At 32.4% G+C, this 72,089-nt stretch overlaps 2 protein-coding genes and 1 pseudogene across 3 annotated transcripts in view; 2 read left to right on the top strand and 1 right to left on the bottom strand.

The window, feature by feature from the left end:
* Nucleotides 1-4,844, bottom strand: part of LOC143053683 (uncharacterized) — a 12,251-nt gene extending 7,407 nt beyond the window's left edge. The window contains exons 1-6 of the mRNA XM_076226471.1: nucleotides 4,757-4,844; nucleotides 4,225-4,377; nucleotides 3,735-3,890; nucleotides 2,050-2,478; nucleotides 1,397-1,480; nucleotides 803-880 (exon numbers count right to left, since the gene is read on the bottom strand). Coding sequence (XP_076082586.1) covers nucleotides 803-880; nucleotides 1,397-1,480; nucleotides 2,050-2,478; nucleotides 3,735-3,890; nucleotides 4,225-4,377; nucleotides 4,757-4,844 — 988 coding nt within the window. The remainder of the gene's footprint in view (nucleotides 1-802; nucleotides 881-1,396; nucleotides 1,481-2,049; nucleotides 2,479-3,734; nucleotides 3,891-4,224; nucleotides 4,378-4,756) is intronic.
* Nucleotides 4,845-34,167: 29,323 nt separating this feature from the next.
* LOC143053934 (b(0,+)-type amino acid transporter 1-like) lies at nucleotides 34,168-53,914 on the top strand. Of its 2 annotated transcripts, none has more exons than XM_076226738.1 (13): nucleotides 34,168-34,248; nucleotides 42,312-42,553; nucleotides 42,724-42,825; nucleotides 43,274-43,546; nucleotides 44,137-44,262; nucleotides 44,872-44,971; nucleotides 46,582-46,626; nucleotides 47,131-47,254; nucleotides 48,550-48,653; nucleotides 49,174-49,270; nucleotides 51,903-52,055; nucleotides 53,022-53,190; nucleotides 53,796-53,914. In XM_076226738.1, the coding sequence occupies exons 2-13, from the start codon at nucleotides 42,352-42,354 to the stop codon at nucleotides 53,867-53,869; spliced, it is 1,569 nt and encodes a 522-aa protein (XP_076082853.1). In that variant the 5' UTR covers nucleotides 34,168-34,248; nucleotides 42,312-42,351; the 3' UTR covers nucleotides 53,870-53,914. The 2 variants fall into 2 exon arrangements, with proteins under 2 accessions (XP_076082853.1, XP_076082852.1); XM_076226737.1 differs by lacking the exon at nucleotides 34,168-34,248 and adding an exon at nucleotides 41,233-41,371.
* Nucleotides 53,915-59,506: 5,592 nt separating this feature from the next.
* LOC143055338 (uncharacterized) lies at nucleotides 59,507-63,575 on the top strand (annotated as a pseudogene).
* The last annotated feature ends 8,514 nt before the right edge of the window (nucleotides 63,576-72,089 follow it).

The following is a 72,089-nucleotide window of genomic DNA, read 5'->3' as shown; positions in this document are numbered from 1 at the left end:
CTAAAATTACATGTTTGCAGTTCATGCATGCTCCCTTTGTTTTTTGTAAAGTTGCTAAATATTCTAAAACAATTGCCCTCCCACATAATGTTATCTTCAATTTCAGTGATCATAATTCAATTAATGTATTACAGATCAACATACTAAATACAAGAGATAAACAGATTTAATTAGCGTGAATTTTTTGAATAATTAAATATAAAGTTTTTATTTCAATTATGTATCAATTTGAGAGTTAAGTTATGGTGATCTGTTATATGCATTTGTATCTAATAAACTTGACCAACTTCTTAATATTAGTCAGATCGTACGCGTACAGTCCGACCGTATGAGTATTTTGAATAGGTACGCATACGGTCAAGACCGTACGCGTACGGTTCAAATACTCATACGGTCTGGAACATGTATAGGCAAACAACCTAATAATCGGTACAACACAATGACGCTGATAATTCTTGCTCACGTATCAAATCCACGATACGAAAGTTACAGGGCGATTGATCAGGCTGGTGCAGGCGATAGGGAGGATTATATATATATAGATAAAAGCAAGGTACTTTTCTTATCGTCAACACTATCATACCGAGTCCCCGTTTAAGAGGGATGATACCCGGGTCAATATGGAAAAGGATAACCATGTTATTTTATGGTCAGTATTAAGCTTTTTATCATATGCTATCTATGTATGATTGCAGCCAATCTAATAACCCCTCGTCAGACCAACCAAGTGACGTAATGTACACATGTCATGCATGATATGCGGCAACTTTTGTTTGCATCTGATCTTAAAATATAATCAAACCTGAAATAGGTCGCTCTGTCCGGCTTTGTTGACTTGCTTGTGGAAGTTTGGGTAATCTTGTGAGAACTTCTGGAGGTTCTTAAATCAGTAATGAAAATACAATATATATCATTAACAATAAAGCACTTCTGAAAGAAAAACAGAAATTATATTATGTGAATTGTGATTATAAAATCTCATTTTCTGCATGTTTTCTCTTAATCGATTTCTGACTTTCAAACAGCGGTATATTACTGTTGCCTTTATTTACTACACAATATTATTGCACCATTGATATAGATTTTTAAGAGTTTGGTTATCGTCGCTAGCATTGGCCTTCTTGTTACCATAAACTTCACAATAGTCGTCAGCTTTATTATAATGATAAATGATCTGTATTATATAACATCTTCCCATCTTCTCGTCTAGAGTATCTTAGATCACCCTTATTTTTTGAAAGGTTCGTGGTCTGTTTATAAACTGTAGTTTTATAGGTTATCCTGGCCTGTAATCGTTATCTTCTATCATGTCTACGTAATATGTTCTCTGTTGGAAAGTTGTTTGTTGTCAATCATACCACATCTTCATATTATTATAAAAGTTATCATGAAATACCTGATGTCGGTCTAGTGTAAAACAAGGAACTTGAATATTTCTTGTAAAGGTGAGCTAGTCTCTTCTTCTTCAAATCGTTTTTCGCTGAAATTTAAATTTGTAGCATTTTTTGACATGACACATGTTCAAACAAATTTCATAAAAATGACGACGAATAACGATGTGAGTTTTTTTTTCACCCCTAGAAGTCACGTAACTGCGGAAAGCAATTCAACAAAAAACGTTTTAAAGAAAACAGATGTTGTCTTTTTCGCGCAAACCATAGTGTAAAACTATTTACAGATCATATAAGCAATATAGAAACGGAGGTTTTCCCCTAAGATTGGAACATATCAGTTTCATTTAACTAAAAGTACTTGAAGTGCTAATCGGACATGAGTGCAAATATTGATATATACTAAAGTAGATTGCTAGATTTATTAATTTACCGAAAAATCAGTTTAACGAAAAAACAGAACTATGTGGCATAAATAGTATTATATATCATTTAAGAAACTCGATACTAAGTAAAATGAAAGTTATGTGAATTGTTTAATTCCGTGTATTTCTTGATTATTATGTGACAAGAACTTTGATATTTTTGAAAATTCTTTGGAAGACGTGATAGCAGTTAAAAGTAATAAATTATAAAGAAGAATTGTTTGAAAACTTACTGTTCATTTGATCGTTCAGAACTGAGTTTGTCCTGTCTAATCTAACATATGATTTAATTGTAGACTCCTTCGTAGCAATATCAGTATGAAGGGTATGAATCAGCCGATCTTTCTGGTCATTAGCGTTGGTAATTTTTAGTTGATCCTGCTCCAGCAGGAATATCTGTTTGTCCTTCTTAACACAGTCTTTGCATTTCAGATTAGGAAGTGGATTTTTTTCTGCTTGTAAATTTAAGACTTTCTTTTGGAGAGTAAAAATTTCTTTGTCCTTCTCTTTACATTGCTGACATTCGTTAAGTATGTCCGGTGTGAGAGTAAGTGGTGACATAGACGGCTCTGTTGAAAACGTTGCATTTCTGTCTAGCAGATTTTCTCCAGCTTTTGTTATTTCTTTATCACTTACTTCTTTGATAATGAATTTTGATGGATCTGGATAACAGAGCAAATATAAAACAAAACAATATAACGACGAATGAATATCTAGAAAGATCAAAATATTTCAGATGTAAAATAGAGGCTAAAGATATAAAACTCATAAGCCATTGCAAAAGAAGAAACAGACAAAACGACAAATAACAGTGAACAAAACACAACATAGAAAACTAAAGACTTGGCAGTATGAACCACACCGAAATCAGAGCATGCATTCACGTTCTCTGGAAGGGAGAACATATCTTGCACTATATGTGACACCAGACGTTTCGCTGATGTAAGAACAAATAAAATGCACAGTATATTTCAGTAGGTCACATTCGTCGAAAAGAGACATGAATGGGGTTACGACAATTGGATCAATTTAGACTATACAAAAATTAGCAAGTACTAAAGCAGACTTATTAAATAAATTGGAGACTACAGGCCAGTACAGTTAGGTGCATTTAAGTACTGTTGAGATTATGTCAAGTCTCATCAAGCAAAATATGTGATCAACCTTATTAAACTCTGAGCAGTTTGAAGTGTATTGGTAATCATACCACATCTCCTTACTTTTTTTACTTACAATTATTACATACAGGAAACATTTATCAATCATCCTTCTTACGGTGAGTTTTAACTATAAAAAAAACACGAAAACTTCATAAAAACTTCTAATATTTGGTGTTTTTGCAACTTAAAAAAATTAACTCAAATTATCTTACCAATACTATTAACACCCTCTATTTTGAAAGTGACGTCAACAGAAAAGTTGTCTGCAATATGACACATATGAAACAATTTATGCAAAACTTCTGACGTCACATCTCTCAGTGTACTCCTGTCTTCAAACAATGTATGCGATAGTTTGGCCTGAATTGACACCAAATCTGACTGAACAGAAAGAGAATGAATCTTCATAGACTCTGTACTAATTTCATCGACACTGCTTTGTATATCGTTGACTCTATCTAGTTGACAACTAGTTTTACCAGAGATCTGTAGTATAATCTCGACATTATGATAGACCGCATCTGAAACAGAGTCATTTTGATCAGAAAAAAGATAATATAAGAATAAAATATTCAATTTCAGTTGCTAAAGGTAATTAATGTTTGACATATTTTCCTCTTTTTCTGTTTTTATTTTATAAAAAGTATTCTATTGAGAGCATGATGATTTCGAAAAAGAATATAAATATCCATAAAAATAAGCAAAAATATATTTGGTGCGGTTTTTCAAATAGCAATTCTAGTAATATACGTTTATACCTATTATGTCATTCTTTTCTTCTATTTGATTGATATTCTCTGGATTTATCAAGTCTTCCTCTTCTGTTTGAGTCTCCATATCGGTCAAATCTACTTTCTCATTGTGTTCATGTTGTATACTTTGATCATTATCAATGACCTTATTTTGAATATCGCCTAAAAAAGATTCAAATGCTATTAAATGTTTAATAGCCTTTTCTTACTAAGATGAAGTTAATAAGCAAAAGAACTGTTAGCAATTTAAACGAAACAAGTTTGATCGATGCAATCTTTTTAAAAATAAGATAAAGAACTGTTAGCAATTTAAACGAAACAAGTTTGATCGATGCATTTTTTTAAAAATAAAATATATCATTTACCAATTAAACATTTGTTCACATTTAAGCATATTTGGAATTGAAATAATTTAGTTATATCTAAAAATGAAAATAAATCCAGATGAGAAAAAAATATAGACACATGCACATACACACACCAACAAAAAACATACTTATGCTGTTATTAGTTTCTAGGACAACAGGAACTACAGTCGTTTCTATGGTAACACATTTCTTCTGCATGTTCTGAGTAGGTGCATTCACTCCAGAGATCACAGGGTCCTTTATTATAATCTTGTTGTAGTCGTTATCGTGTTTTTTTGGTTCTACAATATCGAAATATTATTGTACGTGTATCATGTTATATGGTTTGGAGGAATTTTACAGAATAGAGAATCATGTGTCAAATCTTCAGGAAAATGGACAAAAAAATAAAGAATACAGAATAGAAATATAACAGGCAAGCAGTATAAGAAATAGAGAAAAATTACGAAACAATAAAGAATACAGAAAGGAAGGACCAAACATGTTAGAAACTTGTTTTTATCAGGTAAATAGTTGTAGGACATATTTACAGACAAACTAATTACGGATTAAAGGATCGTGTATAACTAAACAACTCAAAAACTTATGATACTAAAGGAATTATCATAGCATTTCCATTACAAAGGATGGTCGTTTGCAACATAATTATGAAAATGTTACCTTCTTTGTCATGCGCTTCCATACCATCCGGTGGAAGTCGCTCAACTTCCGTTTGGTCTCCATCTAGATTCTTGAGCAGGTTTATCATTATAACTTCTGAAGTTTACAGAAAAGTGTTTTATCAGTGTTTTACAACTAGTATCTAATAATCATTCTATAACACATTATATACACTTAGTCTAAAATTACCATCGAATTATATTGTACTTTGTACTTTTGTGAAGTTTTCCCTCCGTCCGATTTGACAAGTGACTATAGACTTTCATAGATGGACAGATAGTCTGTCAAATCAAAAGGTATCTAGCTCGTTATATCATTTATGTGTTAATTTATAGTAGCCAGCAGGGCCTCATTCAAAACATTTAAAAGGTGCTGATATGACATTAACACACAAAATAACTAGATTCGTTTGTAGAAACAATTTTCAAAATAACTATCTAGTACTGTTTATATGATGTCTAAACACGATGTAATGTTATCCATACCGTTTACAGTCTATGGAAGAAGCGAATTGATAAAAACGTTTCTCATATCATATAGCGATATTGTCCTATATAATAGCGATATGTTTTTAATATTAAAAATTTATGAATGCGATATTTTTCTAATATAACTGCTATAGTTTTCTAATATAAAATGAAAACGATAACACGTCACAATGCATGTCAAGATTACCGCAAATATAATTTACAAACTTAGCTCATGAACGGTTAAATGTGTGAGAACCAATATCACTTAAATTTTGTGTCTGTAACAAACTAACGCTCACATAAACTAATCATTTCGAAATCGTTGCTTGACCCTATTGATAGTTGACAGTGTTAACAACCTGATTAGTCTATTGTTTTCGATCATATGGTTTTAACGACTAATTCTATTTGAAGTACTAGTGATGATGCAATGGCGTAATTTAAATGCGGCTACTGTAAATAGTCCTATAAAATTCTAATATAAGTGACACTGCTATAGTCTATTCACATGGGTAATATCGAAATAGAAAAAAAAATATCATTGCTTAAAAGGAAAAAAAAACATTTATTCAAACAATCCAATCCAATACGGTTTCCAATTACACTTGATAATGTATTCAAACGGTAAAATAGATATTCCAAACAAATCAAAATGTACAAATGCTGATGTTCCGAATTCTGAAGATACCAATTGACTATAAATCAAACAACTTCAGATACCACGAAAATTAAAAATCTTGTCAAACAGAAGATGAATTTATTATTAACATAGCAGAAAATATTGAGAAGGAAAACAGGGCTGCGTTCAATATCGTAGCGGCTACGTAGTGCTACGTAGATTTTGACTATTGAACGTGTAGCTATAGACTAGCTGCTACATAGATATCGATAGCAGCTAAATGTACGTGGTGGTTACGATATTGAACTCAACCCTGCTGTTCTCGTTGGATATCACATACTTTTCCCGTTGGTAATTCGATATCTCTATGAACATAAAAAGAATACTGATAGCAGCTAGGCTAGCTTCTCGTTCAGTAGACAAAAATCTACGTAGAACTATATAGCTGCTACGTTGATTTTGACTATTGAACGTGAAGCTACAGACTTATTGTTAAACAGATATTGATAGCAGCTACGTAGTGCTACGTAGATTTTGACTATTCAATGTGTAGCTATAGACTAGTTGTTACATAGATATTTATAGCAGCTACGTAGCCGCTACGATATTGAACTCAACTGGGCTGCGTTCAATATCGTAGCAGCTACGTAGTGCTACGTAGATTTTGACTATTGAACGTGTAGCTATAGACTAGTTGTTACATAAATATTGATAGCAGCTACGTAGCGGCTACGTAGCTGCTACGATATTGAACTCAACCCTGGTAACCGGTCGTATAAATACGAGGACATGTTTAGTGCAAAATAACAATCCGTATCGCTTGTTATAAATTTATTTCTTCAATGAATAATCATACAAATAATTTTTTAGAACACAAATAAATAAGATGTAAATGTTTTTTGACGTTAGAAATGTATAAATATATAATAAAAAAAAATCAATAATATCTATGCACATGTACAGAAAAATATGTTAACACACACGAAAGAATATCTCAAGAACGTTTTGTGGCAAAATATGAATGCCTACTAAAACTCAGTCGATTAGATCAATCGAATTATTACAGAAAAGTATCCACCATGCATTTGCACTGCTCTATTATTCAAATAGTAGAATAGGATGATATACAAATTGATGAAAATTATATATACATGTAACTGTTATATAATATACTAATATTAATGTAAATTAAAGTCATAAGAAACGAGTGACCGGTGAAAAATAATGTTCTTCCAATTCTTGAAACAATGCATACAAACATCATAAACTTAGTCTTCTGTGCACGAATTTATCATTTTTTTCGCATAAATTTCGTATAATCGTCAATTTTTTTTCTCAATCGGTCAGTGTTGTTGTGAAAATATGGCAGGTAATTAAAGTTCGCGTTTTGAAGCCAAAGTTTAACGATTGTCACCTGTTTGTCAACAATCAACAAAAAATTAACAAAAAAGCATGGCAATTGAGCACGTGTTCAACGTAAATTCAGATAATAGTTTATTTTAAGGACATCCATGCGTATTGCGATCACCGGATTTTTACGAGATGGGTCACATTGAGGTCACTTTGCATACGGAAAATATGTCGGGGGAATTGCTTCCTTCCAGGAAGCAATTAAAATAAAGTAAACTTCTTTTTAACTATGAATATATTAAAGAATTTTCTTCAGAAAAAAGTATATGTACATAAGTTTTATAATGAAAACTATCCATTGAGTTATAAAAAACCGTTTGCATTATTTTTTTTAATTTGCGGTTTCTTATGACTTTAATATATAACAACAACCCAGAGTATACTGATTTCTACCACTACAATGTAATAGTTCTTACGGTGAGGTTAAATTGCCTGTCATTTATTCACCATTTACGCTTGAACGTGTTTCAGAAAAAAATGTATCTCCGTACATGAACCTCACTTTCAGGTAATAGATCTTTATTTTCTGAGGTAAGTGCTTGTTACCATTCACGAGAACTTGGTCATCCGGTGTTCAGGACTTCAGTACATCAAATTTCAGAAGCCTTGTCAATAAACTTCTCCCTTTTGGCCCGAGAACATAGTTAGTTCGTAGTGCACTTCTTTTAGGCAATAAATTCAAATTAAAAAAATCGCACCTGCTCTATCTCTAAAAGATTTTTACAGTGTAGTGTATAACTAGTGGGACAAATAATATAAAAGTTATAGAATCTTCCACCAGCTCTAATTCAAAATATTAAAAAATATGTTTTAAGGGGGAGAAACAATTCAGTTTGACAGCTTCATGCGTAATTCAATTTGATCTTTTTTAATTGGACCAAATCACTTCTTAACATAAAGATTCAGCACCCAAATGACGGTTTTTGATGACTGGAAAGCAGTTATTTAATTAAGGGGAAATTTTAAAGATTTATAGATATAAGAAGATGGTGTATGAGTTCGAATGAGACAACTTTCCATCAAATTAATAATTTATTTTTAAAGTAAACCATTATAGATCAAAGTACGGCCTTAAACACGGAGCCTAGGCTCATACCGAACACCACGCTATATAGGAACCCAAAAAATATTAGTGTTACATCATTCAAACAGGAAAACCAACAGTCTAATTTGTATAAAAGACGAGTTTCAAGAGTACAGGTCAGATTTTGTCGAATCAATCTGAACGAGGATAGGATGATTCATCGTTGCATTGGCACAAGTTAGTTTCATTGTTTCCAATAAATGAAGTCTACCATGCGTGCGTTGGGAGAATAGTGGATATATATTGTTTCGATGCGTTCATTAAAAAATTGATAGATGTTATATATGTGAACAATAAGTTTATACTTAGCTATTTAATTACGACATTGTTTATAAAACCCTTATTTGATTAGTTTTAATTCCAAAACCAATTTAGAAATTTGAAAGATGCTACCAAAACAATTTGAATTTAAGCAATGGCATTAAAACTGCAAAGTCACATAATAAAACACACCAAACGGATTGACAACAACTGTCATACTTCTGACTTGGTACTGGCATTTTCAAATTTAGAAAATGCCAGTAACTAGTTTTATAGCGCGAAACCTCTCACTTGTATGACAGTCTCATCAAATTCCATTCTATTTACAACGATGCGTGAACAAAACAGATATAATAGGTAAATTTGTCAAAATATGGGTACAGCAGTCTTATATTAATACTAATAAGTACTTATATTGATATAACAAAAATACTTCTCTGATAGTTTAAAAGTATCGCATTGATATTAGAATTCATAGCATTTGTTTATTTATATACATAAGAAAAACACAGCACTTCAACTTTTACACGGACATAAACTGTTGCTTTTAACTAACTTCTAAATGTATATTTAGACTTAATTGTTGTTTATATTTGAACAATAAGTTTTAAAGTTCGTATTTTCTTAATTTTTTCGTTGTCGAAAACAACATTTTCCGCATGGAATGTCTGCATATTTACAATTGATATTAGACAATATCGCTATGTGATATAAGAAACGTTTTTATAGATTCGCTTCTTCCATAGACTGGTTTACTATGTTTGCATTTTTGTCAATGAATTTCAGAATCATTTTATCTTTTAATATTATCTTTTTGCCTATATAAGACAACAAAAGTAAATTGATAAAACTTTGAATTCCAGGTGTATGTTCATAAAGTGTGTCATATAAATATTGAAACAGATTCGTACTTTTCATGATTTTTTAAATTATCTATTCCGTCCGTCACAAACACATAAATGACAAAAATATCATTTCTAAAGCACTAATCATAAAACTGACCAGATAAACAAACGGACCTATCTTCAGATATATAACAGAATATATAACAATTAATTGGCCTTTACAATCATGTTACCAATGTTTTATACTCGTGAAATTCGTGAAATTCGTGAAATGGGTGAAAGTGTGTGAAAATGAGTTATTAAGACTTAGTCCTTGCACCAATTACGGGCGAGATTGTTAGGTCCTGATACATTAATGAGAATACTACCATACCTATGATAATCAACATCTTCCTGTTCTGGTCTTCTGGAATACTTGGTAATGACGGTGACAACAATCGTCTTTGAAGTTTAGCATGACGTATTTCCTAAAGGATTACAATTACATTTTGACATCAAAATAAGGACATCATAAGTAATTTAAAATTCAAATTTATCATTTTATAGTGTCATTGATTTTGTTTTCTATTACTATTTGTATGTATAATTTTCATACTTAATTGCAATCAATCTTGTTTTTTATCCCTGTGTGTTCTACGGGACACATTACCCGAACGTATCCATATTATATTTAACGCAACAGCGTTAATATTGTACTTGTCTCAACGATGCATTAAATTGAAAACATACATGTAAGTCATCATTTGATACAAATGGCGACATAAATTATTTTTATTCTCGTGTAGTTTTCAAACTGTTCATGCTGGTAAAAGAAATCATAGAAATAAAAGACATGCATTTGCATGTAAGAGAGAATATAGAGAGGAGAGAGAAAGCGAAAAAGATGTAAAGGAACTTACCTGTCGCAATATGTCATCTCGACTGAACCATTCTAAGTAGGTTTCATAACACTGTATAGAATGTTTCATTGAATGTTTCGTCCTTTTAAGTATCTTTATCTTATTAAATATTTCATCCGCGAATAAGGGATCAATTTCTGCTGCAATGATAAGAGTGGGGATTTGTAATTGATCCCATATCTTGGAAAACAATTCGCCCTCCAAAGTCTTTTCGTTCAGATATTTATTTATGACGTTTCTTTGTTCAATAACATACTTCAAATTTAGTTTCTGTTCTGGTGTTAATATAAAGAAACCCCTGAGTAGGCTATAGCATGTTGTCAGGTCGAGTGCACTCATATTTATTCCAGACTTTACAGAAACTTTACATAGACAATGCTGAAGAACTTTTCCCTTGTCCCGCTTTTCATGTCCTTCTTTTTCTGGTTCATTTATGTTGTACATGATCTCCAAATGCATCAGTGATATATCTGGTTTCTTTGATGGATTTGTCCTAAAATCGCATGTTGTATTGCAGCACTGTATATTATAAAGCCATTTGTGATATAGCGCATGCTTAGTAACGTCGAGGAAATCATGAATATCCTGTTCCGGCGGAAGTTGATGCTGTACATATTTTCGAAAAACATCGATAACAATGTCAACAATAAAAACAATAACTTTGAAAAAGTTTGTACGCCTGGTTTCTTCAAAATCCTACAAAATGAGAATTGTTATAATCATTTAAGATCTCTGGTAGAAGATTAGTTTAAACATATTTATTTATAGTGGATTGGGAAACAAGTTTTGCAACTTATTGAAGATTGATTGATTGTTGGATGCTAAACGTCCAGTGGCAAATAGTTCATGCATGTTCAAGAAGACGAATCTGGTAGAAGAAGAGGACTAACGGATTGGAGCAGCATGTTTGCGTGTAGCGTTAACTGTTCTCATCACAATAAATGGGTTCCAAATTATGGCCGTTATCAATTCCAATTTAATGATTTTAGAGGCTAAAGGCAGTTAAGCCTTTAAGAGTTTATATCCTTAACAAAAAATGCGTATTTAATACAAGAAAAATATATTTATTGCATGCAATATACATTTTTTTTATCTATGTGGCTTCTACGTATTTACATGTTGAATGCTACCATAATAAAAATGTGTATATGTTCCAGACCGTATAAGTATTTGGACCGTACGCGTACGGTCTGGACCGTATGCGTACTTTTTCAAAATACGCATACGGTCGGACCGTGCGCGTACGGTCGAACTAATATTAAAAGTTGGTCAAGTTTATTTGATACAAATGCATATAGCAGATCAACATAACTTAACTATCAAATCAATATAAAAAAGTTCAATTGTAATTGAAACAAAAACTTTATATTTTAACTTTTTTTTTAAATTCACGATAATTAAATCTGCTAATCTCTTGTATTAAGTATGTCGATCAGTAATACATTAATTGAATTATGATCACTGAAATTGAAGATATCGGAAGTAAACATAATGTGGGAGGTCAATTGTTTTAGAATATTTAGCAATTTTACCAAAAATGCAAATGCAAAGGAACATGCATGAACTGCATACATGAAAATGTAAAAAAATTACGTTACTTGAATTGTGTCACCTTGGGCGAGAGTACCAAAAATAGGATTCAGATTTACAATTAAACAAATACTTAATTTCAATTGTTCGTTTGTTCATTTTATCTATCTAATTGTAATAAATTATCAATAACAATTTGTAAAACTAAAAATAAAGATTGTGGAAAAATGCTTGTTTCAATTTAACCCATATGATCAAATAACATGTATGGTCAGCTCGTATTGGACCGTACATATACTTATACGGTCGGACCGTACGCGTATGGTCGGACTGTACGAGTATACGTATACGGTCCCGCGTACGGTCCGGTCCAAATACTCATATGGTCTGGAACATATATATGCATAAAAAAATACTTACTTTCATCGTTTTTAGTCTTACTGTAAGGTTTAGAAAACTTTGTCGTTAAATAGGTAAATAGTTCTAACAATTAAAAAATTTCTAATTCTAATAAGCAAATACATACAAACATATTGTTTTAAATGGTTTCACTGTTAATTGTTTTCTTTTTAAAAGACGAAAATTAGACGGTATATGAGAAACTTCAATTTTCTTTTCACTAGTTTTAATAAATGACAACTTTAAAAGTCGTAATTAGTTTTGGTTTTAAAGTTAACTTTTGTTTTCTCGTTTACATGTTTCAAATAAAAGATGTAACAAATTTGCTAAAAAGTAAGGAGTTGTACTTTTAAATTGTTGTTTAAATGAATTCATTTCGTGATAAGATATACAAATACAACCATTAGCAACTCCAGAGAGGTATAACAAATGTCACCTAACGTTATTTTACACAAACGTCATTTTAAAAAGATCAAGATTTTTACTCTTTTCCTATTTTTACAGCATCACAGCTTCGTAAATTTGATGCAGGAATGCAGATAACTTATGTGAATTTTCATTCAAAAGAACAAATTTATAAGAATATAACGTATAACTATTAATATTTTTACATTTTATATTATTATGGTTTTTTTTTTTTTTTTTACTTAGTGTTTTAAGGGGAGGTAACTCTCAAACAGTGCATTTTCTGAAGGAATCTACATTGCTTTTTCCTATTTTGTATTTTAGCTGAAAAAACGTACGGTGACTCTATCTTTTCTTTTGATATTCTAAAAGCTTTGACTCAAAGCTTTCTTTTCGTAATTTATTTTACAATTCTATCATTTAGTTTAGTTTCCAATAACAAAATGGTGTATTTTCCTGTATAATCCATACAAAATGTGCCATTTTGTCATACACCTCTAGCTTGAGAAAATGTACGGTGACCTATCATTTTTATTATCTTTTTGAACATATATCAATATAATTTTTTATACTACGTTTTGGCAAAGTATGAACAAATTCTATCATTTTCATTTTAGACTCCCATACCACCTTAAGTACACTTAAATGTTGACCATTTCGTATGATGCACTCTCAGTGTAACATAACATTGAGTGTTAATCAGGTCTTCAGGTATAATATTGTTTTTATGTCTATCTTTATTATTATGCCCAAATAAATAAATCGCCATGATTGCTTTTTGTTACTAAGTGTTACAGGATTGAATCGAAATTACAAAACAAAATATCCGGCTGGCTCAAATATATTCAGCTAGCAGGTATATGTTTTGCTGAGCTAGCTGTTCTTCCAACAGGACTAGTAAAATCCTGCTACCAATTAGTTTAAGGCTAGTGAGCTGTAACAACCACTGAAGGAATATACAAATAAATGGCATATAAAAGCTAACGACACGACGATAATAGCCTACATACATAGAACAATATTTATGATGCAAACACGGTTATTGGGACTTGAAAAATCTAAACTTTGTAATGTTATCGTTTTTAGCTACAAAATATATGAACACACAATTTCATTTACCGGTTATTTCGACTGATGAAGTTGCCAATAATATGAGGCATGCATTACCTGTGAAAGGGGACGAAGTCTGTATGATTTTTTTTTTAATTCAAACATATCTTAATTTCGAAACGGAAATACCGCAACGTTTCCGATTTTGGTTCTGTTGTTAGGGATTTTAGTTGTGACGTTATTTAACAACTTCCAAGCAAGGACCGAAGCTCATAAACGCAGGACTTCGGGAAAGTTCGGAGAGCCGACATCCTTGCTTCGGAAGTTGGTTATTTAAGTTATGACGTCATATGCAATGTAAACAAAGCAACGCTATCATTAGGTAACGTTTTTTCATATCAAGGAATTATTAAAAATGAAATTGATATTTCGTTTCTTCCTATTTTAGGGAGCTACCATTAGATTTTTATGAGGGGGCTAGGATGAAATTTGAAAAAAATAGGCAGGACAGGAGTTTTGAGTAAAAAAAAAGGCAGGATGAGACACTTGCAAAAAAAAAAGTCAGGATAAACTAAAAAAAAAAAACAGGCAGGACCAAACAGAGTGAAAAATAAAAAGGCAGGATAGAGATTACAGCTAAAAAAAATGCAGGACAAAATTTTTCATCATAGCCCCCCCCCCCCCTCCCCCCATAAAAATCAAATGGTAGCTCCCTTATACTGGACTGATAAATATATATTTTACTCAAAATTTCATGCAAATGAGACCGGAAAAAGGAAGTACATTGTAGATTTCTGCGCAGATGCGGGAATTCAAAACATGACATAAAATAAATTGAACGATTTTGAGCTCATTAGTACAATGAAAATTTCGGGAAATTTTTCCGATTTTTTTTTTTTTTTTAATTGAATTTTCTACTGTTATTGGGGACTTCGTCCCCATAAAATGAGGCAGGCATTACCTGTGAATGGGGACGAAGTCTGTATTTTTTTTTTTATTCAAACATGTTGATAAACGGAAATGCCGTAACGTTTCCGATATTGGTTCTGTTGTTAGGGATTTAATTGTGACGCTATTTAAGTTATGACGTCATATTCAATGTAAACAAAGAAACGTTGTTATCAGGTAACGTTTTTTTCATATCAAACAGTTATTAAAAATGATTGGGTGTTTAATTCCTTCCTATATTTGTTGATATGTTGATAAATATACATTTTAATTCAAAGTCTCATGCCAACAAGACCGGAACAGGAAGCAACAAGACCGGAACAGGAAGTAGATCTAAAAAAAAGTTATCAATTTTGAGTTTATTAGTAGAATAAAACAATTCGGGAAAATTTTCCCGATTTTTTTTTTTTTTTTTTTTTATTGATTTTTCTACCGTAATTGGGGACTTCGTCCCCATATTAATTAACCAATTAAAAATTACTTGACAATAAAATTGAGAATGGAAATGGGGAATTTGTCGAAGAGATAACAACCCGACCAAAGAGCAGAAAACTCATCTGCATTTATAAATGTGCAAATTATCATGAAGAGAAACTGAAAAATCTTTGATGTTATTTCTTTTAACAATAAATCAGGTGCTAAAAACTGGATACTGAGTATACATTAAAAACGGTTTCGGGGAATAACAGTGATTTTCAAAATTTACCGATAACAGATTTTCCTCAACATTTAATTTGACTGGTTGGTCGGTCTGATGAACATAGCCATTCGTCTGACCAAATATGCATTTATTTAGTTCTTTAAATTTTGGAAAGCCTGTTTGCAAGGGGCGACATTTTTTTCTCTATATTTTATATTTAGAACCTCATCGATTTCTATTCTTTCCTTTTTTAACTTTAGGGTTTTCAGTTTTTTTCTAGTCCATCATGTCCATAACTCTCTTTTCTCGTTTTGTGTTTTATCTTTTCCATGGTTTGTCTTTTGTTCATTGATTGCCCTTCTTTATTCTCTTAGTATTGCATCTCATTTGTAATTTATGTATTTTTTTTAAACTTGAGTTTTATTTATTTAAGGACTCTTAATCTAAATTTTCAAACTACATGTATTTCAAATTGTATCTCAGTTAGGAACTGCATCAAGTTGTAATTGGAATGTGTTGTAAAAACTTACTTGGCATAGTTATATAAATGATAATCAGTCCCTCTTAACTAAATGATTGAGAAAAAAAGCCATAATTAACTGGAGTATTAAATTTTTTTTCTGAAGGCCAAAACACTAAAAAGGAACTATAGCAGCCAGTTGGTGAATCACACTTTTTGCTTTATCCTACATATTGGTCTTTTAATGTTATCCCTAAAAACTACAGGTCTTACACTGAATCTGTATTTACTTTGAAACCAAAATATTGTCGAAAAAATAATAAACATAACTTGGGCTTCATATATCTTCTTGCGACCTTCAGTAGCCCCTAAAACCTTCCCCGAATTGCAAATAGGTTTAACATTACTTTTAAAAGAGACTTAATTATACAGCCCCACTCTTCTACATTGTACGTATGCAATAAAAGAGTTGCGAAAGATACCAGAGGGACAGTCAAACTCATAGATTGAAAATAATCTGACAACGCCATGGCTAAAAAATGAAACAGACAAACAGACAAATAAGAGTACACAAGAAACAACAAAGAAAATTAAAGACTAAGCAACGAGAATCCTACCAAAAAAAATGCAGTTTAGAATGCAGAAGATTCCCTCCTAGAAGATTATGATTAAATGATACAAATTGAGATGACTATACAATGTATATGTATTATCTATCTATCAAATAACCAGTCCCTTACTAAAATGAAAATGAAAAATCATGCCTCAACAGTGCAGAAAATCGATAATATCTTCTTCTAGTTCTCACAAATAAATAACCGATCCAAAACAAAGCCTCCCGGTCCCCACCAGAATATCAAATGGTTGTCCCCTTAACAAATTCATGTGTATGCTATTTAAATATCGAACTTTCTCTAAACAAACACTTAATTTATGCAGATTCGAAGTTATCAATACTTTAAAGTCCATTCTCTAACAAATCTTCCAGTGTGTCCGACAGCCATGTGTGCACTGGTGACATGCCAGTAACTGCTAGTTGTCCTTTGTTCATTTATGTGTCATTGTCATTAATCTAAGTTTCTTTTGTTACTTAATCTGACATCGGACTCGGACTTCTTTTAAATTGAGTTTTATTGTGTGTATTGCTGTGTGTTTCTTTATTCTACATTGACTAGAGGTAAAGGGGAGGTTTGAGATGTCACATAAGATGTTTCATCACGCAGTATTTTGCACCTGTTTGAAGTCGGGAGCCCTTTGTGTGTCTTTTTTATTTAGTTCATTTATTTAAGGGAGTTTAGTATGACGTCCATTTTCACTGAACTTGTACACATTTTTATTTAGTGGCCTCCGGATGCGGGATTTTCTCGCTGCGTTGAAGACATACTGGTGGCTTCATGATACGGAATTTTCTCGCTGCTTTAAAAATCCATTGGTGGCATTCGGCTGTAATCTGCTCTCTAGTTTGGTTTTTTTGTCTCTTTTGCATATTCCCCAATTTTACTTTTGTGTATTGCTGTAAACGAGTGTTTATGAACTTTCTCTATTGTTTTTCTCAAAATAATCTACAACATGAAACAATTCGTATCATTGAAATTTAAATAGCATTCTATATTTTTCATTGAAATAAAATATTATTATATATTTTTGCGAAATTCACCAATCAATTTCTTTGCAATCTATGTATATTTTTAGAATTCAAATAGACAAGGTACCTTAATTAGAATGAATTGTAAATAGTTGCACAATTGTACGTGACCTTTAAAATTTTTCTACTTTCACTTTTCATATGACATTTTCTGAAAATATGGTTCGATTATTAAACTGAGTCAAACGAGTGTAATCAATACGAATTACTTCTGAAGAGACTTGCAATAAATAAAAATAGATCAAAGAGAATTCAGAAAAATGATTGATTGGACGGTTGATTGTTGGTTGCTTAGCATACAGTGGCAAATATTTCATGCATTTTCAGTACTCGAGAACAAATTAGCACTGAATACAATAGGAACGTCCTGTATTTGATGCTGCAGGTCAAGAATATGTTGACTGCCACTGCAAAAAGAGTGTATATTGGATAGGACCTTCAACAGTAATTCACTCGTGCTTCAAGGCTGTTTTAGAGATTCTCTCCCTGGCATCTGATTTAATGTTTCCCATTCTGACCTAACGTGGCAACTTATGTATATTTCGAGAATTCAAACAGACAAGGTACCCTACATGTATGTAAAATAAACTGTAAATAGTTGCTCAATTGTACGTGACCTTTAAAATTTTTTACTTTCACTTTTCATATGACATTTTCTAAAAATATGGTTCGATCATGTGAGTCAAACAATTATTATCAATGTGAATGACTTCTGGAGTGACTTGCAATGTATAAAAAATCAAGCAAGATAATCCAGAAAAATAATTGATTGCTTGATTGTTGGTTTTTAGCACTCGAGAACTAATTAAAACACGGAATACAATAGGACGATCATGTAATTGATGCCGCAGGTCGAGAATAATAGACTGCCACTGCAAAAAGAGTGTATATATTGGATAGGAACTTCAACAGTAATTCACCTGTGCTTCAAGAGTGTTTGAGAAGTAGTCCCCCTTCCCGAGGCATCTGATTTAATGTCTCCCATTCTGACCTAACGTGGCAACTTATGTATATTTCTAGAATTCAAACAGACAAGGTACCCTATGTAAAACATTGTTAATAATTAAACTCATCATAGATACCAGGACCAAATTTAGTATATACGCCAGACGCGCTTTTCGTCTACAAAAGACTCATCAGTGACGCTCGAATCCAAAATAGTTAAAAAGGCCAAATAAAGTACGAAGTTGAAGAGCATTGAGAACCAAAATTCCTAAAAGTTTTGCGACTGTAAATAGTTGCGCCATTGAACGTGACCTTTTTTAAAAAAATACTTTCACTTTTCATATGACATTTTCTGAAAATATGGTTTGATCATCAAATTGAGTGAGTCAAGCAAATGTAATCAATATTCAATTCAATTCAAAGTTTTATTGCCATATAAACTTTACAGTTTGTGACATATAACAACAACAACAACAACAATATTAATGACTTCCAAAAAAATAAGAGAGCAAGAAAATTCAGGAAAATGATTAATTAGTTGACTGTTGGTTGTTAAGACCTCAGTGGCAAATATTTCATGCATTTTTAGGACTCGAGAAAAAGGGATGTAAAATAGGTGAAATAGCCACTTGAAAGGAAAAATGTAAACCTCCACGCACGTGTATCTGTAAGTAATCGTCACCTCAAAGAAAGGAGATCGAAGAAATCTTCATTTCATCGATTATCCAAATAAAATCACCCAATACTGCAAATTTAATTTACCATGTCTTCAGTATTATATAAAGTTGAAATTCATCAGTCTTGAAATTTCCTTGAAAACTTTGAACTCAAGTTCTGCAAGAAATATTTACCTCTCCGTGTTTAATTCGGGTTCGTGCTGCTAAGTCTTTTGTTAATTTATTTTTTGTGTTTTGTAGATAGTGGTTTGTGTTTCCAGTCTTTCCAGTTTTTCCATGGTGTTATCTGTTAAATGATATCTTTTTCTATCTGCTTTGTAAAATGAATCAAATATAAAGATAAAAAAGAATTTATTACAAAACTCACAGATGATTGATATAATTGCCAAACAACAGTTTCATTTCTTTTCTTTATATATTTTTTTCTCAAATATATACAATTTCATGTATATGCTTTACATATATGTTTTGAAAACAAAAATGGTTAGGCGTCTTTTAAGCATCAGCTTCCAAAAAAATGTACTTGAACTCTTTAACATTCTGTTAGTTCTAAAACATAGATTTTTGAATCTCGTCTACATCCGACCAACAGTCTTCCTTTTGAATCAATATCTAAGCTGATAGGATAGATAATGTTTATATCGGTTGTCCTGCAACACTTGAGGACTGCGCCTGCGTTTGACAAAACATGAAAAGCATTATTCTTTTCATCTGCCACTATGATATTCCCTGCTGATATTGTAACTATGTCCAACGGGTTAAATAAATTTTGTTCATTATTAATTTCTGGATTGCCTTCATATGTCCATGCAATAGTGTTGTTTCTTAAACATACAATCCTTCCTGTCGACCCAGAAATTCCATCGACAACTACTATATCCTTTTCATTGTTGACTGCAATTCTATAAATAAGCGAAAACCACCGTTCATTTTGAATGTCTGTCTCTATTATTTGGCGTTCACTTCCGCTTTCATCAAGAATAACGAGTTGGCGTCTACTCTCTTTTTTGAGCGGAAACGCGACACCTTGATCTTTCGTACTGACGATTATAGTGTCATTTGTGGCAAGTACAGCGCGCGGTAGTAAGGGATTGAAATCGCAAACAATTTTCATTTCACCATTGTCCATTAGATTAAAAAGACGCGTATCACTATACCTTGTAAATAGCAAAGTTCCTTTTGACGAGATTGCAAAATCATATACAACTACATCTTTATATTCGCTTTTAAATGACAGTGTTGACCCTGTTTCAAGTTCATACAAACGAAGATTCTTCCTGAAGCTGCTTATCCATATTAAATCTGTTCCCTGTATAATATGTCTGTTGAAGGAAGGTAATGCCGTGTCGTATGTCTTCACGGTTTTTATAGTTATATCCTTTGACTGACAAGAAAGCTGTAATTCCTTTAGAGATCCAAACAAAAATGTTATAGCTCTCGGGTTAAAGTTTGTTGTGCCATGGTTGCGCAAGTATTCAAGACGTTCATCGTATGTAGTTTCTATGTCTGCTACATCATGTCCCTTGTGGGAGCTTGTGAGACATTTCGGACATATTAGTTTCTCGCATGTCACACAATGAACACAACACAATTGCTTTTCGTGTTCCTTGCATGGTATGTTCCCTAAATCAACGGTAGGCTGAATTGATGAACCTGAAAATTTGGCATCATAAATATCTATAATATTGTGACTTGGAACTGTTTTCACTATTGCATGAACATTTACTTTGCAGTTGTCGCACATAAATATTTGACATTCAATGCATTTCCATTTCAACGAAGGATTTCTGCGGCATAACTGACAAATTACTATGTCTTGTGCTTTACGTATAACACTGTTACTCAGAGCTTCAGCCATTTTGTTCGTTCGATGACTCTTTGCTTCAACTATATAGATATATGTATCCACAATTCGGTACTAAAGTACTACACTGTATGTTACTATTATTCACCAATTGAAAAAAGACAATCCATACTAATAAATAAGTTGTGTATCAAATTATTACATACAGTATGTAGCAATTAAAATTAGACATTTACAAGTTAGGCGAAAATAAGGAAATTCAATAGACGTTATTTTTAGACTGATTGGTTGTCAACGTCAACAAAATATCGAATTTCCAATTACATGCATAACCAAGGTAAAACACCTGACACTTTTAAATAAAGCTAATCATGCAATTTAAAAAATGATAAATAGACTTGTACTTTGATTCGTATTCATTGATCTGGATTGGTGCATGTCATAACAATGTATTTCAAACAAATTTTGTTCTCTATTCAATACATTCTATGGTTTAATAACATGATACGCTGTAGAATTGAATGCAAACGTATTTAATGGTAACGAAAAAACTATTGCATGTATGTAGGAATACCGGCGTCACACATTGGCGTATAGATTGGCGTGCACTAGACGTACAGAGAAAATTAACAAAGTCGGTATACGTTAGTTGCACGCCATGCAGAGGAACGCTAGGCATCGTTAAACGAGCGTTGCATAAGTTTGAAGTACGTCGAAATACAAAGGTATCCGCTTGGTAAACGCCATAACTCGAGGAAATTTTTATGCAGCATAAAAAATTTCATCCAGCTCAAGCGTGTGTTTAGCGTATTCATATACGCTACACGCACGTTGTACATACTCTACAAGCGCGTTTAACGCGCTACAGATAAGTTTGAGACACGTTTAGGGCACGTTGTATACGCTTCGAGATCGTCCGACTTTAACTAAAACGTATGCGGGTGTGTTTGTAACAAACACCCCATAATAGAAAGTCTAAGATACGATCGGGGCGCGTCTCAAATACGTTCAAGAAACTTTTGTCCTTCGTAGTGTGCATTCCGTTTACGTTAGACAAACGCCAGGCATACGCAACCATACGTTTCTTGAACGCCCGATAAACGCTTAGGTACGCTTCTCGTACGCCCAATACACGTTGAAAGCTCATTGTGCACACGTTAGAGATGTGATTGACAGGTTCAATGCATCCAAAATTACTGGCGTATTGGTAGCGTAAATGATTTTTTTAACACGCCCGGCGTACGTCGGAGCTATACGCTGATGTGTGACGCCGGTATAAAACAAACACCCCATAATTTAACGTCCCAGACACTACAAAAGTACGGATTCTCGTTCCAGATACGACCGGGACGCTTCTAAAATACGTTCAATAGACTTTTTTCCTTCGTAGCCTACATTCCATCTATGTTAGACAAACGCCACACATACGCCAACATACGTCACCTGAACGCCCGATACACGCTGAGGTACGCTTCTTGCACGCTCAATACACGCTTTAAACTCGTTGTGCACACGATACAGATATGATTGACAGGTTGAATGCATCCAAAATAACTAGCGTATATAGTAGCGTGCATGATTTTTTACCACGGCCGACGTACGTTGAAGCTACACGCTTATGTGTGACGCCGGTATTACATTGAGCAAACAATCAATGTCAGTTTTTAATTCTTATACATCAAAAGTAATATAAAACAATACATCTTTATTAAACAATTATCTAATATATAATGCCTGAGACTACTATAATGCCAAACAAGCATTTATGTTTACGATTGCATTTCTTTTTTTTTTAAGAAAGCAATTTGTTAATGTACATTGTATCATACTAGTCGCAATGCCTCAATAATTATTTCTAAATTAATTTAATGAATATTTGGAAGACTGAGGTGCATGTGTCCATGTTTTGAATCATTATTCTTTAAAAAATATTCGTATGGATAGCTATTTCGTTTTTTTTCTATACATATTTTTAACTTTATATTTTATCATATAGCATATTTACAAGTGAGTTAGCGATCAGTGTAAAGTTCTTTATTGCCATGTTTTAAATATATTGAATACCCCGTATGGAGGTGCTCTTAATTGCAGGAAGCTTATACTGATTAGAAGAACAAATGTTCCGAATGGAAAAATAAGAAAGTTTCCGAATATTCCTCCATAGACCATATTTCTAACTAATAAATATGCGATAACCCTCAGGGGCTCACGCAAAAAGACATGATTATCAGTACATTGCTTTGTCCTAGACTGACAAGGTGAGAGTATGTCGCGTACATTATTCATAATAAAGATATAAGAAGATGCTGTATAAGTGCCAATCAGACAACTCTCTATACACGTCACAATGAGTAATCAAAGTACTGAAGTACTGTACATCGGATGACCGCAAGTTCTTGATTATTCAGGTTGAGTTATTTTTGGAGAAAAACGACAAAAAAGGAGTCCGGATATTGATTCCGTCATCAGACTGACTTTAAGTCAGATAAGACTTCCGGTTTAAAACAACCAATCGTATGATAGATAGAAAAAAATCGAAAAATAAATAAGCCAATCAGAGAGTTCTCCATATCATGGTGTTTATATCGCAAGAACCACAACTATTATACCTCCTTAGAGAGGACAATTATTTTATGCGTTTTATCTACATGTTAACTACGATATGCTACTTTAATATATAGATCCTCTCTGTATTCTGTCTCCTGTTTTCTTTGAAATGTTTACTATATAAGGGGTCATACCAGTTGCATATATATTAAAATAAGTAAAACATGTGGAAACAATAATGTGTCCATAGTACACAGATGCCACCTCGGCACTATATTTACTAAGTTTCGAGTTGATTGGACTTCAACTTCATCAAAAAGTACCTCGACTAAAAACTGTAACCTGAAGCGGGACAGACGGACGGACGTCACGAACGAACGAACTAACGCACGGATTTCATGTTTTTAAGACCGGGATTTCGGGATCAGGACCCCTCCGACCACCCCTCAAATTAGCCTTAGTCGGTCTTAGTCATTTATACAAGATTCATATCCTACCATTGGCATGTTAATAAGGCTCTCAGAAGAAAAAGCACTGATGAATCCGATCGTCCTAGAAGCATATTTTATCAGACTAATAACGGTCGATATATAAATAGTTACATTTATTTCATGTTTGAAGCGCTGCAAATTTTTAATTCAATTTGACTTTTACCAAAAGATGCATTGTAGCAAAGGAGAAAAATAATTGTGGTCTGAGGCCAGAAACACGAAACTCATTGAATTTAACAGAAAGGAAACAAATATCGAACTTTGGAAAAAGGGAGAGGGCTTTTGATACCTTTTCTGAAATTCTCCATGATACATAATTATCTTTTACAAACATCATCCTACAACAGTTCACAAGCTGTATATGCCCGCGATTTCGAGGGTGTGTTCTAGTAAAATTTAAAACGAAATAACATTATTTTCCTTTAAAAACGGAAAATGTATATTATTAAGTTTAACCTGTACACTGATGTTCATGTAAGTTGTAACATTTTGAATAATTCTGGATGGGCTACTGTTATTACATGAATATCATTTAACATGATGCACTAGTCTATCATCTTAGCTATAGTTACCTAGGCCTATTACAAAAACATATATTTCAGCTAAAATAAACCACTGAAAAAAATCATTCATCGGGTATTTTTTCAACAGCAGGTCATCTCTATAAATCTACCTTGATTCAAATGGATTTCAAATTGAACTGGTAAATTGTCGAATTCAGAAAAGCAATTACAAAAGTTCATATACTTAATTGATAAGATATTTAAAGCATTGAACCAGTGTTCTTTAAAATTATTTGGATCATCTTCAAAACTTTTGAAATACATTTTGTAGTTCCATAATGATGGCATCGTATTTCATGAATGGTCTATCATTAACATTATTTTCAAAAAACGCTCAAACTTTTGTCTTTTGAGGAAATAATTTCTTTCACAAAACAAGATTTCATCATATTATAAACCGGCTCTGCTGGGCGATCTGCTTTTACGAGATCGGCGCCCATTAAACTTTATCCATCAATGTTATATCTAAATTTGAATTTGCTCTCTGCCGAGGTCTGCTTTGACACCCATTTTTATCAACCTGCTGGGCGATCTGCTTTTACAAGATCGAATACTCCCATAACATATTAATCAATTGAATTCGGCTGCTAAAATTGTTTGCCACATAATTGACATAATTAAATCGTTAATAATATGCGATCGTAAACAGCCCAGGGGCGTAGCTACCAGGATGCACGACAGCACGTGCATCCACGTCGTTTTCACAAACAACAAAAAACAAAACAAAAAAATAAATAAAATAAAAACAAAAAAGCAGAAGAGAGAGAGATGAGTTGGTGAATCGGAATCGGAGAATGTTTGGTGTCTTTTCCGTCTGTCCCGGATATTAGTTTGACAACCTAGTTACAAGTGTTGATGAAGCTGATCATTCAGAAAAAGATCGTAGCTCCGAAGTTGCGTGCACATTGATTCGGCATGCAAAAAAAGAAATGGCAAAATAAAAATTTATAAATTGAATGATAAAGGAAACACCTATGTTGTCACTTTTTTTAATTGATGAAATATCATTAAATAACGACATTTGGTTTCAAAATAAAAAAAAAATAGAAATTATGACAAAATCGGAAGGTTACTTATATCTTTTACAAGATTTTTACTTTTGAATTTGTAATACTCAGTCTAAGATATATATGTAGTTTTGGAGCACATTTTACAGTGTACAGTTCATCAGTTTGGAATGAGATGTACCAATCGGCATTAGAATTATCAGATCCCTTCGATATCGTTGAAAATATGCCGAGGCGATGTGGTTGACAGACTAGTATTGGAAAGTCTCATTATTTTTTGCGTTCATAAACCATATGATAAGGCCACTGGAGAGTGGAGTAGCGTCAAGTTATCAGAAAATCGCTTCTTTGTGCTGTATCTGCTTCATCGTGTTGTAGGAAATATCACAAACGAACACATCTCAATATTGTCTGAAACATACGAAACTGACCTAGCATGTAATATTGACGAATTCAATTGGGAGGTCGCTCGATGCCGAACACGTACGCTGGTTTATAACATCTCGCGAGTGCTACCATGCCATGATGGCCCTGAGATCTATCAGTCACGGTACTACGTATGTAATTCAAAACAGATGTACGATCAACAATGAACAACGAAAGTTACATAGCATTACTGCATATTCATCGGGATTTCAGTGTGAATGTTGACAAAGTAATAGAGAAGTATGGCAAGCCGTTCTCGTCAAAACTATGTTTAAACTCTTTTTTCGAAAAAAAATACACACTGAGATTTAAAAAAATAAAAAACACACACTGAGAATTCAAAATTACACACTGAGATTTTAAAAAGACACACTGAGATGAAATAAATTGAAAAACACACACTGAGAATTGTTAATTACACACTGAGATTTCAAAAATACACACTGAGATTAATATGCAAATTACTAATGAACATTCATGAGATGAATAATTCAACAGATTAATATCTTGATCTCAAGAACTCTTGTCATTATAATGAAATGCGATTCCTTCAACCAACATTCGTAATAAATTTCAAGACTTAACATCGCTCATATTCATATGTTTGTTGCCTATAATTCAGATCATTACTACCAGTGTATCGGGATGATTTTTTTTAACTTAAAACCGTGGGTCCCTTTTCTAAAGTGTTCCAACTGTTTCCCTGGTTTCGCTAGTTAATCTTTTATATTTTTGTTACGTTTATATGCTATAATAGACACTTGGGTAAAAATTTCACTGCAGTCTTTTTGCAGATTGTTCCAATGTTTTCTTATGATTTTGATAAAGTTTTTCACCATTTGGTTATATTTTGTAATAAGAGTAAGTGGGTATTTTTCTTGTTCTTGTATTTCTAAAGTTTTTTTATTAATAATTTGGGACCAAATCGAAGGACTAACGAGTTCTGTCCCCTTGTTGTTTTAAGCTTGTAATAGATTCAGATTAAGTATGCTAATTAGATATGTGCGCATAAAAAGTGCGCATAAATCTCAGTGTGTAATTTTAAATTCTCAGTGTGTAATTTTAAATTCTCAGTGTGTAATTTCAAATTCTCAGTGTGTGTTTTCAGTTTATTTATTCTCAGTGTGTCTTTTTGAAATCTCAGTGTGTAATTTTCAATTCTCAGTGTGCGTTTTTCATTTTTGTAATCTCAGTGCGTCTTTATGAAATCTCAGTGTGTAATTTTTAATTCTCAGTGTGTAATTTTCAATTCTCAGTGTGTAATTTTCAATTCTCAGTGTGCGTTTTGAAGTTTTAAAATTTCAGTGTGCTTTGTTGTAATTCTCAGTGTGTAAATTTTTCGAAAAATGGTTTAAACATAGTTTTGACGAGAACGGCTTGCCATAGAGAAGTTTGTTTCTGCCCAGACCCGAGGAGCAGATTTTGGACAATTTTGAGTAAATTCTGTATCACAAATATGTGTTGTTTATGTATTACTATATTCAGAAGATTTATTGATAGTTTTACATTCATAATTTTTTATCTACATGTAGCTCCTCTTTTAACCGTCCAATGAACGAAAACCGAAAAAAACAAAACATTTCTGAATAATAAGGTCCCAAACGGTAATTGCTTCCATATCGTTTCTTTCTAGCTACGCCCCTGACAGCATTCTTATCCGGATTTTAAAACGTTTTGACAACAAACTATGAAAAATTAATCGGTGACAGAAACTTTTCCGGAAATATCAATTTTTATTTTATTTTCCTGAATTGGGAAATCATTTTCATGTACATTTTTTGGGGCCGCTGGCCGATTTAAGGGCCGCTTAGGGCGGCCCTAAACTATATATTGGAATCATCCCTGTAGTTTGTTTATTGTAATAGAAGGAGACTCTTTAATTAGAATAATTGTGTTTATATTGAATTATTCGGATTTTTTACTCAAGACAGCCTATTGGACACATACCAGAAACTGAGACTGTGTAGACAGCCTGCATGTGGCCATGTTTTACAGACTAATTGACCCAAAGACAGACTTTTACACGTGTCGACAGACCAGTGCATACATAGCTAAATCGGTGAGTGAAAATGTTAATTGATTGGTGGACACGAAGACGGTTTAGTGGACACGTAGATGGACTGGTGAACATGTCTAGTGACTGGTTGACACGTAGACAGAATTGGTGGACATGTAGAGAGACTTGCGATAATACAGACTGGTGGATACATGTAGAGAGACTGGTGGACGTGTAGAGAGACTTGCGATAATACAGACTGGTGGATATGTAGAGAGACATGTGGACATGTAGAGAGACTTGCGATACTACAGACTGGTGGACATGTAGAGAGACTGGTAGAAATGTAGAGAGACTGGTAGAAATGTAGAGAGACTTGCAAAAATACAGACTGGTGGACATATAGACAGACTGGTGGATATGTAGAGAGACTTGCGAAAATAAAGACTGGTGGATATGTAGAGAGACTGGTTGACGTGTAGAGAGACTTGTGATAATACAGACTGGTGGATATGAAGAGAGACAGGTGTACATGTAGAGAGACTTGCGATAATACAGACTGGTAGATATGTAGAGAGACTGGTAGAATTGTAGAGAGACTTACGATAATAGACTGGTGGATATGTAGATCTAGAGAGACTGGTGGAAATGTAGACAGACTGGTGGACATGTAGAGAGACTTGCGAAAATACAGACTGGTGGATATGTAGAGAGACTGGTGGAAATGTAGACAGACTGGTGGACATGTAGAGAGACTTGCGATAATACAGACTGGTGGACACGTACAGAGACTGGTGGAAATGTAGATAGACTGGTGGACATGTAGAGAGACTTGCGATAATACAGACTGGTGGATGTGTAGAGAAACTGGTGGACATGTGTCTACAGACTTGTATTTCTATTTTTATTTTTGTTTATTGTCTATTGCAATTGTGTGATAAAAAAAATCAATGTACTGATTATGCCCGTAATGGGTCCACTATTGGAAATAAAATATATCTATCTATCTGTAGGCATGTCAGGGCCGTAACTAGGGTTCGATTTCATGGGAGGCAGGGATTTTGGGTCGTCAATTGAGGTCCCAAGAAAGAAGGGTTAGGGGCATAGCCCCCCGCCAATTTTTTTCTCAGTAAAATGGCTAAAAATGACCCGTTTCCCTTCAATTTCCTTACTTTAAGACTCATCGGTATTGCTTGAACCTGGAAGCATTTTTTATGCAAAAACAAAATGAGATTGCTGTTCGGGTGAGCCAAGGCTCCGTCGTGAAGGCCGTACTTTGAACTATAATTATTAACATCAAATACATTGTGACCGCCGATTTTTTTTTCCCTCAGTAAAATGGCTAAAATAACACGTTACTTTAAGACTCATCAGTAATGCTTTGACCTGGAAGCAAATTGTTTTGCAAACAATTATCATATTTAATTATATTTTTGTTAGAAATCAAAGTGGTAAGTTAAAAAAAAAACATATAAAGCAAGATAATAGAAAGCAAATATTTTTTTAATCGAGGACCTTGTATTTCAATATTGTTGTAAGCTGAACAGACATGTATAGAACTACAACGAATGGGAGTGTTTGACTACTAAGGCATTGACCATAATGTTCTCGTACGATCGCAAGACGTACTGTCTGACTAGACACTTTATAAAAAAATTATCGAACAAGTGATTCAACCAGTAACGAATTTCTGATATCATAAAAGATTCACAATACAAAGGGAACTTCCTCTGCTTAATTGAGCTCCTAAATAAATGTGATTAGTTAAGTTTAATTTAAAATTGTCGAAAGCAAAGTTTCATATATGCGTTCTCGTACAACATAGGAAATATTGAATAACAGATGGATGGCCACACGAAATAAAAAACTAAAACAAATACTGAAATGGTTCACTTTCCATCAAAAATCCGGAAAGTCACAGATGTATCACTCATAATTATTTATGAGTTTGAACATCGGTATACTACTGTTGCCTTTACGTATCATGATAACTACTGTTAAAACTGTAAACGTGTGTTGTTTATAATACAAATTCATGTTCTTCGTGTACATATTGTGAATATTTCTTTTTTTACTTCAAAAAAATTTTCGTGTAGACAATTCAGGGGAGGCAGTTGCCTCCCCTGCCTCATAGGTAGTTACGGCCCTGCATGTCGACAGACTGATTGGTATATATAATACACAATCTATTGAATATGTAAACAGAATACTGGATATGAAGGCAGGTTATGGACAGTGAACATGCAAAAAGATAATCAGATTAATGGATACGCGATGAAATCACAATACTGTCTGACATGCACACACTTAAAGTTCAAAGTTTAATGTACATGTATGTAACATCCTGGAAAATCTTTGGACATTGGCTATATGACACAGGAGATTGCATTCGATGTGTCCTCTAGTTTATATATGCTCGTTTTCACGGGCTCAGACCAACATGAACATGGGGAACTGTCATGAAATCAACGCCATTTATTTATATTGTTTGCTATCTAGTTTTCTTCGGATATTTAGAAAGCAAGTAATGATTGTTAAGTACAACATCTCGCCTATTGTTATTATCTATATAGTTCAGAACAGTATATTGCAAGACGTCGTAAATATTTGCGTCCATATTCTTTAGTAAACACTTTTTTTTTTTATAGCGAATGGCAGTAAATATGAAGTCAAACTTTAATAATCTTAAATAAATATTGCCAGGAAAAAGAATGGAAAACAGTTGAAAATCTGACGCTCGGGGTGACGGTGGAAAATCAACATCAAAACTGTGTGGTTTAGTTCTGGGCTAAAACCGAAAATCTTGTATCGGTTTGCTACTTAGCTTATCATACACATTTAAAGTATTATATTTGAAAAATCCTTTTATAAGCGGTAACTACTTCATCAGATCGGTGAAAATGGTTTAAATTTAAGGAATCCTTATATTTTTTATATTTTGTTTCAACCTACCCTCCGCTTTGTTGTTACTCAATCTCTGGTGGCGAACCTACCCTCCGCTTTGTTGTTACTCATTTTGTGGCGGCGAACTTACCCTCCACTTGGCTGGAACTCAATTTCTGGTGGCGATAATATGCAGTGTTGTCAGGAGTATACTGGTTTATTGAAATTTGTAGGAAGAAACCTTATCATAGGCCTATTTCGCATCACTATATATTAAGAACACACAATGTGGGATGGTCTGTACACCAGGGGGTGAGAGGAGGAAAAAAAAGGGGGGTTAATTATGATTTTAATTCAAAAACAAGTAACACAAGTAGTAAGAAATGCATTTTATTTATACTATTTGGCCTCTGGAACCACAATATGCACGTTTTTACTGGTATGGGCAGAAATTCGAAGAAATAGTTGCTGAAAATTACTGACTGGCATGTTGACAATGTTCACTGTTTGTATTCGTTTTTCGTAGAAATTAATAAAAAAAAAATAACTCAATGAACCTTCATTTTATAAAGCTCAACACAAACCTGAAAGAAAAAGATCCATAACGGACCGATTTTTGCGGTTTATAGCAACCAAACACAATATTTTCATAATTCGACATTAGCACAATTCTAAAGTTTTTTTCTATTAAATTTTAGCTGATTTTTTTTTTCAAACGATGATAGCTTAATTGCTTTATTCAACCACAAAGATCAACCCCAAAACACACAACTGCAATTTTAACGTGTAGCGGAAACTCACAGGTTTCATTTAAGCCCTTGGTGAAATTTGTTGATAGTCAAATGGCAAAGAATTTAAGGTTTGAATCCAAATTTTACGCAAAAAAGTGCTTATGACCCGATCGGGTCATAGGAACGGTAAAGAGTTAAATACAAAGTAAAGCAAAAATACCTACTGATAATAAAACATGATGAACCAGACATAACGGTTCAATATTACGGGGGTTTCGGTCCCCTCTACGCCGTTAGTTAAAGACAAGCCATCATTAGGTACATGCTGTGTTTTAAAGACAAAAAACATCGTTTGGTATGTATGATGTAGTCCCTGAATATGCTTAAATTAATATATCTAAAAATTGAGAATTCAAGATTACCTGAGGCATTGTTTAACAGAACCCAAATTCAGTTATTTCGTAATTACACTGTTGTGGTGTACATTAAAGCCCAATTAGTATAGCTATTACATATATACTCCATATGCAAGTCTTTGGTATTATTGATGTCTATATTGGGAAAATGGTACTTTCAAAATAGACAAATCCCGTTTAAATTGAACCGGCTGTGAATATGTGCATTGCTGTAGAAATGAAAGTATATCTCTAGAATAAGACATTACAAAAAGGTTTCTGCAGTTTCCAACTTGGATAATAAATCAAGTAAATCAACATCATTCAGCCTCCGAGTGTATCTCGCGAGAACGTCTAGACGATTTTTTAAAAGCTATAACTTTTTAACTGATTTATTCAAAGTGTTATGACTTACGTCAAGACTTACAGCTTTTCACATGTTTTAACGTTTCTTCAATATGACACTATCATCTACAAAATCGTACAATTTTTCATGCTTCTATAATTTTACGATCATTTATTCATTTTTTTTTAAATTTTATTTCTAACTGTATAAATGACATAATAAAATATCAAGTAGGTTATCCTTAAACACAACTTATTTGAGTCAACCGGATTCAAATTTTGAATTTACGTGGTTCCGCGCGAAAACTTTACACAGTGTCGGGCAACAAAGGCACACATCTTGCTGTCCTATTCTTTACTTGATCTATTGTCTTGATGTTAAATTTTGTTTGGTGGATCCCATACTATTCTTGCATATTACATTGTGGGTTTTACTATGGATACATATATGCAGCCGTCTTTACAGGTGTTGTTAAATTTGTTGAAGACAGTTCCCTCTAGAATTACGCTCTGTTCTCCATTATGTAGGAATGAGCGATCTATCTGTTGGTTTAATGATTGACGCCGTAATATTCCAATTTATGTAGTGAGATGGTTTGGCACCTTGTCAAATGCTTTTTCAAAACTCTAGTAAAATGGTATCTACTTGGTAGTTTATTTTTAATTTTGGTGCAATGTCGTAGAAGGTTACGTTTAGTAGTGGTTTCACAAGATCGTCTTTTGTGGAAACCATGTTTTGCATTAGAAATTCGAGTGTGGTCCATTATGTTAATGTGTACGATATTTTCTGAGGAATTGCATGTGCTGGATGTGAGAGATAATGGTCTGCACTAAAATGCTAGGTACTTTCCATCTATTTTGAAAAAGTTGAACAACATATTTGCTTATCTCCAATCTTGTTGGACGTCGCCAGTGTTCAGTGATGTTCGATATACAGCTCTGTAAGAATGGGAGCAAGTTTGCTTGCTGTTGCTTTCAGTATAAAAGATGGTATTGAATCTGACCTAGTGGCTTTATGTGATTTAAGATTTTTATTTAACAATTTGTGAACTCCATTAGTGCTAATTCTAATATCGTTCATGGTAGAATATGAACTTGTTCCTTAATTTAGGAAATTGTTTAGGTTGTCTTAAGTAAATACTGACTAAAATTGATTATTTAGAGTGAAAGTTTTGCTCTTGATTGTCATTTTGGAGAAATCCCATTTTAAGTTTTAATAGAGCAACTCCTATCCATCTTGGTCTTTGCTCTTGACATATGACTATGATTTCCTTGCGTTTTCTTTATAATCAGAGCTACCTTAATGTACTTCCTATTAGATTTCCTGATTTCCAATTATACTTCTTGTACCTAAACATATCCATACATTTCTTTAACTTGTTCTTGCCTTTCTTTTGGACTTATTAATCGGTTTTAGACCATTACTGACACTTAACTACTAAACTAAAGCATAATGAGTCATTTCTCATTTGAGTCAGTAAGATCTACAAGTTAACTTTTGTTTTATCATTTTTTGTAATAAGTTGTACAGTTACTATTGAACTTTTCATCGAAAATTATACTCAGAAAGATTGGTTTATTTCGCGTTCAGCATTCTTTTTTCTTCAAATGTGTCTATGAGAAGCGTAAGTGATAATTGTTTGGTCTATTTTTTTTCTATATTTTTAACTTGTATATACTTGCGCTTGTTAAATTGCAATGTCCATGAACTCTTCTCTTAATATCTTATGTTTTCTCTTGTTGTTTTAATATGTACTTTACCATTTCATAATACTATTCAGAGAAAATTTTCAAATTTCATGGTCTATATAAAATGGTTTATATACATTTAATATATATCATATTTATTGACCTGCTTGAAAAATTAATGGTTTTGAAATAATAACTTAAAAAAACAAACCCAAATCGTTTTGAAGGACGCAATGGATGAATAAATATCTATATCAATCCTGTTGACATATCCTATAAAATCTAAGTCATTTAGTATATAGGTATTGACTTTTACCATAGCTTTCGTGTAAGTAACTTGTTTATATTATAACATTTCAACAAAATAATGTATTTTTATTATTCAAGTTTGAATATTGTACAGAAGATTGGTTGACAGTTTTAATCAAAATAATATAAAACAATAAAATAAAAGAGAATTCATATAAAAACAAAACTATTGAAAAAGCTTGTAAAGATAACTGTAGTAACATGTTTGTTGGACCATGAATTATTCTTTCCACAAGGAATAAGCTTTTGTTTCAAAAGTATTGTGTTGTTACGTATGAATATATGAATATGGGGTGGGGTGTGGGGGTTGGGGGTTGGGGGTGTAAATTGTGGGCAAGTAGATGATTTGTAACAAGTTTCAAATGTTATTAGCACTCATTTCCTGCACGAGAATCTCAGCTGAAATGACATAATGAAACCGATTATCATTGTCGTAAACAAAACAATTAAAAATGATCAACATGATGTACAATAAAAGAAAAATTTTAGTTAGACAGCAACCCAACGTCATAAATAACAAAACACATCTTAGTATCATTCCATCTTAAACATATTTGCAATATCTTAAAAATATCCATGACGAAATAATGAATTTTATTGAATAAATATGCTTCATTATTAGTTTCATTCTCTTCGTGAAATATAAAATTTAATGTACATTTACACAAATTGATGTTGACATGTCACGTTGTGTACGGAACGGAACTTGTATGACATCCCGATTCCGTTGCGGTCGAGCAAATTGTTGTACTTCCCTTTGCTAGATTTTAAAACTTGCTTTTATGACACCTGGGCTACACCGCCTAAACTGTGTCTCGCGCCCAATACCACTCCGATAATTAGGTGATATAAGAATATTTAGTGTTGTAACACAAGATGAACGGTTATGTGGCATATTCTTAGAATATCTTCTAGATTCGCAGTTTCTGTTCGTCGTAACGGATGATTCGACATCAACCACGCATTCACAACATTGCCGTCTGTTTTTAAAATACGTCTTGCATTTTTAATATTGATGTAACTATAAAAATTTTGCTTATTTCGTAAATCAGGAATTAAAATTGATTTTAAAAACACTAAAGTTACAACTTGTAAAGGCAAGTTTACATACTTTTTAACAATGCATAACATTTTCAATTATTTCAGAGAAAATTCACTTTGAACTTTTTTTCATCGGTTTAATAATAAATAATTAATGTATTAATTATAAAAGTATAATTCAAGTGATAATGTGTCTGGTATTTTGGGAATAAGCATCAATTTGCATAGTTTAAGGTAAGTAGCAATAATTGAATTCGCTTTTATTTTATCCTACTGGCGGCTCCAATTTTCGGACCATGGCGGTCACCATTATAGTTGAATCTACAATGGAGCATTGCAGTAAAAATGATATTCTGATGCCTGCATAGTGCATAGAATAAATTTCACAGTTGAGAAACATTCGGTTGTGTTACGTAGTTTGGGATTTTAATGAGGTTGATATAAATATTTATTCGTGTATTTAATTTTAAACAGCGAATTTAAATGTTTCTAAAATTACGTGAATTTATATTAAACAAGAATGTGTCCATAGTACACGAATACCCCACTCGCACTATCATTTTCTATGTTCAGTGGACTGTGAAATTGGGGTCAAAACTTTAATTTGGAATTAAAATTAGAAATATCATATCATAGGGAACATGTGTACTAAGTTTCAAGTTGATGTAACTTTAACTTCATCAAAAACTACCTTGACCAAAAACTTTAACCTGAACTTCGCACTATCATTTTCTATGTTCAGTGGACCATGAAATTGGGGTCAAAACTATAATTTGGCATTAAAATTAGAAAGATCATATCATGGTGAAGAAGTGTACTAAGTTTCAAGTTGATTGGACTTCAACTTCTTCAAAAACTACCTTGACCAAAAACTTTAACATGAAGCGGACGGACGAACGGAGGCACAGACGGACGGACGGACTTTAATATGTATATGTTCATCAGTGCTTCTGTACTGTTGTATAATGTGCAGTAGTTGCTTCACAAAAGGAATCAGTATTTACTATAATCGCCATATATAATAGTCCATTAAGTAGCCAAACAAAAGATGTCTGTTAAAACAAATACAAGTACTTTTGAATTCGAATTTCTTTGATAACTGATTAAGATTTATTTTACAGAACATAAATTCCGTTGCCAAATAAAACATATTGATTTTTAAAAAGCTTTAAATCAGATCCATTTCATTGGGGCGAGAAAAAAAAATGTTGCTCTGTAGCTGCATTTCCATTCCAATAGCCTTCTGAAGTTCATGCATGTTCTTCATAGTGATGCTTCTTTAATAGATGTTCGTCGTATTTTTCTTAATAATTAGATCCTTTTGAAATATAAGCATTTTGTTGGTTATCAATACCGTATTTTACCCATCAAAGATCAATTCCAGTATATCTTTAGCATATCATTTTACATTGAATTGGAAGTTTAAGAAATTTTCGTTGCATCTATATCGGCTACAGCAAATTAATTTGAGCTCATGAATACCAATAACAAAGCTTTAAATTGGTAATTGTTACTGTTTGGCACGATTTTAGAGGTTGCTCGTAACTTCATAGCTTCTTGATATTTGGTACCATGTACAAAGTTAACTTTCGAAGCTGATTATACGGTATGGGTTTTGCTCAATATACTTCCTATAGTTGCTTACAACGTCATTTGAACTATATGGTTATAGTTGTGTCATTTACAATCATATCACTTCCTTACTCTCATATTAATTTTTATACTTTAAAATTCTCTGTTGTTTGTTGTATAATTTCCTTTTAATAAAATGGTCAGATAGAGGGGCATAGGTATAAAAATATGTAAACATAAGGACATACTGCATCTTGTTTGGTGCGTCTGTAAAAATAACTGCACGCGCTGGTTTAAAATCGAAGCGTGTAAGCATAAATATTAGAAATCACAAGCAGGCGTGTAGCTACGTTTACGTCAAAATGGCCGGGCGTACACTTGCATTTTGGTAAAAAAATATTGTAATCTCAATAAATTAAAAGGAACTGGTTAAAATCATATAATCATTGTAAATCATTCTTCAATGGCTTGTATAATTGCGAATAAAAGTAATGAAATTTGCTTTTCAATCAAAAGGTATCGTATTATACATTTGTTCATTTTCTGTCAAAGCCGGTCTGAATCTACTGTGAATTGTATTTACTTTGCCTTTGTTTAAAGCTATTCATTATCTGTTGAGATTTGCATTTCTGTTGAGCGTGCGACATTTCAGTCGCGAAAGCGAGACATAACGCCAGTTCATTTTCACAATCGTAGAAATGGAAGCCATTGTAGGGATGACGCGCTGCCAATTTTGCTCTCGGCAACCGATAAATTTATCCACATTGCACCATTACGATCCTTATATGTCAGTTGTATTTTAAAAGATAAATGTATCAACTAGCTAATGAGCATCAGTTAATGGTCTTGTCTGCATTGATTTAATTTAAAACTATTGTCTGATCGGTTGTCAGGTTGAATTTTCGAAAATTCATAAACATTTAAAAAAATTCTAATTAAATATTTCCTGGAAGGGCAGACTAGATTTTTTTAGTGGTTGAAGACTATAAACCCTAGTTTTCACACACAAAAAATTATAATTTTTCGAAGATATGCATTTTCATCATCCAACTTGAAAGACTGTCGTCAAGTACTTTCAGTAAAAACATAGCTTTTCGAACACACCTACTCTGTTTTTGTGATTCATTAGATAGGAATTTCACTTGACCCATATATTTCATCTGTTAGTACTGTGTTTTTTTTATGTTATAAAGTCAACCTGTAGCTTTGGTATATAAAAATGATAGAATCTGAAGCGAGACGATGTATGAAATATTCTTGCTTTGTACGATATCAAGACAAAATATTCAACTCAAACACGCCTTAACATAAAAAGGTGCACTCGATTTTCTCTTTTCGATACAATTGTTACCCATTTTTTGGAATTTTTTCTTGAGTCACATAATGGAAGGGCAGACACGAAAATTACTGAACTAATAGATTGATATGTTTTCCGTCCGTGGTAAATTAAAAAAAAAAATCGGAGGTTATGCATTTTCTACATCCAACTAGAAAGATACCCATGTCGTCGACTTCATATCTAATTTTTCTGCTTAACTATGTACTAAATAAATTGAAAACTTATGCAAATGGTGTTTTCAAAATAAAACACTTCGTAATTGAGAAGAAAATTGTAATTTTGTTTGTTTCTATTAACTTTTAAAATTTTTGTCACTACAGTAAACATTACAGTAAGCATTTATCGTCTTCTCTAACAAAGAGCTTCGATTCTTTTGTTCTAGCTCAACCTGGTTTCCGACTGGGTTCATCCTGTTGTTTTAAAGATTTTTTTAGATATCAATAATGTTGTCAAACATTCATGAAATTTTACGAAAGTTGGACATATATTTAATTTTCCTGTATTTACTGATAAAAGGAATTTCTCTTTGCAATTACAGCCGATTACATTGAGTGTGTAGTACGTGAAGGTAATATCTTTGGTTAGCTTGCTTGCTAGCTGAACAGTGAAGTCATTATTAGGTTAGGTAAACCACCCTCCTTTAAGAGTAGCCTAGTCCTACAGACAGATAAATTGGTTATCTGTTGGACTAGTCTACTCTTAAAGGAGGGTTATTTAACTAACCTAATAATGACTTAACGGTTCAGCTAGCAATCAAGCTAACCAAAGATATTACCTTTACATTCACACTAAATGCAATCGACTGTAATAAGTAGACACAGTCTAGGGTTTTAGTTTGTTACACATCAATTACTTTGTCAAGCCTTGATCGAATTTTATGAAACTTAGCAAAAGCTTTTTTATGATTAATGTCTGAAGCAAAACTTTAAATAACTTGAAGAATTTTGTTTTATTTTTCAGTTTATGGACTTATTAGACCGTTGGTTTTCCCGTTTGAATGGTTTTACACTAGTAATTTTGGGGCCATTTATAGCTCTTTTTTTTCGGTGTGAGCCAAGGCTCTGTGTTGAAGGCGGTACATTGACCTATAATGGTTTACTTTTATAAATTGCTATTTGGATGGAGAGTTGTCTCATTGGCACTCACACCACATCTTCCTATATGTATTATCTTTTTGCAATTAACAGACGGTCTGGTATTATTTCTTTACATGATAAATTTATAAACCTTCATAGATTGTCATGAAACTTTGACAGAAGAAGATAAAGAAAAAGTATCTAAAGAAAATGTTCAATTCATTTTAAATCCTGGAATGGACTGATAAATGTTTTTTTTTGCGGGAAGCAATTCCAGGCGAGAACCAGGGTTCCACAGAACCCTTTACGAATTTTATAATACACCTGAAAATCTATCAAAACTAATTATCTCATGTCCATTAACGAGATTTGTACATAAAAGGGGTCTTGATTGTGTGATTGCTTTACCCAAAGACTCCTTTTAAACATATTCTAAAGTAACTGGTTTGGACATTTTCTCTAAAACCAAACCAACACAATGAAAAAAATAAACATAAAAGAAAAACAAAATAGACTCTAAAGTATGTTGGTATTGATGAGTTTTTAATGACAGAAATGATATCTCATTCTTGAAAACTCTTTTGCTTCAGGGGGCTTCGTCCCTCGAATCCACTACCAACATGTGATATAACCTGGACACGATGGGGCCCTCAGACCTCTTGTCGAGCTTCGGGCGTACACTTAAAAATGGTCTGGCTACGCCACTAACGAGACTAGTTCAGTGATTTCAAAAGCAGCGTCTGGTAATTTTCATGTTTCATAATTTACAATCTAAGCATAACATGTACAAATCTTAATTCGATAGTATTTTTGCTTTCCATTGTCTTTTCTTGATGATACTTTTTCCTCTAGAGGCTGGTTTAAGATATTCAGATATACAGGTAAATTGATACCCTGCGGGACTCAGAATCGGTAAGACACAACATTAACTACAAAAGAGTGTTAGTCCTACTTCGATCGAAAATGACAAAGTACTATTTCTTGATATACTAGTTGATCTTTAATTTTTATGTTTGCAAATTTGATCATCTATATACTTTTTCCGTTTGTGTCAAAGTTTAAATAGTAGACATCAAATGAATAATGAATATATTCTACGTGATGCTTACTAATTTAAGCTATAAATGTTCTTTAACAATTACATGACTTTTAAATGTATGTTTAGATTCTATATTTTTATGCTCTTTTTTGGACTTGAGCAGTACGGGGTGGGGTGGGGTGGGGGGATGTGTTGCTTTCTCTATGATGTTATTTTTATATTTCACAAAATAATTTTGTTAACAAGCCTTGTGTGAAATTTTTGTAATATTCTAGTTTGTTGATAATGAAGCTTCTTATTTCAGAAGAAAAATAATGCATGGAAGTCATAATATGAAAAGTTAGCCACAGTGCGATATAAAAGTTCTGATGATATATTTTGGTTTCATGCTCGCAAGCGTTTTAGTATCTTTTTGCTTTTATGTGTGTCTGACAGTTTACTGGTTAAAAGCTACAATTTGAGCAGAAATGAGAATTTATATTATATTTGCCTCCGTCGTTGTCGTCGACAGTCCGTAATCTTATTTTAAAAAAGTTTCACCCATGAAACAACAAAGCCAAATGTTTAAAAATTGTCACTAATGTTGTTTGATGTATTTTCTACGAACGATCTTCTTTCGGATCTTATGTATCAGAGGCGAACAGGAAAATGGCTACCAAAGCTGAAAATACATTGAAGGGACAAATCGCTGCTTAAAACTTTTTTTTTCTAAAAAGAATTTAATGAAGATTCGATGTACTAGTATGCTTACTTTGATGTTGCTATTATCATAAACACGAGGGAAGATCAGTCAACATGACCGAAATCGTCAGTTGACTTAATTTGAAGTTAAGGTTATTATCCTTATAAATAACTTGACCTTAAAGCACATGGGCTCACGTCTTGGAGATAATCTTATTCTTTGTAGTACGTAAACAAGTCTTATATCTTTATTAGACAACTTTCTGTTTGTGTATAGGCGTTCATAATGTATGGACTATCTTATAACATCGAAAAGTTAAATAAATTGAGTTTTAGGTATTAGATGCCACAACAAATACAATGAAATAGTAGGAATTGTTTAAGTTTTTTAATTGTGAGTATGAATGTTAATCATGTAAAATCATCTTTTAGTGAACTAGTATATTTTTTGTTTTATAGTTCTATCAATAAATTCTAAGTTTTAAAATCAAGTAAATAGAATAGGGAATGGACGATTTAGCTTCCCAGTTGTGAACTTTCCATTTCTATGTAGCAACATTTCAGCAGCACCTGTATACGGAGTATATATATATATCTCCCATATGATACGATATTCCCTGGCTTATATTTCCTCGATAGAGGGTTGAGGCTTGCGGTTCCCAAGGAACCTATTACACCTAGAGTTCCAAATGATGAAGTTGAAATCATCCCTTCGTAAATTTTACGGACGTCATCACCGTTTTTAGAATGTATAACGGATATGTTCCTAATGTCGTAACTACAACCCGTTCCCTTTCCATGAATGTGACCTACCAAACTAGACTGCTTACCGGGTTTGTAATAACATGAGTAACACGACGGGTGACACATGTAGAGCAGGATATGCTTACCCTTCCGGAGCACATGAGATCACCCAAGTTTTCGTGGGGTTCTTGTTGCCTATTCTTTATCTTTCTATGTTTTGTCTTGTAGACTATAGTTTGTCTTTTTCTTATTTAGCCATGGCGTTGTCAGTTTATTTTCGATCTAGGAGTTTGAATGTCCCTCTCGTATCTTTCGCTCCTCTGGTAAACAGAAGGTATTTCCGATGTTGAATTAAATATTTCTATGTATGTTCTGTTATTGGAATAATGTTGGAATAAAGATTGGTTGGTGTTCATTTTAGTTGGTTTGTCGGAAAAAAAAATGTATTCCTCAATCGAATGCACCGTCCCTTCTTGGTACGACGGAAGAAATGATATATCTATAATTATTATTATTTTCTTTTACCTGTTTTAATAATCACATGAAAGAAACTTTAGGTCTTTATTTTCAATGATTTTACTTAACTTCAGAATATTCTTTCCCAAAGTCAACTGCAATTACTGACAAATAATGCGGTATGAAGCTAAAAATGGTAAAACAAACAATGAGATCAGCAACGGAAACGGAACAGAAAAGTACAAGTATGATCAGTTTGCTGTTGATGATGACCAAAATGGAGGCCTTGATAGTGAAAAAAGTGATACTGGTGTCAAAATGGAGAGAAGTTTGGGCCTGATCAGCGGGACAGCTATTATAGCAGGCACTATGATAGGTACGATTTTACATTTATCTTTTTGAAATCCATTTTGGGTAACAGTAAATAAATATGATCATGCATACACTTTTTTTAGAGGAATATGTATTCTTATTAGTTACATGGATGAAAAAGTACGTAAAAAAATATATCTTATTTATTGACGTATACATAGCTTGTAATTACAGGTTCTGGTATATTTGTATCTCCTAGAGGAGTTCTATATGGTGCAGGTTCGGTGGGAATGAGTATGGTTATTTGGCTTGCTTGTGGAATACTGTCGATGTTTGGTAAGATTTGTGTTGTTTTTATATGGTTACAGCCTAATCTATTACTTACACTTTTCTCATTCGTTTTTTTAATAATAAATTGATACTTGTTCAGTCAGCGTTTTAGGGGCATTTTTTCGTCTTCAAGTGTGCGTTTTTCACGAGATAAAAATAACCCATTTTTAATGCGACTAAAATTAAGTTATTTTCCACATTTATCATTATTAATCGGGTGTTTATAGTTAATTGTTTATGAAATATGAGGGACGTTTATCGTTAAATTGTTTTATGTAAAAATGGCTACACACTTTGAAAGAGGGAGTACAGATTTGATACAAGACGGTGTAGGAGACATCATTGTTTCAGACACAATAAAACTGTACAACTCACTTCGATGAATTAAACGCATGTTAATACAAGCTGTAGATTGCAAGATGTATCTTATAGACTTATTTTTTGTTTATTTTAGGAGCACTGACTTATGCCGAATTGGGATCTACAATTCCTCTATCAGGCGCAGAACACGCTTACTTTATGGAAGCATTTTGTCAAGATAAAAAGCGACGTAATTTGTTTGGACGAATTCCTGCATTTTTGTTTGACTGGATATGCATTTTTATCATCCGAACAACTATGTTTGCTGGAATGTGTTTTACTCTTGGTACATATGTAACTCAACCTTTTTACCCAGATTGTGTGCCACCACTTTATTTGACTAAACTCGTCACTGCCATTGCAATGGGTAAGTTTATTTATACAAATGTTGAAAATAAGCCGACGTAGCATTACTGATCATCATTGGAGTAAGTCTGCAAGTACAATATGAATTAGTCTTTGTTAAATCAACAATCAAAACAATATAGTAATTCTATAAAAATATAATTCTAGATATTTGTTTGCCGCTTTCTGTTCTATGGTCGGGTTGTTGTCTCTTTGACACATTCCCCATTTCCATTTTCAGACAAAAACAATTGAAGGAATGGGGTCACCGTACTTTTCTTTCAATTAAACGATATAGAACATTTCTTTATAAACCAAGTAACCGAATTATTTTTTTGTCTTTAATCTAGTTTTGAATCTATTCTGTATTTTGAACTGTTGTTATCTAAGGTAAAATAAATTAAATATAATTAAATATAACTATCTTCATTTAAAAGAGAAGTCTAACAAATGATTTGCCTTTTCCTTTAATAGTTCCACACCTAATTTTGTCTTACAGAAGGTTTTTGAACTTCTTTCATTCTCTCTTTATCAGGTTTTATGATAATATGCTAATATGTCAATTCATTTCAAAGTGTTTCATTATAACACAAGGTACATTTTCTTTTCTAGTTATACTATGCTTTATAAACTGCATGAGTATCAAGTTTGCTGAAAAGATTCAAATGTTTATGATGGCCGTGAAATTAGTTGCTGCTGTTATCATTGTTGCTGGTGGTTGTTACAGTCTGTCTCAAGGTGAGGGAGTGGTGAGGTGGAGTTTGGATAGAATCGATTCTTATTAATTAACAAATATGTACGCCTCACACTATTTTAATAATAAGAAAAAAACTGTCGCTGTTACTGACAAATCACTTCTGACAGCACATATGGTTACTTTAGAATTTGCGTTTCAGCCAAAGAGCTTATCTGGAATAGTGCTAAGATGATTGCATAACAAGAAAACACTTTTTCAAATATCACATATCTATAATAAATACAACCACAGATAAACCAAAATTGACAAATGCAAGACATGACCAACAATTTCAGTATTTTTAGCATCATGAGTAGTATTATCAACACAGTGTACCGGAAGGTGGGTGTTATTTTCACTTTTGTGAATGAAAAATCTATTGCTAAAGTTTAGTTGGAGTGGGATTGAAGTTAAAACATACAAGTCAAATGTTCAAGTTCTGATATAGAATATAGAATTAAAACTCTTATGAATATTCTAAATTTTGAAAATCAAAATTAGTTTTTTCTTTGCAACATGATGATAGTGGTATAACAAACAAACCAGAGAAATTTCACGCCATAATGAAACATTTGTTAACAAAAATGATTTCCTTTAATATCTAAATACAGGAGATACAGAAACCCTTACTAGTGGTTTTGAAGGGACAAGTACAGACACAGCTATGTTGGTGCTTTCGTTTTACAACGGACTCTGGGCCTATGACGGATGGTAAGCTTGATCAATTATGATATTAGTTCATATCGAACTTATAATTTCAAATAATTTTAATTCTTATAAATTAAGCAGAGAAATGAAATATGTCATATTTCGTCAATTCAATCGGCAGGTTTAACTTTTCCGCACTTCTCTTTTGCTTATGAAATGAAAAAAATCATCAAAGATAGCAGGCTTATAATTGTGTATGCATGATGCGCATTTCGTTTTTAAAAGACCCATTGGTGACCCTCAAAGCAAAACAAGTAACGTATAGGGGGTGACATTTGTTGTATCGAACAGAAAATATGTAGATTTCAGGTATATTTTCGTAGTGGATACTAAAATTGATCATTTTGAAAAATTAACAGGGTACTGATTAACTATAAAGCAACAGTGCGGTAAATTGATTCAAAGTTGGTACGTTTAAGTTTGTGTCACACTGCCTGTCATAGGCTTTGGCTCTGTGGGTTCCTGATCAAGTTTAACCCAGAAATTATCATATAAGGAATAAACAACTTAAGGTGGTATGGGTGTCTTCCTCCATCTTGGATTGTAAAAAACAGAGAACCAAAGGTCAAGATTTTCTATCAAGTTAGCAAAATGTGATGCCGGAATGCAGATATTTAATGTGAATTTGCATTTAAAAGAACCAATTTATAAGAATATAACTTACAAATATTAATATTTTTGCAAATGTTGATTAGTTTTGGTTGTTTTTAATATTTTTTTTAATTGGCATTTCAAAGGGAGGTAACTCTAAAACACTGCATTTTCTGATGGATTCTACATGAAATTTTCCTATTGTGTATTTTAGCCGGAAAAAACGTACGGTGACCCTATCTTTTCTTTTGAAATTCTCAAAGCAGTGTCTGAAAGCTATCTTTTCCTAAAGTATTTAACAAATCTATCATTTTGTTTAGTTTCTAATCACAAAATGGTGTTTTTTCCTGTATAATCCATACAAAATGTGTCATTTTGTCACGTCCTGTACCTTGAGAAAATGCGCGGTGACCTATCATTTTTATTATATTGTTCAACATATATCAATAGATACTACGTTTTGGCAAAGTATGAACAAATTCTATCATTTTTATTTTAGACTCCCATAACACCTTAATGCTTTTTAACTTGTTATTTTGATAGCTAACGCAAACATAAAAAAGGCAATATTCTTCTTGATTCATGTATGCTTCTATGATCTTGATTGGTTGAATAACGAGTATGTTTTTATTTTTTTAGTATCACTTATTAATATAACGTAATTTGAAGCATTTAACCATAAAAGTGTCGGTATTTTAGGCTATTTTGAGAGCATCTAATTTACGCCCTGCTTTTGTGGTTAATACAAAAAGATAGCTTTCAAACATTTAGGAGCTATTTCAGCAATTTGACCTTATGTCATGGACAAACATACTAACATTTAGGATATCCAATAAAATTTACTGGCATCATTGTGTAATTGTAAAAACATAACTGTCATTCGGTTTTTTATTAGGTAATCAATTCATTCACATGCAGATAATGTACAAAAAATATTTCACAATTGTATAATATACACGTATCTAAAGATGTTAGATGAGTATTGTACCTATAAAGTTTGCCTTTTCATTTACTTTTTACAGGAACAATTTAAACTTTGTCACTGAAGAATTAAAGAATCCCAAAAAGTGAGATAATATTATTAATATGAGAAATTTTAACACTTTATTAAAGATGGCACAACTTGAAAAGGATTTTTCTTCAGAAAATTCAATATCTTCGATCTTTACTTCTTTTTGATTCATCTTATTGAGAATCAGTCAACGGAAATATTTGAAAGTCATTTTTTTTTATCTGGGTGTTAGACGAAATTTTAAATGAAAATATCTCGACATTTTTCATGGCAGTTCCATTAACAAGATGGATCATTCATATTTTCCTTCGTTCCATAGCGTTCAACTCAAGTACTCACCTGTTGTTGTCACTGTTTGTTTTAAATTCAAATCTTTTTTTTATCGGGAAGAGGTTCATGTACAATGTAGTTAAGTTAGTTTATATTTTCTAACAGCTTTCCAAACGGATTTCAATTCAGCTTCACCAATATTTGTTAAACCTCAAATTTTGTCTTTATCTTTTTTTTTATTGATACCGGAAATTAGTTCTGACTTTTATATGTTCTTTGATCATTTCAGAAACATACCAAGGGCTATTTGTATAGCTTTGCCGTTAGTCATGATTGTATATCTATCAATAAATGTTGGGTATTTTGCAGTACTGCCAAAACAAGAGATTTTATCATCAGACGCTGTTGCAGTGGTTTGTGTATTCAATTATTTAAGTCGCGATACTTTTTTTTTATTCAGAACAAATGTTCAGCTTTATATTGTTAAACTAGAAAGGCAATGGGAATATATAGAATTAAGGAGCTAAAAAGTTTTGTAGCCATATTACTCATTTAAATTTATTTTATCACGATCGCAGATTTAAACATGTGTGAAGTCAATTGAAAGAGTCCGATAATCATGATAGTGGTTGTCGTCGACTACAATTATAGGTTAGACTATACTCGGTCATGTCTTATGAAGATTTAAGCCCAAGGCGACCAAGTATTGTCTGACCAATTTAGAACATATTCACACTTTCGAGTGACCTTACAAAATTATTCTTTCCCATTGTAATATTCAAACCTAAATAAGAGTTACTTTTTATAATGAACTAAATGTAAAACATAGGTAATCATCATTTCAATGGATGGAATGAAATAGCTATGACATAGTTTGTCAGGACCAAATGGATAAATTGTTTTTCTCTTGCTTCAGGTAAAATTTTATACTTATTTATCTTGAGATTTTTTATTTTAAAAAGCACCCCAACATTATATAAATTACCTTTTTGAATTCGATATTTTTTTTATAAATATAAAACTCTCTGTATAAATAAATTTACATATAGTGTGTTTTTCTAAAACAAAATCCTTTGTTTCATATATCAGCAGTCTAGCATTGTTTTCTTGAACATGTTGAAAAAAAAATCCCTTAAATGTCAGGTATATAAATTAAACAAATACTATTTTACCTATATCCTTACCCCAATTTTTTGTTTGTTTATTCTATAAATGTATACCATTAGAAAATGGTTGAAAATTTGCAAAATTGATAATGTTTTGTTTTAATCTTTGCTCTTTCATCTTAAATCAGTAGACTTTTTTCCCATGGAAAAGGCCTCAGCGAATTGTTCATTTCGTTAGTGCAGTTATTAAAAGTTCCCTTTCATAATTAACTGACAATGAGAAGTCATTCATGTATAGCATTTCATAGTGCATGAAAGACCATGTACTATGAAAATTAGAGGGGAAAAACTGACTTTTCATTGGTCGAGAAGGGGTGAGTATGTTCTTATAGTTTGATGTAGTCAAATACAGTAGAATAAAAAAAATTAACGTATATTAACAGTTGTAAGTGGTGTTTAAAACAGTTCATTCATTAAGTAAACATATATTGTGCAAATTAAGAAATGTTCTGTTCCTTGTTGCCTTGATTATTTTTTCCTTTCGCTTATATTGGCCTATTCACAGTGGTTTCACGTACATGACAAAACTATTTTTATTTCAGCTATGGGGTAAAAGGATACTAGGTGTAATGCAGTGGATAATGCCTATGTTTGTTATATGTTCCTGTTTTGGCTCAGCCAATGGATCCTTATTCTCAAGTGGGAGGTACGTTTGAGCATCTATTGTAAAAATCTGAGATACAAATAATAAGTCCCTTTTCTATGTATAATTTTCATGGTAATTGTATTGTTTCCGTATGACAAAATACAAATAAGACTTATTTTACTTTTTAGTTTCAGCAATGAATTACATTCGTAGTTTTTTACAACAATATAAACAACATTGTTTTTCATTAATATTTATTTTTATATATTCGGTTTCTGTTAAAATGTATGTGTACGTTGAAGATACCAATTCTGGCTTTTAATGTTCAATTCTTTATTAACTAAATATTTTACAACATATAGGTAGATGTATAATCAATATATACTAAATATAGATTACAAAAATATACGATCATGACAAAAGCAGACAGCAGTATCAAATACACAAAAAATACATACAAATTTATTATATACTGATTTTTGAAAAAGTATAGTTAATGACAAACAAAATACAAATAACATGAAACTTAAAACATAAAACACACGTAAGTTTTTACATTTTACAAAAATTATATTTACAGGTTGTCATACGTTGCAGCTCGTGATGGCCATTTACCATCTGGTATATCATTTTTACACGTGCAAAGACATACTCCAATTCCTTCCATGATATTCACGGTAAATAACATTAAGTATACAATACATCAATGGTAATAAACACATCAATTACTATGCGAACATAGTACTCCAATGCAGTCCCTATAAAAGTATTAATACACGATGATGTCAAGGTGGCTATATATTTCAAACAGTTGTAACAAGATTTGTACAATTAAAACAGAGGCAAAAGATAAAACAAAAAGATGGGCATTCATAAATTAAGAAATAATTGATGCAAGCTATACTTTATTGTAGTTTTAATATGGGTAGGCATTATATTCGTGATTATTTTTGCCCGAGCGATAGTGAGGGCTAAAATAACACGAATATAATGCCTACCTATAATAAAACCACAATAAAGTATAGCTTCCATCAATTATTTCGATTCTGATTAGGACAATTAAGGTAATTTCTATGTCCGATGTGTATAAGTGTACAGAGGCTATGAACCTCCATTTTTTTATAAACAAGCAAACGACTGGCCATGTGATTTGTCAGAGGGAGAAGTTTGAACAGCCTGCATGAACGGTTGTCGTATCTAGGTCAAATATGTGAATTTCGAGTTGCAACACATTACAGTCATACTAAATGAATTAGTAACAACATGTGCATCATTTGAGAGTTTGGAAGTGTTTTGAGCTAATGAAAATTAAATGCATGCCAGTTTGATAAAATTCATTACTCTGCAGTAGTTAATATACGCATGTGCAAACTGATTTTATTGGATTTAAAGCATGGGTTTATTCACAAAGAGAAAGAAGCACGTCATATTAGAATCGAATATAAACTTAAACCATTGTGGTGACGTCAGCCTATTCATTTACCGTGGATTCTTTTTCTAGAATCAACGCTTCCTAAATCCGTCGCTGAAATGGACTCACCAGATTATATTCTATTGTTTCCTTTGTGTGTCTAATTTCATTAAGGTTGAATTGACTAATTTACTGATTTCTGTTCACAAATGGAATTATTTTAAAAACTTACCTTTAATTTTTGTAATTTCTGTATGCTTTCACTGGGAATCGAACCCGTCCATGAATTCTGTTAAATGTTCCTGACTTCAACATATCGATGAAACCTCTGGGCTACCAATTGGTTACGATTTATTTGTTTATTTTATATATATAAATGAATAAATGATATACATCGGTTCAACACACACACAGGGCTTGTACCTTTATATATTAATAATAGGCAAACGTACAATATAAGTTGGTAGCCACGAGGTTTCATGGTTAAGATTAATGAGGTAAAGTTTAGGTCTTGTCTGTTTAGGTTCGAATCCCTGAATTCTCTTTGTTGTCAATAATCTCTGGTTTTCCAGTTTTTGTTCTTGTTTTGTATGTTATTGTGGATATTTTGTGTAATAAAAGCGAGTTTAGTCGTTTATAATCGGATAAATGTTGGCTATTCCACGTCCACTTGTATTTCTGTCCATCTGATGAGTTAAGCCTGTTTCAACTGATTTTTATAGTTCGTTCTTATGTTGTACTGTTATATCACTGTCCCAGGTTAGGGGGTTGGGATCCCGCTACCATTTTTAACCCCGCCACATTCTGTATGTATGTGCATGTCCCAAGTCAGGAGCCTAGCTGTAATTCAGTGGGTTTTTTTGTTAAATTTTTACATAAATAAGCCATTAGTTTTCTCGTTTGAATTGTTTTACATTGTCATTTCGGGGCCTTTTATAGCTGACTATGCGGTATGGGCTTTGTTCATTGTTTAAGGCCGTACGGTGACCTATAGTTGTTTTGGTCTCATAATAAGAGTTGTCTCATTGACAATCATACCACATCTTCTTTTTTATATTCCACATGTTTGAAATAAAAATGAATACATTCTTTTTGTCCATTATTGTTTTATAAATTAATATAATATGATTTCATCTGTTTTACTACATAATTTTACAAATGTTCATTCGCAAATTCCTATGCTAGAAAATCGTTATGTGACTAGAATTAGGCTTCGTGTTAAAAAATTTCGGAAACACACTTATTATATGCACTATATGTATCTTTTTCCACTTTCAATTTTAATAGAAATGAGTCCGAATAGAACTTATTTTGTATAAACAGATAATATTCAGATATCTGATAATATGAAGATCTTAAAGGGCAGACGTGTTGTGTAATAATGTATTTATATTTTTAAACATTTATTTGTGATATTTATTTTATTGTAATGGATCGTTTAACACGATAACATGGTTATTTAAACTCACTTACAATACCTTCTAATTAAGAATAGGCGTTAATTTTGACAAGACATTAACACAATAGTTTAAGTTATAGATACAATGGATAAGCGTTGATTCATGAAAAACAAACCATTCGCCCTCCGGGCTCATGGTTTCTTTTTCAAGAATCAACGCTTATCCATTGTATCTATATCACTGAAAACATCGTTGTTATAAAAAAATAAAATACAAAACAATAGTTGACAAAACAATAGAAAACTATAGAGTGAGCAATATGAACCCTAACAAAAACTGGTGGTGATCTCAAGTGCACCGGAAGGATAAGCCGATCCTGCTCCACATGTAGCATCAGATTTGAAACATACACTGTGTAGATAACAACAGGCTTATAATGTTAAGGGGACGCACGAGTAATAATAATAATAACTCAATGATCGTTGTTATATCTTTCAGCTTACCCTTTCAACATTGTTGATAATTCCATTTGATCTTGGTGCTTTAATTGGAATCTTTAGTTTTACTTCTTGGATATTCTATGGCGTGTCAGCAGCAACAGTTTTATTGTTGCGATATAGAAACAGACACAAAAAATTAGACTCATATAAGGTAAAATACCAGAAAAGTTGCATGTGATTTTTAAAATATAAGAAATCTAATTAGATTGAACAACCGATACCGCACTTTTTATTAGTCATCATGACTTTATAATCATAGTTTAGCTATATAAAGGTACATGTTCTTTATACCAGACGTTTTCGTATCTTTTGCAATATACTAAGCTTGATAAGGTACATACGGAAAAGTATGGATGTTGTATCAAATGCACACCTTTGTCCCTCTGAATGAATATTATCATATGGTCTTTTTTTCATAGAAGTGATCGATCAAGTTCGTAGTGGTATCTTTAAATGTACATCTTTAAACTTTCTAATTGGAATAATTTAAAGAAAACGACCGAATCCTCGCATGTGTACTGTCGAACATAATGTTCTAGATACATATACAAAAATCAAGGAAAGTAAAATGAAGGGAGTACATATGCGATTATATAGCCTGTAGTTGTATAGATTTTCTTATTCTGCTGCGATAGACATATTTTCTTTCGCACACATTATCTTCTTCGTGTATAACGAACTATGTGTTATGTTATAGTTTATATCGCGTTAAAAGTATTATGGTCTAAGTGCCAATGAATTGAATAAAATTGACCCTTTTTATATATGGTCATGTGTGTGAACCTTAAATCTCCTACAGTCACATTGGAATAAAATATACTTACAAACGAGCTAACATTTGCATCTTGCGTGTTTAATACACACACACGAGCAACAGAAATAAAGGAAATTGCAATATCTATCTCTTACTGGATTAGAATGATCGAATAGAATCAATAGTGACAGAATGATTTTGTAACTTTTGTAGAGATTCTTCTAGTCTTAATTACTCTCCTATTAAAACATGTCCAAAAGAGAATAGAAGAAAAGAATGCAACGTAAAATAAACAGAGAAAGAGATAATTTGTATATATTCATATGACAGTCCTACTTATTAAATAACTTGTGTGTTTTTCAGGTTCCGGTTTTCATTCCAATACTAGTGATACTGCTGTCGACGTTTTTAGTATTAGTTCCACTGATTTATTTACCTAAACCAGAGTATAAATATGTTGTTTTATTTATGGCAGTTGGACTTTGTATTTATTTTCTCTTTGTATATAGGAAAATCAAAGTGCCTTTCGTGGGTAAGTTTGATGGCTATACTTAGAGGGTTCAAGAATATCACATTTACATTTGTATTGTTAGCTTTCTGAAAACTCTAAAACAATGACTTTAAAACTTGTTTGGCACATAATTAAAACAGTTGGAAGGTAAAATCAAATACTAAGTTGAAGAACATTAAAAACCCAAAATTCTAAAACTCTTGTTCCAAAAATTGCTAGACGATATTTATTTCTGGAAAAAAACCCTTAGGACTTCTAATAACATTCCATAACAGTAGATTTACAGGAGAAAATATCTCATAATATATCATGTTTACACAAATGTGCTAAATACTTAACTGGTGAAAAGTAAAATCACAAAAAATACTGCACTCTGAGGATAATTCATTAAGAAAGTCCCTAATAAAATGGCAAAATAAAAAGCTCAAACACATCAAATGAATGTGATGCAATCGAGGATAAACGTCCACCACCAGCAGTGGCATCTTACCAGTGGTAAAATCTCAATAGAGGTACCAAGCTTATGAGTTAGTATATCAGACGAGCGTTTGAGATACACAAGACACGACACGTTAGTAACGATTGGTCGATGATTTTTGCTTATTTGATTTTCATATTCGTTGCAGATTCAGCGACTCGACTGATGCAGAAACTTCTAGTGGTAGTGCCGCCTTCTCAAGAAAAAAAGCTATTAGATTAATTTCAAATATTTGATGAAGAAAGATTATGTCTTTAAACCTTCAAATTGTCAACGAATATTCTCCATTTTCACGCGTTATTTTAACCTAACTTCGATTAATTAGCCGTGCAAGATTGTGTGATGTGATAAGTGTCAACCACGCATGACTACTGTATAGCCAGTCAAGGTCTTTAAAAACTTCAATTTAGACATTATTTTCCAATAGTTAGAGCTATTTGGTTAAAGTGTATATAATAAGTGAACAGTGAAGTAAGAAAATTCTCCAGAATCAGCATGATGTCATTACTATGACCCATAAGCGTATTGACTTCGGTTCCTCCATTTATCACATAATATGTTATTTTAGTGTTTTATAATTTGTTTGTAAACTCGTTTCGTCTTAGATAGTCGTTTGAATTCAATAAGTTCAACAGACTTGCTTCCTTGTATCAGTAGATTGGTTGCTTTTAACAGTTTTGAGAATATCACGGAGAAGAACAGACTAGCAAGATACAGAAAAACCTGTACAAACCGGCCAGCTATGGGACTATAAAAAAGGTCCGATTTAGACAGTGGGTCGGTTAACCAGGTTGCTTTTTTTCTTATAGATATTATGTCAACAACTAACAAAGTACGCTTTTGTTGTAAAAAGTGGTCAATATTTTAGCAAATGCATATCAACAGCTATGTAAATGTAGGTGAGTAAATGTGGAGGCAATTGTAAAATACTTGTTTCTCTTTTATAATTATGTGTGTACTCTAGATCTTAATTTATGACTATGATAAAATGTAAAAGTAATTGTGAAGTCATGTCATTGACTCAGACAGACGTGTTGATATTCCTCTAGTTTCGCATTGACTATTATGATCCTATTGAAATTCATTTAATTTTTTGCAAGAATAAAGTAAATCCTTTTTCGCAAAAGAATTGATCATGATTGAATCTTGCGAATTGAGATACACAAAAGGGATTACAAATACCGATATACAACCCAGTACAATATATCCCATTCAGCACACACGACTTCTAACAAAATTTCACAACATTTCTTATCCCAGGCATAGATAACTTTATTAAAACATTTTAAAATTTTGTGTCATAAATGCTCTTCAACTTTGTACTTGGCTTTCTTACTATTTTGATCTGAGCGGCACTGATGAGTGTGGCGTATTAAATTATATGCCTGGTACCTTTGATTACTATATAAAAACAACGCAGTTCTTGATCCAAATATTCTTACTTAGTAAAAACTGAAATAATGTTGATTTATATAGTAAGCAGCTGTAGTTTGACCGACTTTATTTAAATTTTTTTAACTCAATTCATTGGAGTAAAGATCTCAATCGTCAAAATTTCAAGACCAACCTTCATCCTAATTTAGAATCTTGGTAAGAAAAACCAAACAGAAATTGACATAACGCTTACCTCAAAATAATCGTTTGACACTACTGTTTAATAAGACGTTTGACACTACTGTTTAATAAGACGTTTGACACTACTGTTTAATAAGACGTTTGACACTACTGTTTGATAAGACGTTTGACACTACTGTTTAATAAGACGTTTGACTACCTTACTTTGTTTGAAAAGTATACGAATTCCAACACAAAATATATGGTAGATCGATCATTTTTCAACAGAATTTAGACATTCACTACAATATAATTATGGCAGTCCTCACTTTTGTATTAATCTATTCATAATGACGGAAGTTAACTTTTCCCTGGACGAAATATTTGAAAAAAAGGACAAAAGACAAGCCTATCAGATGATAACTTGATTACAGAAGAGGCTTTTCTAAATTATCAAAAAAAAAATGTTTCCCAAACTGCTACTATGCCTGTGTTGGTCAATTTATTTGATCCTCTAACCAAATTAAGAAGGACTTTTTCATCTCAATATACAAACATACATAAGCATATTTCAAGCTCTAGATCACTAGTAGACTAAACTTGTTTTGAGCAAATTAAACAGAAAAACAATCAATTCTACTATCAACAATATGGTTAATCGACAGTTTTACGCGTAGACATTCCTTACGAAGGTAAAACCCAGAAGAGCATTTTGGACGCATCATATTTACAAAGTTTTATTCTACCGTTTTTTTACCTCTTATAAGTAATTAGAGACAACCGAGGAATGATTTCCTAACAGGGGAAATGTACATTATAATTGGATTGTTTAAAGAAAAACGTACAATAAGAAATATAATAACAAAAATCCCTAATCAAATGGCAAATTCAAAAGCTCAAATAATCAAACGAATGGATAACAACTGTTATATTCCTGACTTGGTACAGTCATTTTCTAATGTAGAAAATAGTGGATGAAACCTTGTTTTATAGCTAGCTAAACCTCGCACTAGTATGACAGTCGCATAGAATTTCATTAAATTGACAACGATGTGTGAACAAAACAAACAGCCATTATAGGTTAACATGTTGAAAATAGGGATACATCAGTCAACATGCACTGTGTTATAATCTTAATCACTATAAAAACAAAGAAATATATCAACAACAAAAAAACAACATTTAAACAAATGCATTAACAACTCTTTATAATCACCAAATACGCATTTCGATAATGAGTGTCTCTATGGTGATGCTCGGGATCCATGTGTTTGAACAACCAAATCTGGAACAGCTTATATATCACAAGGAACAAAAGTATAGCGGGGCCGGGCAAGGTACACTATGGCGATATATTCCTTAGTGTTAGATACATTTAAAAGTGTTGAATACTACTATAAGACAAACTTTGCGAACAAACCGAAATACTTTCATGCCAACAAAATAGTTCGAGAACTAATGTTTAAGTAGTTTATATTTGCCAATTGACAATCAAGAAGACATACAGTTAAACTATACGAAGAGATTTATAATATATGGTTATAAACCTGGGTGTTTTGTATTTGTGTCTTATATCGAAATCTTGAACGAAGAGTGTCATATATGTGCTCTGGGGTCGTTGACATTGCTTGGTAATCATTTTTTATATGGTAAAATGGCCGCCTTTTAAGTATTTTATTAAGTTATATGATTTGAATGTAAAGATGGTCAATCTAGAAAAAAAGTATAAACTCATCATTGTCTTCTTTGTTCTATTACTACTTCTGATGTGTATGACGTATATCAGAATATGACAGTAGATTCACATAAATACAGCACAGATGCCTTTTCTTTTATTTAGGGACCGTTCAATATTTAAGTTATATGATTTGAATGTAAAGATGGTCAATCTAGAAAAAAGTATAAACTCATCATTGTCTTCTTTGTTCTATTACTACTTCTGATGTGTATGACGTATATCAGAATATGACAGTAGATTCACATAAATACAGCACAGATGCCTTTTCTTTTATTTAGGGACCGTTCAATATTTACCAGATGGATGGGCCGGTGCATTCTTAATATTGTTTCATTAAAAAAGTTAATGCCCATCCTTTAAAATTCTAAAAAAAAGTCCTTGTCCATCCTTTAAAATTCTAAAAAAAAGTCCTTGTCCATCTAAAAAAGTCTATAAAAAAATCCTTGCTCCTCTAAAACTATAAGACAATCAAAAATGATTTTCAATTTAAAGTTTTTCAATTTGTATGTCTTGAAATCAAAGAATAATACAAAATTTAAAATGTGCTAGTTAATTCCATACATAAGCATATATTTATGTGTGTATCAGAACCATACATTTTATTGTTTTTAAAAACCAGTATGAATATACATGTACAGAATTAATTCTATATGTGCAGCATCAAATACAATATTGATTTAAAATAAAGGAAATTATTTAAATTAAGGGACAATAATTCTTGGACTAGTAAACATATTATCATATGCTGAATTACTAATTATTGTCATAACAACAGAGCATGTTTATAGTTCAAACATCAATGTCCCTTTATCTATTCTACTTTTCAAAAAAGAAATTATAGTCTTTTTAAGCAAATATAGGCAGACATGTTTTTGACTTGGATGCAGCCTTTTTTGCCTATTAATTAATTCCCTAAATTTGACAGCTAAACACCAAACTATCAAACAACCTTGAATTCTGTTAAAGATCAATGTATAAATGAGATAGCTGTACAGTTGATTTGAAAAAGTTATAAGAAAAATTTAAGGTATCTGAATTTAGTCTAAACTTAAAATTGTAGCTTTTTTTTTAACCTATTAACTAACTCCATAAAAATGACAGCAAAAAAAAACACAAAGTACTAAGTAATCTGGCATTCAGTAAGATCAATATAAAATTGATATAGCAGTAGAGTTTTATAAAAATGCAAGTTGATATTAAAAAGTTATGAAAAAATTTAAAGATGACTATCTTGAAATAACCTAAAACTGAAAATTTGAGCTTTTTCTTAATTTTTTTTTATTAAATCCATAATAATGACAGCAACACACCAAACTACCAAACATCTTGGCATTATATAAGATCAATATATAAATGAAATAGCTGTAAAGTTTTATGAAAATCCATGTTGATTTGAAAAAGTTATAAACAAATTTAAAGATGACTATCTGGATTTAGCCTAAACTGAAAATTTGAGCTTTTTTTAGCCTGTTTATTAAATCAATAAAAATGACAGCAATACACCAAAGTACCAAACAAACTGGCTTTCTGTAAGATCAATATATAATTGAGATAGCTGTAGAGTTTTATGAAAATTCAAAGTTGATTTGAAAAAGTTATAAAAAAAATTAAAGGTGACTACCTGAATTTAGCCTAAACTGAAAATTTGAGCTTTTTTTAGCCTGTTTATTAAATCAATAAAAATGACAGCAATACACCAAAGTACCAAACAAACTGGCTTTCTGTAAGACCAATATATAATTGAGATAGCTGTAGAGTTTTATGAAAATCCAAGTTGATTTGAAAAAGTTATAAAAAAAATTTAAAGGTGACTATCTGAATTTAGCCTAAAATGAAATTTTGAGGGTTTTTTTCTTACTTATTAATTAAATCCACAAATTTAACAGCAATACACCTAACTACCAAACAACCTGGCTTTCTATAAGATCAATATATAAATGAGATAGCTGTAGAGTTTTATGAAAATCCAAGTTGATTTGAAAAAGTTATAAAATTTTTTTAAAGATGACTATCTGAATTTAGCCTTAACTAAAAATTTGAGGTATTATGTCTTACCTATTAATTCAATCCATAAATTTAACAGCAATACACCAAACTATTAAACAACTTGGTATTCTATAAGGTCAAAATAATTTAAAAGATAGTCGGAATAGAAAATTCTTGCTTTTTTATTCCTTAATTAAATCCTTAAAATTGACAGAAATGAACCAAGCTACCAGTTTGTTGAGACATGTTTTGAGTGCCTGCAAAAGTAATTTTCTACACACCAATAAAATTGATAGCAAAAGTTTTCTTATAAAATATGTTCTGGCCCATCCACTAAATATTTTAAAAAAAGTTCTCGCCCATCCAAATATTTCCACAAAAAAGTGCTTGCCCCGCCCCATTTTGCACCGGCCCATCCATCTGATAAATATTGAACGGTCCCTTAGATAAATGAAGATAATATTAGAGGACAATTTCATATATTTCTGTTTCTACGTAAATTAAAATTCTAACAACTTGATAAAACGCCGGGTAGCTATTAAAATGTATTAAGTATTTTATCATCCTTTTTAATAACTGTCATACCTTTACCTCCTTGAACTGCAAACGAGCTGAAACTGATCAATTTACGGTTCATTATTTGACTTCACAAACCCATCATGTATCATTTTTCCGGTATTATCTTAGTAGGATTTATTTCATTTTCCCTTCTTGGTCTTCAAGTTCAGTCCTTTGCCGAAACCATCTACTATGAAGAAGATTCTATATTGACAGGTAAGATTCGTTTGTTTTCGTACTCATTCAATTAATCTTCATAGTTTTATATTGTCATTATTTTGCGAATGACGCAAATATGAATAGCTTCTTCACAGCAAGTACAGTGTAAAATAAAAATGAAAATAATAAGAACATTATCATAGCGATGCTTTAAAATCACGTATACCTATGCGTGTCTGACTGTATAATAACCCTTAATAAAATCTTGTGAAACGTTGATGGCATTTTATTTTTACATCTTTTATATTACATTTACAAATTCCGATTTTGAACTTGTCAAGTTCGTGTTGTTTATTCTTTAGTTTTCTATGTTGTGTCATGTGTACTATTGTTTGTCTGTTTGTCTTTTTCATTTTTAGCCATGGCGTTGTAAGTTTATTTTAGATTTATGAGTTTGACTGTCCCTTTGGTATCTTTCGTCCCTCTTTTAATCATGTTTATATCTTCTAATGTTAAAAATATTAAAAAGCATTGATTTTATCTATTTACTGAATACTCACAATGACCTTTTCTCACCTTGTGAACACCAATTCACGGTCGCTTTGTGTGAAGGTAGAGTTTTTTTTCAACTTTTTAAAGGGTTAATTGTTGATTTTGTAGTTTTAATAGTCGTTTCGTCGTCAACTACTTTTTTTATCCCAAATTCATGTATTTGGTTTTGATGTTATATTTGTTATTCTCATCGGATTTGTCTAATGCTTAGTCCGTTGCTGTGTGTGTTATATTTTAATGTTGTGTCGTTGTTCTCCTCTTATATTTAAGGCGTTTCCCTCAGTTTTAGTTTGTTACCCCGATTTTGTTTTTTGTCCATAGATTTACGAGTTTTGAACAGCGGTATACTACTGTTGTCTTAATTTGACATTATGATTTGACGTAAAATTTGCATCCTTTATTTAATATAAATAATTTAAAGACATTGTTAAATATGTAAGTCGTACATCATAGTCATAATATAGAAAATCATAAACTGCAAATTGACACATGCAATTTGTATCCTTACTGTAATTTGTATCATGGTATTCACATTTATTTTGTGTATTTAACAGATAACTGTACAAACTGTTGGTATGGATGTGACCAAATGACCGGTAATTGTTCAGGACAATGTAGCCATGGTCATTACAGTTACAAGTGTGAAAAGGAATGTCCGTCCTGCTATGATTGCAATAAGACTACTGGAGACTGTACTGCATGCCGGAATAGACACTATGGATCGAAGTGTGAATATAAATGTCCTGAAGATTGTATGGTTGGATGTTACATTTCTGGAAAATGCTATGTTTGTAATGAAGCCTATTGGGGGACATTCTGTAATCTTACATGTCCTTCGCCCCATTGCAGAAATGGATGCGAAAGATATACTGGAAATTGTTCAGCCTGGGGTTGTTACGGTGGATTCTGGGGAAATGAATGCAATAGAACTTGTCCTCAAAACTGCGGATACCCTGATGGTAACGGATTTTGTCATCAACCACACGGTACCTGTCAGACATGTGAATCGGGATACAGTGGAAGCAGATGCACTGAACGATGCAATTATGAAAAATGCAGTTTATGTCAATTTGATGTGACCACCTGTTACAATTGTGTTGATGGATGGCATGGAGACCATTGTGATAAGAAATGCCCTTCTCATTGTAGCACGAAAAATTGCTTGCAGCATACTGGAAAATGTCGCAAATGTCAAAATGGATTTTACGGTCCATACTGTGATGGCATGTGTCGCACCACATGTGACACGTGTTCTGATGCCTTTACATGTGACACGTGTAAACCTGGTTTTCATGGTGAAAATTGTCAAGAATCGTGTGAAAACAATTGTAAAACCTGTCGGCGTGACGGAAAATGCAAAACGTGTAAGAATGGGTACTTTGGTGACGGGTGTAGTTGTCGTATTTCGGAATGTACCAATGTTACAAATGACTTATGTACTGATTGTAAAAAAAGTATTGGTTGGTATCCACTTAAAAACGGTTGCTGCCCTTGCAGCGAACATTGCATACGTAATAACAATGGGCCACTTTGCAATCAGACGGGTTGTATAAATGGATGTGCAGAAAAATACTATGGTGATCACTGCATAGAAACTTGTAGCGATAATTGCGGCGAAGGTAATTTTTCAGCCTGTAATAATAAAACGGGGTCATGCGAAAAGAGTTGTAAGCATGGCTGGCATCTTCCAACGTGTGACTTCAATTGTTCCTTACACTACCCTCACTGCAAAAAGTGCCATGAATATACGGACAGAAATAATGAGAATCCACGAGCTACTTGCCATATATGTAAATCTGGACATTATAGCGAATTTCTTACAAGTTTCTGTAAACCTTGTGAAAACTGTATTGACGACGAATGTGATGGTGCAATAGGTTTTTTGTACTAAAGGTTGTCGTCAGGGTTGGTATGCCAAAAGAACTAGGTATCTTTGCGAAAATTATTGCAGTGAAAATTGTGCTGATAGAATGTGTGACGGCATAGGTGGTGCTTGTATAAATGGTTGTATCCTAGGGTTTTATGGGAAGCACTGCGAAACGGAATGTCCTAAAGAATGTCTTAGTGCTACATGTAAAAATTCGACTGGAGACTGCACGATTGGTTGTAATTTAGGATTTTACGGATACACATGTAATTCTACATGTCAATCAAGATGCGGTCACCAAGGATGTAATCAAGAAAATGGTCACTGCAAAGGTACGAATAGTTCATTCATTTTATGTTTTTCCCTATGTGTACTAAGCTCCACCTTTATCTAAAACGACTTTATATCGTGCAAAGAAGATATGATACCAACTGGAATGCTACATTAAGTGTAATATAAGAAAACAAATCGAACTCCAAGAAAAATTCATAACAGAAGGTTTTTTATCAAAATGCAAAATCAAAGCTCAAACACATTAAAACGATCATAAAATAACTTTTATATACCTGACTTGGTTAAATGTCCTCGACCACAACATACATTTATCAGGTCAAGAGCAATAACTCCAATGATTCAATTTTCTTTTAAACTTTTTCATACAAATCCGGCAACAAGCATAAGCGTGTACATATTTCAAATAAACGTTATTAGTACTCCTGTCTAAAAGGTTGATCGACGCTGATAATCAATCCAAGATTTGTAACGACAAAGCTGTGACATAAATTTCATAAAAAGGTTAAAGTTTAGGAGCCCTTGAAAGCTCTTAAAGAGCTTTTTTTCCATGCCATTTTACATTTCATACCACATTACTCACGTAAAACGAGTTGATCGGCGCTGAATATTGAAATTATCCAAAACTGCCCAAACAAATTTTGGATGTAAATTCATGAATATCGGATATGCAAAATTGTGATCGCTAACTATGTGTTTTTTTTCATAATTATTTACATTTCTACATTTGCAATTTTTTTAGACTTCTTTGTAAATATTATCTACAGCGAATCAAACTGTATATATTATATCTATAATAATCTATGCTTTATTTCTAGTTTACACTATTTTCTAGAAATATCATTTACACTGAGATCAACATGTTTTCTATTAAATGTAGCACTAGTATAGTATAGTATTGAACACACAATATACTTGTACTTTTAGAATAAACAGCAAATAACAGGACAGACTATGAAATCCTCCATCACATGTAACTGACATCTACTACTATAATTACATGAATTATGCCCAAGCTCGTCCGGGATAGATTGAAATTATAAATTATACAAACTTGTTCTGGTTCACAAGAGACAACGTAAGATTGGGGTAATTGTTATGTTTCTTTCATTTTACTACAATATATTCACGACTCATTGTAATTTGCGAAAAAACATATATAATTATAAATAAATGTCCATGTATCATAAAAATATGAAATATTAAAATTAAAAAAAACCCAAGCATAATGTTATTTTTGTATTTATTTTTTGTATAAATAGTTACGTGAAATGTCAAATAATGAACCATGCATTGAAGAAAGAAATACACTACCAAAGCATCACAAACAAAATGATAAAAATGGAAAAAAAAAATAATTAAATACTGTGAAAAAAAACCCGTACAAATCTTTACTTCAGATATTTTATGTTCATATGTTTGTCTAACATTAAGTATGTGAGAAAAAGGGGAACGTTTTCATTAAATAATACACTTCCTGAATTGCAGTAAATATTTTACTGGCTAGTAGTGTCCCTGGTCATGTCAGAGAATGTATCGATCACTTTAAAATAAAAATCTGACCTCTACAACTCATTCATCTAACCCTCGCGGTTACCAACTTACATACTATTCGAACGTCGATTATATACAATTATATATATATACATTTACATGTATGCATGTATATGTATATTGATGTTCCGCTATGTACATCGTACTTGGACATCAATGTATGTAATGTTTTCTTGATTATCAAGCAATTGGTGTGTGACATTTTTCGTCGATGTGTTTAATATATCAGTTATATAAAAATAAGATAGGTTCGATTCCTAGTGAAGGCAAATATCAAATACATATGTAACAAATTACAAAAAAAAAACAAAGGTAAGTTTTCCTTGTATAAGTACCTGTATTTTAATAGCGCGGTTATATTAAAATCTAAACTGAAAAAATAATATCATTATTGTTTAGGGACCAACTGAATCACGCACCTGGTGTAAGATTTGTTTCGCTGTTTTTATGACCCTTTAGTGGCCTTGGGTTGTTTTCTGGTCTATGGTACTGATCTAATCTGTTTTCGAATCTGTGATATGAGGCATTGTCAGTGACTTAAGTGAGAGATCTGATTTAATAAGAAAAAAGGGTCAACACGCACACGAAGGAAATTCTTTTAGAATTGGCAAAGAATTCAATCGGTGATTTCCCAAATCAAAACAAACTATGCATCACTCAGGTAGCAACTTTTTAACTTTAAAAAAAAGGTAGGGGGGATGGGGGTTTAATTCTTGTCCACGTCAGAATGTTTTTCTTGCGCAATATCACGTGATATATATATTTTTTTAAAAACTTCTTCGAAGCTTACAATCACTTTTTTTTACAACACTATGAGGTATGAGAAAATCTGGATTCAAACTAGTTTTTGGAATCTTCCAAATATAAGATTTGTTTGCAATCAGAATTCTGGGAGCTACCATTTGATTTTTATAAAAAGGGGGGGGGGGGGTTCTAGGATGACAAATGTTGTCCTGCTCTTATTTTTCAATTGTAATATGTATCCTGCCTTTTTCTTTATCAATCTATTTGGTCGTGCCCTTTTTTTATACATAAGTTGTCATCCTGCCTTTTTTGCCAAGTTGCTCAACCTGCCATTTTATAACTAAAAAATCCTGTCTCCCTTTTTTTTTAAAATTCATCCTAACCCTTCATCCCCATAACAATCAAATGCTAGCTTTTTTTTTACCTCGAAAGGTCGATACTTGATTAGTCTCGATGCACCAGAGTTATGATCGTTCTCACAGCCAACAATAACGTATGCCTACGGAGCGTCATGATAATCGAGACTAGCTGCGTTGAAGACATATTGGTGGCTTCATGATGCGGAGTTTTCTCGCTGCTTTGAAAATCCATTGGTGGCCTTTGGCTGTAATCTGCTCTCTAGTTTGGTTTTTGTCTCTTTGGCATATTCCCTAATTTTACTTTTGTGTATTGCTGTAAACGAGTGTTTATGAACTTTCTCTATTGTTTTTCTCAAAATAATCTACAACATAAACAATTCATATCATTGATATTTAAATAGCATTCTATATTTTTCATTGAAATAAAATATAATTATATATTTTTGCGGAATTCACCAATCAATTTCTTTGCAATCTATGTCATTGTATGTATATCTTTAGAATTCAAATAGACAATGTACCTTAATTAGAATGAATTGTAAATAGTTGCGCAATTGTACATGACCTTTAAATTTTTTCTACTTTCACCTTTCATATGATATTTTCTGAAAATATTCTTCGATTATTAATCTGAGTCAAACGAGTGTAATCGATATAAATGACTTCTGAAGAGACTTGCAATAAATAAAAATAGATCAAAGAGAATTCAGAAAAATGATTGATTGGACGGTTGATTGTTGGTTGCTTAGCATACAGTGGCAAATATTTCATGCATTTTCAGTACTCGAGAACAAATTAGCACTGAATAAAATAGGAAGGTCCTGTATTTGATGCTACAGGTCCAGAATATCTTGACTGCCACTGCCAAAAAAGAGTGTATATTGGATAGGACCTTCAACAGTAATTCACTCGTGCTTCAAGGCTGTTTTAGAAGATTTACTCCCTACCCGAGACATCTGATTTAATGTCTTCCATTCTGACCTAACGTGGCAACTTATGTATATTTTGAGAATTCAAACAGACAAGGTACCCTACATGTATGTAAAATGAACTGTAAATAGTTGTTCAATTGTACGTGACTTTTAAAAGTTTTTACTTTCACTTTTCATATGACATTTTCTAAAAATATGGTTCGATCATGTGAGTCAAACAATTATTATCAATGTGAATGACTTCTGGAGTGACTTGCAATAGATAAAAAAATTAATTTATTTTTTTGTGTTTTGTAGATAGTGGTTTGCGTTTCCAGTCTTTCCAGTTTTTTCATGGTGTTATCTGTTCAATAATATTTTTTTCTATTTGCTTTGTAAAATGAATCAAATATAAAGATAAAAAAAGAATTTATTACAAAACTCACAGATGATTGATATAATTGCCAAACAACAGTTTCGTTTCTTTTCTTTATATATTTTTTTCTCAAATATATACAATTACATATGCTAAATTACATATATGTTTTGAAAACAAAAATGGTTAGGCGTCTTTTAAGCATCAGCTTCCAAAAAAATGTACTTGAACTCTTTAACATCCTGTCAGTTCTAAAACATAGATTTTCGAATCTCTTCTACAACCGACCAACAGTCTTCCTTTTGAATCAATATCTAAGCTAATAGGAAAGGCAATGTTAATATCGTTTGTCTTGCAACACATGAGAACCACGCCTGCGTTTGACAACACATGAAGAGCATTATTCTTTTCATCCGCCACAATGATATTCCCTGCTGATGTTGTAGCTATGTCCAACGGGTTAAAAAAGTTTTGTTCATTGTTAATTTTTGGATTGCCATCGTATGTCCATTTTAGAGTCTCATTTCTTAAACATACAATCCTGCCTGTAGAAACTGACAATCCATCTACAACTATTATATCATTTTCACTATTGACTGCAATTCTATAAACAAGCGAAAACATCCGTTTATTCTGACTGTCTGTCTCTATTTGTAGACGCTCCTTTCCGTTGTTATCAAGTACAACGACCTGACGTTTACTATGGTTGTACAGAGGAAAGGAGAAGCCATTATCTTTCGTACTGACGATTATGCAACCATCTTTTGCATATACAGCTCGTGGTTGTAGGGGTTCGAAATCGTATAAAACCTTCATTTCATTGCCAACGTTAATGTTGATTGGACGGTTGATTGTTGGTTGCTTAGCATACAGTGGCAAATATTTCATGCATTTTCAGTACTCGAGAACAAATTAGCACTGAATAAAATAGGAAGGTCCTGTATTTGATGCTACAGGTCCAGAATATCTTGACTGCCACTGCCAAAAAAGAGTGTATATTGGATAGGACCTTCAACAGTAATTCACTCGTGCTTCAAGGCTGTTTTAGAAGATTTACTCCCTACCCGAGACATCTGATTTAATGTCTTCCATTCTGACCTAACGTGGCAACTTATGTATATTTTGAGAATTCAAACAGACAAGGTACCCTACATGTATGTAAAATGAACTGTAAATAGTTGTTCAATTGTACGTGACTTTTAAAAGTTTTTACTTTCACTTTTCATATGACATTTTCTAAAAATATGGTTCGATCATGTGAGTCAAACAATTATTATCAATGTGAATGACTTCTGGAGTGACTTGCAATAGATAAAAAAATCAAGCAAGATAATTCAGAAAAATAATTGATTGCTTGATTGTTGGTTTTCAGCACTCGAGAACTAATTAAAACACAGAATACAATAAGACGATCATGTATTTGATGCCGCAGGTCGAGAATAAAAGACTGCCACTACAAAAAGAGTGTATATATTGGATAGGAACTTCAACAGTAGTTCACCCGAGCTTCAAGAGTGTTTGATAAGTACTCTCCCTTACCGAGGCATCTGATTTAATGTATCCCATTCTGACCTAACGTGGCAACTTATGTATATATCTAGAATTCAAACAGACAAGGTACCCTACATTTTTGTATGTAAAACATTGTTAAATGAACTGTAAATAGTTGCGCCATTAAACGTGACCTTTTTAAAAAAGATTCTTTCACTTTTCATGAAAATATGGTTTGATCATCAAATTGGGTGAGTCAAACGAATGTAATCAATATTCAATTCAATTCAATTCAAAGTTTTATTGCTAAATAAACTTTACAGTTTGTGACATACAACAACAACAACAACAACAACAACAACAACAACAACAACAACAACAACAACAACAACAACAACAACAACAACAACAACAACAACAACAACAATATTAATGACTTCCAAAAAAAAAAAAAGCAAGCAAGCAAGAAAATTCAGGTAAATGATTAATTGGTTCACTGTTGGTTGTTAAGACTTCAGTGGCAAATATTTCATGCATTTTCAGGAACCGAGAAAGGGGGTGTGAAATAGGTGAAATAGCCACATTGAAAGGAAAAATGTAAAAACTCCACGCACAGTGGCATACTTCATTTCATCGATAATCCAAATAAAATCACCCAATACTGCATATTTAATTTACCATGTCTTCAGTATTATATATAAAGTTGAAATTCATCAGCCTTGAAATTTCCTTGAAAACTTTGAACTCAAGTTCTGCAAGAAATATTTACCTCTCCGAGCTTAATTTGGGTTCGTGCTGCTAAATCTTTGGTTAATTTATTTTTTTGTGTTTTGTAGATAGTGGTTTGCGTTTCCAGTCTTTCCAGTTTTTTCATGGTGTTATCTGTTCAATAATATTTTTTTCTATTTGCTTTGTAAAATGAATCAAATATAAAGATAAAAAAAGAATTTATTACAAAACTCACAGATGATTGATATAATTGCCAAACAACAGTTTCGTTTCTTTTCTTTATATATTTTTTTCTCAAATATATACAATTACATATGCTAAATTACATATATGTTTTGAAAACAAAAATGGTTAGGCGTCTTTTAAGCATCAGCTTCCAAAAAAATGTACTTGAACTCTTTAACATCCTGTCAGTTCTAAAACATAGATTTTCGAATCTCTTCTACAACCGACCAACAGTCTTCCTTTTGAATCAATATCTAAGCTAATAGGAAAGGCAATGTTAATATCGTTTGTCTTGCAACACATGAGAACCACGCCTGCGTTTGACAACACATGAAGAGCATTATTCTTTTCATCCGCCACAATGATATTCCCTGCTGATGTTGTAGCTATGTCCAACGGGTTAAAAAAGTTTTGTTCATTGTTAATTTTTGGATTGCCATCGTATGTCCATTTTAGAGTCTCATTTCTTAAACATACAATCCTGCCTGTAGAAACTGACAATCCATCTACAACTATTATATCATTTTCACTATTGACTGCAATTCTATAAACAAGCGAAAACATCCGTTTATTCTGACTGTCTGTCTCTATTTGTAGACGCTCCTTTCCGTTGTTATCAAGTACAACGACCTGACGTTTACTATGGTTGTACAGAGGAAAGGAGAAGCCATTATCTTTCGTACTGACGATTATGCAACCATCTTTTGCATATACAGCTCGTGGTTGTAGGGGTTCGAAATCGTATAAAACCTTCATTTCATTGCCAACGTTAATGTCCTTTAAGGAAAACAGTCGAGTATCAGCATACCTTGTAAATAGCAAGCTTCCAGCTGACGACATTGCAAAGTCATACACTGCTTTATTTTTGTATTCATATTTCAAAGACAGTGTTGAATCTATTTCGATTTCATATAACCGCAAATGCTTTTTTAAACCACTTAAACTTATCCAAATAGAAGCTTCTCCATGCATAATATGTCTGTTGAAGAAAGGACATTCGGTGTCGAATGTACTTACGAGTTTTAGCACATCTTTTGACTGACATGAAAGCTTCAATTCTTGTAGAGATCCAAATAAAAATGTCATGGCTCTAGGGTTTATATTAACGGATCCATGATTGCGCAAATATTGAAGGCGTTCGTCATAAGTAGTTTCCATGTCCGCTACATCATGTCCCTTGTGAGAGCTTGTCAAACATTTTGGACAGACAAGTTTCTCGCATGTCACACAATGAACACAGCAGAATTGCTTTCCGTGTTCCTTGCATGGAATGTGTCCTAAATCTACGGTTAGCTGATTTGAAGAACCGGAAAACTTTGCATCGTTAATATCTAAAATCGTGTGACTTATGACTGTTTTCACTATTGCATGAACATTTACTTTGCATTTGTCGCACATAAATATTTCACAATCAAGGCATTTCCATTTCAACGAAGGACTCTTGCATAACTGACAAGTTTGTATAACTTGTGCTTTACGTATAACACTGTTAGTCAGGGCATCGGCCATTTTGTTCGTTCGATGACTCTATTAGAAATGTATCCACACTTCGGTACTAAAGTATATGTAACTATTATTCACCAAATGGAAAAAATATCCATACACAAATTATAACAATATGTAGAAATATTGAATATTGATTTAGATTCATAAAACTCTATGTAGAAAATAGGCGGTTATAAAGAAATTAGATATACCTTATTTTTAGATCGACTGGTTGTCAATGTCAACAACATATACAAATTACCAATATAAACATGCATGAACAAAAGGGGTGGGGGCGGGGAAAGAAGACCTGATACTTTTGAATATCACTTATCACGAGATTCACAAATCAATGCACATGGACAATATATCTCTAACGGTACATGACATAACATAATATTTAAAATAAAAGCGTACAATGGATTCCAAACAATGATGCACTGTAGAATTAAATGCATACGTATTCAACCATGGAAGAAACTTTTGCATTCATGTTATGTAATACTACTGAAAAGTTAAATATTTTATCTTAAATAGTAGATAAATTTAGAATAAAAAGGGTTAAACCGGTTAAATTGTATTTAATCTTATAAGTGGAATAAAATAAAACATCTACAATTGTAATAAGGTATAATTTTAGAATTTAAATTAAATGTATTAAATATAGCATGCTTTTAAAGTAATAAGTGTAATTGAATGCAACTAGAAGGATATTAATTTCAACTTCCCAATTGTGAATTTTCCATTTCTATGTAAAGGCATTCAAACAGCGCATGAATATTGAGCTATATCTCTCACATGAAACGATATTCCAGAGCTTATATTTCCTATCACGATTTCCATGATACAGGGTTGCTACGGCACTTACAACAAAAACATATTTCACACCCGTTTAAGTTCCGGCGTTAAAAAAATGTTCATGACATATAGTTTACAAATTTGTTGATGTAATAGTGTAAGATAATCCGTTGTTGTGTGATCCCTCATCATTTTGATAGCTAATCAACGTATTTAATGGGAATAACACGACGGGTGTCACATATGGATCAGAGTCTACTAACCGTTCTGGAGCACATAAAATAAATCCTGGTTTTATCACTGCTACTTTTCCATAGGTACTTTTTCTGTACTAAAACCTGCAGTACTGGAAATTTACTTTTACTATTTAGTACTATTTCTTGACCTTAAAATTATTGTAATATTTAGGTACCTGTATTTTGAATTACTTAATTTGTACTTAACATTTTGGTACAGAAATAAAACAAACAGTGATCACAATATTCCACTTTTCAAAATCATAACTTCAAGAGCAGAAAGTGTAACGGTGTAACCAAAAATATGTAGTACTAAAATTTCAAGTACAAATCAAGTACTATAAAATACAGGTATCTAAATATTACAATAGTTTTAAAGTAACAAAATAGTACTAACTATTCAAAGTAGATTTCCAGTGCGCCGATTTTTCGGTACAGAATAGTACCTGTGCAAAAGTAGCTGTGTGTAGGTGTGATTCATATTGCTGGTCTTTAAATTTTTTGCTAAGGTTGTTACTGATTTATGAGTTTGACTATCCCTTAGGTATATTTACCTCTCTCTTAAGTGTTTTAAATTAAAAATACGTGGACTAAAGTGTAGTACCGCTATCTCTTACCGGTATATGATATAACTATGTGAATGACTTTCTCCTATACATACATTTCTATCTTCTTTTCTGAAATTATTTATATTTTACCCAATTCATACGTGACAGGATTATTATCCTAGTTACTGGTGTTATTGAACATGATTTAAAAATTCCTCAATAATATATTCATTGTGTGTGTCAATATGTACGAACCCGAGGATAGAAATATCTAAACGTCC

Source organism: Mytilus galloprovincialis, chromosome 12 (assembly GCF_965363235.1).
Source record: "Mytilus galloprovincialis chromosome 12, xbMytGall1.hap1.1, whole genome shotgun sequence".
Classification (NCBI taxonomy): domain Eukaryota; kingdom Metazoa; phylum Mollusca; class Bivalvia; order Mytilida; family Mytilidae; genus Mytilus; species Mytilus galloprovincialis.
This window is presented reverse-complemented; position numbering and strand designations above follow the sequence as displayed.

Bases quoted from the DNA above. Each gene is read 5' to 3' on its own strand.
- LOC143053934 (XM_076226738.1), top strand. From the start codon at position 42,352: ATGCGGTATGAAGCTAAAAATGGTAAAACAAACAATGAGATCAGCAAC. The intron at 42,554-42,723 runs GTACGATTTTAC...TTGTAATTACAG, and splicing joins TATAGCAGGCACTATGATAG to GTTCTGGTATATTTGTATCT. The intron at 43,547-44,136 runs GTAAGTTTATTT...TTTCTTTTCTAG, and splicing joins CGTCACTGCCATTGCAATGG to TTATACTATGCTTTATAAAC.